This window comes from Adiantum capillus-veneris, chromosome 11 (genome assembly GCF_014529385.1).
Source record: "Adiantum capillus-veneris isolate H3 chromosome 11, ASM1452938v2, whole genome shotgun sequence".
Lineage (NCBI taxonomy): Eukaryota > Viridiplantae > Streptophyta > Polypodiopsida > Polypodiales > Pteridaceae > Adiantum > Adiantum capillus-veneris.
In genome coordinates, this window is record NC_140941.1 from 79,858,972 (window position 1) to 79,931,060 (window position 72,089).

General features: G+C 41.1%; 1 protein-coding gene across 1 annotated transcript; it reads left to right on the forward strand.

Moving 5' to 3' along the window:
- Positions 1-11,028: 11,028 nt before the first annotated feature.
- Positions 11,029-20,600, forward strand: LOC147447524 (uncharacterized). The gene is made up of 4 exons (XM_086523630.1): positions 11,029-11,221; positions 11,372-11,592; positions 19,599-20,072; positions 20,352-20,600. The coding sequence occupies exons 1-4, from the start codon at positions 11,029-11,031 to the stop codon at positions 20,598-20,600; spliced, it is 1,137 nt and encodes a 378-aa protein (XP_086379756.1).
- The last annotated feature ends 51,489 nt before the right edge of the window (positions 20,601-72,089 follow it).

Here is a 72,089-nt window from a genome sequence, read left to right on the forward strand (position 1 = left end):
ATGCGGGGGGCCTTACCTGCGGGTTTGAAGATACTAGCCAAAGGTACTGGTCTTGATAGATGCTCGCAATGTAGAACGCCTAACGAGGGCCTCCCGCACTCGTTGAAGGAGTGTCCGATGATAATTGGCATGGTAGGAAATGTTTGCAAGTGGGTTCAAAAGACCTAGAAGATAGGATTCTTATGGCAGACCAAGAACTGTCAAGTATTCAAGAACGCCCTAGAAACAACCAGGTTCACACAGATTTTACAAGAAAGGAGGGAAGAGTTTGTCCCCATGGGAAAACAAATGAACTTTGATGAGTGGAATAGGGAGATTGATGCAACAATGTGTGGATAGTTATTAGGGTCCTTGCTCAAGAAGAGGTCCTTCTCAAAGTGTTGCGGGGTGGCTCCCTTGTCAGCCGATGTATTTGTGGGTGTTGGGAGATGTCATGGCTTGGCTCGAGCATGATTATAATTTTTTGGTTAAACTAATATAATATACTCATCGTTGTGAGTTTTACAAAAAAAGAAAAAAGGAGATAGAAACAAAATTTTGAGGTTATGTTCATTGTGTAGTTAAGAAATGATATGATTAATTTTTGCACAATCTCCAGAGCCTTCTTGATTACCTCGGAGATCAAAGTGAAATATTAAGAGCACAAGGCTGATATCTCTCTCAGAAAACAACTCGTTCGACGCATCCTTATAATGAGGGAGATTATATCAAAAGGGAAGATTTTTTGACACCCGAGGCCCTGCTCAGGAGAGACATCACTAACAAGAAAAGGTTCCAGTGGGTCTTAGATGAGGTACAGAGCAAGATGAAAAGGTGGGAGTATGTGTTTCTTTCATTCCCAAGTAGAGTTAGAGTAATTAATTTGCTTTATGCTCTCATACATTGCCTTTATTGGTCCACTTCTCAAGATAACCAAATTCAACTAGAAAGATTCGTGAAACTAGTGAAAAGATTCTTGTGGAAAATAGCACCAAAGACTTGATGCCCTCGGAGTGGAACAAATTGGAGTCTATTGCTAGGCCAATAGATCAAGGTGGAATTGGAATCACATTGGGATACTCAATCCTACTATTCATGTAGAGGCCCAATGTGCCAAATTTGTGGTTTTGATAGTCAAGCAAGAACAAGCATGTGCAGTATGGGCAAAGGCTATGATTGACAAGGCAACGATTTTTTCTGAAGGTGGCCAGGTGCAAGACAAATTGCTAGCCCCTCGATGGGCATGCCTGAGATTGGGTGGCACAACGTGTAAGCTAGTATGTATTTGTACCAAAGCAACAAAAACAGTAGAGTGGGGAGAAATGACAAGGTACTTTCAAAACTCCATTACACATTGGTCCCCTAACCTTTGTAAAGTAGGAAACAAACTTTTGAGCCCATTATGGAGAGAAATTTCTAGAAAGGTTAATAACAAAGGCCTTCAACACCTGGCCTAGTTCAGGGACAACAACAATAAGAGATAAAAGAATGCAAAACAACTGGCTACCCAAGTTTACCTCAATTACCTCAATGGCATTGAAAGGCTTCTTATTAGTAGAGTTTTTGAGAGGTTGGAAAAATGTTTGATGCCAATATGTGAGTCTGATTTAGATTGAAAATCTTGGAGATGGCCCAAGAGCAATCACTTATGCAAAACACAAACTAAGAGTAAATACTATACTCTAATGCTCATGACGGATTGGTTCTCCCCCAAAAACAAGCTATGGGACATACAATGGTGGGTTTGAGATGGGTGGCAGTTGTGCTAATAACATTTGGAAACCTCAGTGGCCGATGGCAATGAAGATCTTTGTGTGGAAGGTACTTTGAGGATCTTTACCAACAAGGGAAAAGATTCTTACTAGAGGTGTTGGCTTAGATAGATGTCCCAGATCCAAAATGTCAAGTGAGGATCTCTCTCACCTATTCACGGAATGTCCTACAATTAGCAGCTTGGCATGCAAGATATGTAAATGGGTTCAAAGGAACTAGAAAACAGGGTTTTACAAGAATGATCTATTCTCAGGAGGGAGGCTGATGGAAAGCTAGGCTTTACTTGTGTCTACACATATTGTTAGATTCTGTTACTTTTAGCAAGTCTAGAAGACTAGGAAACGTAAGGACCTGTCCCTAGCCAACTTCTTGAAGATTATCCAAGAAAGCAGGAAAACGATTATGGGCATTGGGAAAAGAAAGAACAAGGATAAGTGGAATCGTGTAATTATTGTCTTCATGATTTCTAATGATGTATGAAGGAATATAGGTTATGGCTTGCCTTTGTCAGGCGCTCTGTAGTTTCATGATATATCAAACGATTTCTCAAGGCTCGACATGAGCTTGAGTTAACGATGTAAATTATATAATGATTTTAATATATTTACTCACAATTATGAGTTTGGAAAAAAATATGATATGAAGAATATATGCATACCAATGTAAGAAGTAGGTGACAAGGAGGATGCAATCATTGTGGTTGCCGACCCACTTATTGTAGAAAAGCAAGAGGAAAAGAGCAATGTCTGTGATTCCTTACATGAGGCTTTGTCAGTTAGTGAAACCCTAGAGCTTGTTGATAGAGGTTATGATCCTCTCAGACAAAGATTAACCTCCTTAGCCACCTAGTGAGTGTCTTTGGATTGCCTAGAAACACTAGTTTATCCAAAAAGAAGAAGAAAACAAAAAAGTAAGCGTCCATGTTTGTTTTGTCAATATGGCATGAGGTTATAATTTAATTTTTCTTTTCCACTTTTATTGTATATTATTAATACTGTCATATAACATGAGGATTGCCAAAATAAAAAAAATCAATGATATGAAGAAAATTGAGGATTTTCTTAAATGTCAAAATAAATCTTATACAATTGCCACTCAACATCAAATGTACCTACTCCATCTACTTCTAGCTTTTCTCCCTCTAGTTGTGCCTTAATAACCTCTGTGATCCACGGGATCATAGAGAAGACCCATGCCAACACCTCATGAGTCTCTTTCGAAACTTCAAAAGCTCCTAACCACCATATTTCTTTTTTTGATTGTACACTAAATGATGGTTTCTGAGAATGATCACCGATAGCATCGACTTTTGCAAAAAACATTGCCTCATTCATGAGAATCATGAAAAGTTTCAAGTTTAAAATTTCAACAAAATTGTTTCTCAAGAATTTAATAAAAAGCCTATAGTTTCTCATTAAAAGAAATATTTATCATATTAATGAGTATGTTCTAATAGGTAATAACATTTGAAAAAGATAAAAATTATCCTTAAAGCGTAGTTTTCATGTCTATCATAAATATAAGTAAAACAATTGTAATTTTCAAAATGCACATTAGGAGGTAATTTATGGTCATATTAAAGAATCAATGTGGTTTTAGTACAAAGCCATGATTTAAAGTGATTGTATAAGTTAAAACCAATCAAATGCATGTTCGTTAGGATTTAATCTTCCACAAATCCTATCAATTGAGGTGTATTTTGAAATTTTGTGAGACAAAATTTATCAAAAAATTAAGTTGTGATTAATAAAGCATGTAATGCTCTAATGGGGCTGTTCTTGAGGAATTTGCTATGATTTATTGATACTGACAAAAAGTTACAAAGTTATGCTCATTTTAATAGCTAATGTCTCTCGTGTAAAATATGAGAATTCTCAATGTGCTAGCTTTGTAATGTAGCAAAATATTGTACTTATACTTTTCACAAACATCAATAAGTGTCATCTTAAGTATTGCTTGCATAGCATATAACATATCTATATCGCATGTTGCAACTCAAAATAATAAAAACAAAGTTTATATTTCAAGCACATGCATGAAAGTTGTGTATTAAATGCATGAAAGTTGTTATTAAACACATGCAACTTTACCCAATTAAATACAACCTCAAAGTCATTTTCTATTAGATAAAACTTATAAAAATATGAAGAAATTGTATAAATAATGAGTCTTCTATTTTTGACCTCTAAAGACCTTAGCACCCATACGGTTAAGGTCATCTAATTTTAATTGCTTGACATGTGTCCTTAGAAGGGACTTAAAAGTTTTGAAGAGAAAGCTTTTTTTTTTTAATGTTATTTCTAAAAGCTTCATTCAGTTCTTTGACACATTGAAAAAAAGCTTTAGAAAACAAAGAATATGATATGAAGTATTGACTCAATGAACTTTTTTTACATATTTTAATTTACAAAGAGTCATTCCATTTAAAATTTTTATAAGTATTCATTTCATCAAACTGTTTTATTGTTTCTTTTATTTATAAAATCTATTCTTTTTTATGGCATTAAAATATTTTTTAGTTTTAGTTTGCCAACATCTCTCCACTTTATTGTTTTTTTGTCTTTTTTAAATTCTATGTTGTTTTAAAATGCTAATGTGAAGTGTGCACATTTCTTATAGTTCATGTGTAATATATAATTGATTATGTATGTATAATTGCTATATATATTACAACAAAACAAAATGCTAAAATTTTATTTATTTTAATTTTATTTTATTTTAAAATGTTAATGTGTAGTGTGCACTTTTCATCAATTAGTTCAAGTGAAGCCCTTTGTAATATAAAATGAATATATTATAAAACAACAAAAATGTCATATGGTTGTGGGCACTCATTTAGATTCACTCTCCTTAACTTTCATCCCCACTTAACTTAGAAGTTAGAGGCCTTAGTGTCTCCTCACCTTGATTTTTTAAACACTTCATTATTTTTTCTAAGCATAGCCGATGTAAGTATGGTCTCTGGGTGACGTCATGGCTTAACAAAAGCATGACAAAACCTTGTAATTTTTTGGGTTGTTCAATATAATTCACTCACAATTGTGAGTTTTGCTTTTAAAAAAAAAAAAAGGATACTACTCTTCAAAGCTTCGCCTACAATTTTATAAAGCACTCTTTATGGGTTCCTTTCTTTATCATGATATGTTCAACAGTGTAAGGAGACAATTTATACAAACACTAAAAGTAGTTTACAAAAGGCCCTCAAAATTATTTTGGAATTAAAAAAAAAAAGAAATTCATGATATTTTATTCAACCCGTAAAAAAATAACACTTAACTATTCTATTTTGGTAGAAAACAAGTGTTAATGAAATGGACCCATATGAGGCTCTTAAACGAAAGGACTATTTTACAAACTAAAATATCAAGGAGAATTTCAATCATTCAATACTTCACATGCACTCTCTATCAACTTGCTTCTTCACTAAGGATTGATTTAGGAAGTTAAAAACTAAAAAAAAAATCCTAAGTAGTAGGTGCATATGACCTCATCCACATGTCATCTATTTTGACTCAATTGGACCCGATCATGATCAAGCTTGGGAAAATAACTTGTCCAACAAAGTCAACATAACTGAAAAATCTAGTGATGAAGACAATGGAGGAGTGTGCTACACAGATTCGGAGACACTAAAATTATCCTACACCCTAGTTAATTACAAGTGTCTAGTGGAGGAATTTTTTCTCTACACCCTTGTTGTCTGCCACTCTCAAGGGGAGTGGTTTTTGGCCTACACTCTACTATAACCACTCCCTAGGGGCAACACTCTTTTGTACACCTAACTAGATGGGTGACTTAGACTTTGCTAGAAGGTCTCTTTGAAATTTGATGTGCTTAGACACAAAAAGGGGAGGATTTTTTCGTTTTGTGCCTAAGCCCACACCATGGGGGATCTCCCCTTACTTCCCTTTGTCTAGATTCAATGTATCTGCCCACTATACTTGTCTACCACTTTCAGTTCATGGAGAAGCATGAATGACCAAGAAGAGATCTGGGCTGATTTTGATGCCCTCCATCATCTATGATCTCATATGAAGCTATAGCACGTGCATTCAAGAGGTATTTTTAAAACCCCTCTACAAGCTCTAAGAGAGTTACACTCTTGTACATGTTATTTTGGAACTCTTTGGTTCACCTTTCAGAAATACCTATAGCATGTGCGTTCAAGAGGTATTTTTAAAACCCCTCTACACACACACACACTTCATCATGAACTAAAAGACCCCTCTTCCTTCATAAACATGTAGATTCTTCAACTTTCCATTTTTAAACCCCTCTTGTACATGTTATTTTGTAACTCTTTGGTATATAAAAAACCCCTCCGGGTAAACTCACGTGCTACACTTACATATTTTGAGGTGGACCCCCATGGGCCCTCCAGAAGCCTATATATTGGCTCACTATGTACTTGTACTTTAGTTCAATAATCAATCCAATTCATGCTCATTTTCATTATGCACTAAGTCTCCTAGTTGTGTTTAGCTTGGCTACACTTGATGCTCTCCATATCATCATGAATGCAAGCCTAATCTATCCTCCTTAAACTATGCACTTAATGATGATTGGGACATATGTCCAAGAAAGGAATGGAAACTCTTTCTCATTTGGGTTATTTGCCTGCTTTATCTTCCTTTTCATTTCTATGAAAACTACTAGTATGGGAAGCAAACATGTGCTTCTTTTGTTTCATTTGAGAGAGAGACACACACACACACACACACACACACACACACACACACACACACACACACACATCTTAGAGCTTGTAGTACATAGTGATGTATGCAGCTCCATGTCGGTGCAGTCTCTTTGTGGTGCATCATATTTTGTGACATTCATCAAACAACACACACAATTTGGGATATGCAGTAAAGTTGAAGGTTCTCTTGATTTAAGAGATTCTTTTTGAGTGTTGAAACTTAGTATGGTAAGAAGATGAAGGCATTACGTTCAGAAAATGGTGGAGAATACATCTCCAAAGAGTTTTGTGCATGAAGTGGAATTAGGTGTGAGTTCACTGCTCCTTATATCCCACCTCAAAATGGTGTTGCTAAGAGAATGAATAGGACAATTCAAGAGTGAACCGTGTCTATGATATCACAAGAATATTTAATACAAGGTTTTGGGGAAAAAGTACTTTATACTAGTTTATTTGTTCAATAGATCACCACATGCATCATTGCAGTTTTGTGTGCCTCAGGAGTTATAGTAAGGAAATAAGTTGTCGTATAACAAACTAAGGGCATTTAGCTATGAAGCTTATGCACATGTATCTAAGGAGCTTAGTGCTAAGCTAGATCCAATATATTAGAAATTCATCTCTATTGGCCATTATGGGTTGTGGCCATGGATTGGATGGCTATTGTTCGGATCTAAAGGGTCAATCAATTATCCCTAGTAGTGATGGTGTCTTCAATGAGACTAAGATGCATAGATAGCCAGTAAAAGAGGTTGAATTGTGGAAGGTCACATTCTCTGTTGTATTGCCTCCTGTGCAGACAACTCAAAAGCATGTTTTTTTGTAGGTAAATTCTCTAGACGACAAAGCTACTAGAAGATCTCAGAGAGCCTCAAATCCCCTAGCCTGGTTTGTTCCTAGCATGGATTTTTTATTGCTGACAAATAGTGGTGAGTGTTACCATATACATGTGTTAGTGATGTGTGTGAACACACTAGGATCGCGGGGGCATTTTTTCCCTCTTTAGGAGTTTTTTCCCCCCGTGCATTGTATATATATGCCCATCACTCTAGGGCTATCCATCTTTCCATTGCACACTAAGTAACACACTCTCTATTGTGTGCCTTGAGCTTCCTTCGTCTTCTCCAAGCTGTGTGAGTTTCTCTGCAACCCTAATTCCAACAATTGGTATCAGAGCAGGTTACGTCCTCTCGGGCTTAGTCACCAGCTGCTCCAACACACACCTGCTCACTTTCTCTGATTTCAGTGAGCTTTGGCAAGCGTTCGTAGGTTGACAAATATTTTGGGAGAGCTTGTAGAGGCTGGTCTGCTCAGAATTTTGATTTGGGCCCATTTTGGCCTCTGTTTCCACTACAGGCAGTACTGCACCGGCTATTTTGTCATTTTGTGCAGAATTTCTGTTAGTGCCGTTTTTTGCATAACAGGTGCCTTATAGTTCTACGGTTTGTGCTATATAGCACAGGTTGTTCCCACTCCGTTTCTCCTATTTTTGGGCAGTTTTCACATCAGGTGCAACATTTACCATGGGTGACAACAACAACACAAATGTGTTCAAGATGTTTGGTGCCGAGGAAAGGTTGGATGGGGACAACTACCCTATGTGGGCTTATATGATGCAACATGTTCTTGTGTCAAAGGGTGTCTCGAACATTGTGCAGGGCATTGATGTACGTCCTAGTTCTGAGGATGTAGGCGATGTGGAGGATGTTGCAGGTCTTGCTGCAAGGATTGTAGCTGTTAGAGTTGTTTTGCCTACGGCAGAACAAGCTCGTTGGGATGTTAAGGATGCGTAGACTCATGCATTGATTGCGTTGTCTGTGAAGCGCACCATTTTTCCTCACATCCTTTCAGCAAAATCTGCAAACCATGCTTGCGATATTCTAGCAGGTCTTTATGCAAGCTGTAATGAGGCTAAAATTGCTTTGCTGCGTTGTCGTACAGCTCCGCTCCCATGCTAATAAATATTCCAAGAAGATGCAAATCAAGCTTATTGAAAGCCTACTTGATTAAGTGAACAGTGATCAGGGCTTGATAACAAGCCAAGCTTAATGATTATTGTATACCATATGTGTCTTAAAAGGGTCAACAGATGCCTCAATGATGCCAAAAATGATTATGCTTGAAGTAACCACACAAGGAAGATTATGATCTAGAACTGCAGTGCTTGAAGTGCTCTACCGGCCTGTCTTTATGGCTCGTCGATTGCAGCTACGGTGAAGAAGTTATGGCAGTTTAAAGTTTAAATCGATTGCAGATCAGTACCAGATTGGGCAACTGTAGCTGAGGTGATAGAAATGAAATGAATGTACGGGCCTGAAGTGCTCACTTTCTGGAGCGCCTCGGTCTTTTCAGATCAGTGATCGGAGACCCGGTCACCAAGATATTGGCCGATAAAGATTCACCGGGGGACGGTTCCGTACCACTCCGGTCCGCTCGGTCAATGAGCTGCAGCCACGGTTTTGGGATGCAAAAGAGTAACTGCTCAAGGAGAATTTGACCAAAATGTTATCTCTTGCAGTGCATTGCTAAGCAGGGTATACTGCCACCAGCGTCACTACGAAAATATACATGTACGCCAAGCTTGGTGTTCTCATAAAGTATGAAAATTGCATGAAGAGCTTCATGTTCGTAATGTGACCTCTCGGAATGCATTGACTCCGGGTAAGGCAGTGCCAAAATGTATGCTAAATGTGGTACCCTTAAGAATGAAGGGTCAAAGCCCATGACCCTAAATAAAAAGGCCGCCCACTTAAGGTATGTCCGCCCATTGGGCAAAATACACTAGGGCTTTTGAGTATGAAGCCAAAAGAAAACTGCATGGCGAGTAAGGGCTGGCAGCGAGCATAAGATGAAGGAGGAGAAGAAGCGCTCATGGCGGCCAGGGAAAAACTCCGACGAGTGCGCCACTGAAGCGAAAATCGCTTAGCATCTCCTTGCGCAGAGATTCGGCACTGATGTCGGCAAATTTTGCGCTGCTCCGGAATCTGACCTGCCACGTCATGGAGCCGGTTCATGCCACGTCAGTGACGCCGGCGCTACTCAGGAGAGTTATTAAAAATATGGGTTTTTTTAGGGCATAAGCGAGGAGAAGATAAGGGAGGTTCGAGGAGTTGCAAGGAGAGTTAACAAGGAAACAAGGCGAGGAGGTCGAGCCAATCTCTCTCTCTCGATCTCCAACCGACACAAGGGGAGCAAGAAACGAAGCTCTCCTCTCTTTCGCTCTTGAGCAAGCAAATCTCTCTCTTCTCTCTCGTGTTGAAGAGAAGCATAGCAAGCTTCCTCTCTCTCTCTCTCTCTCGACCCTTGAGAATCTTGAGAGAGATGAAGCAAAAGGAGGACCAAGGCAAGGAGGTGAATGAAGCAAGAGAGGGGAAGGCGCTCGACCTAAAGGGGGGCATGCCATCCCTCTCGTTCTCTCTCTTGTATTGAAGGGAGAAGAAAATCTTGGCGAGGACCGAAGCAAGGCTCAAAGAAAGACTCGAAGGATCCGTGCTAGAGCGATAAGTCAAGTCAAAAAGGGAAGAAACACGTGAAGGCGGAGGGAGCTCAGGAGGAGCTTAACGAAGGAGAAGAAGAGGAGGCAAAGGTCTTCCTCTCGAGATTAACGAAGGAGAAGAAGAGGAGGAAAAGCTCTTCCTCTCAAGCTTGAAAGAAGCAAGGGCCGAAGCCGAAGCAAGCGACTTCGGGAGATAGCAAGCAAAAAACAAGGGGAACCAAGGCGAGGAGGTGAGGGTAAGCAAGAAGGCGAGCTCTCTCTCTTTCTCGATCTCCAATCAAAGCAAGGAGTTCTCTTTATCTCTCGAGCTTGGCTACCAAAGCAAGGAACAAAGGCTAAAGATACCTCTCTCTCTCTCTCATGCTCGGCAAGATAAAGGATCTCTCTCTTGGCGAAGGGAATTGTAGGTAACAAGCTTGAAGAAGGTGAAGCCTAAGGAAGTCAAAGCTTCTTTCTCTCTCCCTCTTGAGCTTGAACAAGAAGTAAACAAGGGGAGTGGAAGCAAAGCAAACGGAAGGAAAGGAGGAGGAATCAAGGTCGAAGCTTGAGCAAGCAAGAGCAAGAGGGGATTCCAAGCGAGGCTAAAGCAAGCCAAAGCAAGAGAGGAGAGGCATGCACTTAGGTAATAACTGAAGTTTGATGATCGAGGCAGTGAATAAAATTAAAGCTTATAGAATCCAACGGAACTTGAAGCAGATAAAGCAGTAAAAGATAATTTCCATCACCGTCATCAGCTAGAAATTGAATTAGCATTTTGTTAAGTCCGGTGTCGTTAACGGCCTAGTTAATCCTATAAATGGGAGCGTAAACTCATAGTTATCAGATGATCCGAGTGATGGTGCTGCTAACAGCCCGCCTTGGCTAAGAATTAAGTTGTTCTCAAAGCCTTAATCAATTAATCGATGATTGCGATGATTGGCAGAGATGTCATTGTCTCTTGTTCTCTCTCTTTCACACCTCCCACAGCCAGAGGCCCGGTGCGTGCCCGGCTCACGTAGCGAACACATATCCCCCGACATCTTTGGTGAACCCGACGCAAAACAAGCCAGGGTGGGAGATGTAGATGGAGATTCCAGCGGAGATGAAGAAATTATTTGAAGAATTTATCACACATGTTTCTAATGGCAAATCAGGAGTTCGAGATTTTTCCAAGATGATGCAAGTGATTCAAGGATCATTGCATGAAGTAGAAGCCGTTAAGAAAAAGAAGGAGATAGAAGAAGCTTTAAATGCAGCATTGGATGCAGTATGCGATGAAAGACAAATGTTTGATGGTGAGTATGATCCAAAAGGCTAACTAGAGTGTTACGATTAAGAAATGAAGCATGAAAGAGTGCCAGAAGTTCAGATGATTACAGAGTTTGAACAGCTTGTGTGTGACAATATTAAGTAGCAAGTTCAAGTTATTGCAAGAACATATGCAGATAATTGGGATGCTTTTGCAGAAGCAATTTTAGAGGGGATCTCAGTGAATAAAGACTTGGAGCTTCAAAAAATTGAAAGCAGACAAGATGAGGAGCCATTTTTCTTAATGCAAAAAGCATATCATACAGGTGATCAATATTCTATCCGAGATAAGTTAGAATCTGTTATTGATGCATGTCTTCTGGAAGACGAGACATTATTGCATGAAGATGATGATTTCATACACTACAAGAGGCTATTCATATTAGCGACGCTCACACAGCGACGCTCAAAAAAAAAAAAATCCCGGCGTCGCTATGAGAGTCGCAAATTTACAAGTAACTTTGTGACGCTCATAGCGACGCCGGATGGGCTAAAAAAAATAACAGAGAGCGCCCAAAAACTCAGATCTCAGATCTGAGTTTTTCGGCGCCCTCAAGCAAGGAACAGGTAACGCTCTCCCTCTCTCTCTCTCTCTCTCTCTCTCTTTCTTCTCCACACATACACACACACACACACACACACACGAGGAGAGGAAGGAGAGCTAGGTATGCTCCTTCCCTCTCCTCACTCTCATGTTCCCTTCCCCTCTTTCTCTCTCCCTCTCTCTCTCTCTCTCTCACACACACACACACACACACACACATAGTGTTTTTGAGAGAGAGAGAGAGAGAGAGAGAGAGAGAGAGAGAGAGAGAGAGAGAGAGAGAGAGAGAGAGAGAGAAAGAGAAAGAGTACAAACATAAACAAAAACGCACATACATAAACAAAGAATGCACACACACATTGAGAGAGGAAAAGAGAGAGAGAGCATGCATAAACAAAAAACGCACACATTGAGAGAGGAAAAGAGAGAGAGAACATGCATAAACAAAAAACGCACACATTGAGAGAGGAAAAGAGAGAGAAAACATGCATAAACAAAAAAACGCACACACATTGAGAGAGAAACTAATTTAACGTCGTAGGAAACTAATTAAAATTAAAAGACCTAAAGATCTAGCCGACGAGGAGTTGAACTCAAGACCTATTATTCAAGAGGCAAATGGCATAACCAATCTATCATATTTGGCATGGGTGATAGAAAGGTTATACCATTTATCTCTTTTTATTGGCACACACATCCACACGCACGCACACACACAAGAAGAAGAGAGTTATAACGTCGTAGGAAACTGTCCTAAAAGACGTTAAAGATTAGGTTAGATGTAGACTTACGTTAAATTAGATTTAGGTTTATTTAAGTTAAATTAGATTAGATTTAGGTTTATTTTTAGTTAGATTTACGTTTATTTACGCTAGATTTAGATTTACGTTATATTAGATTAGATTTAGGTCTCCATAGACTACGATGCCTGCATGAAGCGGGTGAAGAAAGCCCTCAATGGAATATAGGGTATTGCTGCCTTCACTCATGGTGGGCTCCGTCGATCGAAAAGTACTGGTGAAATGTCTTCAGAAGATAGGGAAGAAGGTGGATCTTCAGGGCGGCAAGAGTCAATACATCCCCGACAATGACCATCTAGACAACCTCTAGTCATTCAACAGCAACTTCAAAGTTAGTAACAAGAGCAAGAACGGTCCAAAGGGCCAATTGCTGTCGTCAGATGTGGATGGAGATGAGGCAGCGTCACCGCAGAAAGTTAACTCTCACATCTTTAGTGATGAGAATGCCAACTCTTGCCGAGTTATGTGAAAAATTATGTGTTAAATCAGTTTTAAGATTCTTATAATCCCTGTTAGTTTAGTTCTTTGTTTTTAATATAACATAATTTACGTTAGATTTAGATTTATGTTATATTAGATTAGACTTAGGTTTATTTAGGTTTACCCACACACACACACACACAAGAAGAAGAGAGTTTTAACGTCGTAGCAAACTATCCCAAAAGACGTTAAAGATTAGATTAGATGTAGACTTACGTTAAATTAGATTTAGGTTTATTTTTAGTTAGATTTACGTTTATTTAGATTTACGCTTATTTACGTTAGATCGAGTCCACGCAAGAATTACTTACGGTTTAGGGTTTAGAGTTAGACGAACAGTGAAAAGATGTTAAGATGCTGTGAAGTGCTACAGCTAGAGAAGAGGCAAAGGGGTTTTGTCCACTGCATGCAGTATCATGTAGACGTGGGTCTGTAGATTTCTTGTACCCACAAATATAGGTATTGACCAATAAAGACGAGATTATAACCCGGTGGTTCTGATCTCCGTGCACCTCTAGACCGAGGTGTGCGGGGATTGGACATGACTAGAGAATGTGAGGTAAAGAGAGAGAGAGAGAGAGAGAGAGAGAGAGAGAGAGAGAGAGAGAGAGAGAGAGAGAGAGAGAGAGAGAGAGAGAGAGAGAGATAAGACGAAGAATGCCAATAAAATATTAAATTTGTTGTCCAGGTTATAAGTGTTTTATCCTCATTATGAGTAGTGACGAGGATGTGGGACCGTCCAACCGAAACACCTATCTCTCAACGAGGGTCTTATGTCCTTGTAATCAATGCAAGCATGCTGTGCGACGGACAAGACGTGTTTCTTTGCAGCACGTTCGCGAATTTGGTGAGTTCGATCCATCTATTATAGATCGAGTTGTTGCCAATTATAACTCGTCGGACTCTAACGCTGGCCAACAAGCAGCAATCTTGCAACCCAATAGACGTGTTCGCAGGCGCTTTGGTCAAGCAGCATATGTGAGGCCACAAGATGTAGCCTCTGACAGCTCGGGGGATGATCATGCAGAGCACATTCCCAACGAGGCAATGTTTGAGCCCGAGATTGATGAAATGATCGAGACGATCATGGATTCAGAAAGGCTTATCTATGATGATATGAAAAGTGAAGCCGATACGCCATTGTATAATGGAGCACGTATGTCTAGATTGAAAGCACTCCTGGTTCTTCTCAACATGCAGGCAAAGTTTGGATGGAGTGACACTAGCGTCACAGCGCTTTTCAGGTGATCTATTACAATTAGTTTACTTTAATAAAACTCTAAATGTATAATGATCTGATAGATTTTTACACGACTGTATCATATTTTTATGTTGTGTAGATTGCTGAAAGAGCACATACTACCAGCTGACAATGTGATGCCAGATTCTCGAGATGAAGCAAGAAAGATTTTGCGAAACTTGGGGATGGATTACAATTCTATCCACGCTTGTCCTAATGACTGCATTCTTTTCAGAGGGGAATACATAGACATGGAGAAGTGTCCGAAATGTGATTCCGAAAAATATCGAGTAGATCTCCACGGGACAAAAATTCCACAAAAGGTTTTGGGACATTTTCCTCTGCTTCCTCGCATCAAGCATTTCTTCGAATGTAAGTCCATGGCCGCCCTAGCATCATGGCATGAGGAGAATAAATCTTTGGATGGTATGCTACGAATTCCTGCAGATTGCGCAGCCTGGAAACATATAGATGGAACATGGTCGGATTTTGCCAGGGAAGCTCGAAATTTGCGCTTAGGCCTGGCTATGGATGGCGTAAATCCATTTGGTCAAAGATCAACATCTTACAGTGTATGGCCCGTTGTCATCGTCAACTACAACATTCCCCCGTGGTTGACTACGAAGAAGGGGCACCTATGGCTAAGGTTGATTGTGCCAGGGCGATATAAAGTGGGGAATATGGATGTGTATCTTCGTCCACTATTGAAAGAGCTACAACAATTGTGGATTGGCATAGAGGTGGTGGATATGAGCCGAAACACAGGACGACGGAATGCTTTGATCAGAGGCATTCTAATGTGGACCATGCATGACTATCCCAGGCTAACAGAATGCTCAGGTGATCTATTGACACTCCTCACTCAGACACTGTAAATCTTGTTTTTTCCCATAGTTGATCTATTATCATGTGTATACATGCAGGGCTTCAAACAAGCGGATACAGAGCATGTGTCACATGTGGACCTAGACTGAATGCACGTAGGGCACCCTCACTGAAGAAGCAAATCTACGAAGGTCATCAAGCGTATCTTCCAGAGAATCATGTGTTACGCGACGGCTTTTGGGAAGAGAGCCACCAAGGATGTCTGCACAAGCATGGTTAGAGCAGAAGGAGATGTGCGATGACGGATTGCCTCCAGGGATGAAGAGACTATCTCTATGGTACGAGTTACCATACTGGCCCCGACTCATGATCAATCACTTGCTCGATCCAATGCACATATTCAAGAATGTGAGTAATCTACTATGGGACCATCTGACCGGCAAGAAAGATACTTTGGGAGCCAGAGTTGACCTTAGAAATGTGGATCGTATGGAGCAATATTGGCCGCAAACAGCATTTGATGGATCGATAAAACTCCCTAAAGCACCATGGATTTTCACAGGAGCCCAAGAACGCAAAGTAAAAGAGACCATTCGATCTTTGCAGACCCCCACTGGCATAATGAACTCACTCCGAACGTGTTTTACTAAAGAAGGAAAGCTTACCCGTTTGAAGTCACACGATTGGCATAAAATGTGTCAGGTACGTTCATAGTGGACTTTAATATCATTGCATAAAATGTGGACTTTAATATCATTGCTGCACATAATTTACAGTTTATTTTACCGGTTGCCATTGAGGGATGTTTGTCTCTTGACATCCGTAACACAATCTACAAACTTGCAAAGTTGGTGCAATGGATCTCACAAAAGGAGATCAACGTAGACTCCATACCATTCGCCAAACTAAATGCTGCGGAGCTTGTGTGCATGTTTGAGAAACATTTTCCTACTACCATGCTAACCATTCAGATGCATCTTCTTGTTCACATAGTTGATGAGGTGGAAATAGCTGGCACAGTTCATTCCAGATAGATGTTCTTTTTCTTAGAACGTTTCATGAAAACGCTTAAGGGATATGTGCGTCAAAAGGCACGTCCGGAGGGTAGCATGGCAGAAGGTTGGTTGGTATCAGAGTCCCTAGTGTACATTGGAGAGTGGTTAGACGGATTTGATAAAGCCCATAGATGATGAGCGTATATCTGGGATTGTCATGTGCAATCTCGGTGTTGAGAAGAAGATGACGGAAGATCTAGAGGCTAAAATCAACCGATTTTGCATGCTTCACTATCCGACGGGTCTGGAGAGCCTACCAACATTCATGAGCTTAAGATGGTTGCACAACCAGTTGAAAAGCGCACAACAATGCGGTGACGAAGTGACTGAGGAAGAGTGGGAGTACTCTCGGGGTTGCGCGACCAAGGTAAGTTTGCAATGTACGACTAGCTAGTGACTTTATTTCTAAACGTTTGAACGGCCACTCATAATCTTTGTTCGTTGTAGTATAAGTCATACACAATAGCATGGTGTAAAGGTCAACATTTTAGGGTGGAACGGATCGACAAAAAGCGTTTTACTCAAGATTGTGGAATCATGGCAAAATTTGAACAATCTAGTCGACGACGTTCCTCTGATGCGGATCCTGTGGTGACGGAACTCACTTACTTCGGCACGCTACAAGAGATTTTGAGGATCGATTATAGAGGATTTTTTGTCGACTTGTTCGACGTGCAATGGTTCAAGATAATCATGGAGGGTCGCAACGCTACTGTGCGTAGAGGAGAGTCTGGTTTTCTTGAGGTGGATTCTACTAAGAAATGGACTGACCTAAGAGACACTTTCGTACTACCCGAGCATTGTGAACAAGTAAGTATGTAAATAGTTAACATCCCCCTTTTACAAGTTATGTGCTTGAAAGCTCTCATGTAAGTTATGTGGCTCTGGCAGGTAATATTTCATCCTACAAAGTCTACATCAAACTGGTGGTACGTCATAGAGGTAGCCCCTCGTAGTGCAAGGACGTATGAAGGCTACCATGTGCCAATCACAACGGCATCAATGGAGGAGATCAGAGAAGATGCTCAATCAGAAGCCACTGCGGTGGTGCCAGACGAGCATCATGATGCTACTACTCTATATGGGGTGCATGTAGAGGAGCTACAAAATGAAATAGAGGATATGTGTTTAAACGGAGAGCTCTATGTAGATATAGGAGGTTATGCTGAGTTATGCGAGGATGAGAGAGAGATCTCTTAAAGCCACAAATATTGTATTTGAACAATTTTGCTCCGTGTTGTAAAAGCTCTGGCTCTCTAAGTACCTTCCATGGTGTATAACGCTCTTTTCTACTCGCGCTCACATCTTTTGATTGAAAATTCTGAGTTTTCGACTTGCCTCTTCTATCACTCAATTCATTGCGTCATTGTATTTATATGCGTCATTACGTCATTGTATTTAATGGTCTTTGCGTCATTGTCTACTCTATTCATTCAATATTAAGTTTAAATATTCGTGTGTTTAATGCAGGTATGGATGATGAGGAGTTTCTTTCTTCTTTGTCACCGCAGCAGAGACAGTGGTACGTGGAGTGTCATCGCTCTGGCGCATCATCGCGCGTTCCTACTCCATCCGCATCTCCCTCTCTTTCCGAGCATTCGGTGCGCTCCGAAGCTTCGGTGTCGATGAGACGATCTTCACACTCGTCTAGACACCGGCGCTCTAGTGGTGGCGATGGCGGTTGTTGTGGGGATTCCTCCGCCGATGCCTCCACACCGCCTCGTGTTCGACGAGGTTCTTTACCCTCCCCTTCTTTGGCCGCCCCCACACTAGCCACAACATCGCTATCTATGCCAGGTTTTGCGTGGCTGACTGTTCCTAGCAGCTACACACCTCTACCTACTCCGCCAGGAGCCACCCCACTCGACACTCCTCGCTGCGGGCCCCAGACGCCGGTGGACACACCTGACGTCCGTACCCCCATCGACACGCTGCTAGAGACCCTTGCCGGGACACCCAGGTTCACGCGTCACCGGCCAGAGGGCTTGCGTTACTCCGTCGACTTCAGCGGCGGCATCATCATGGATGATGACGGCAAGAAGGTGATCTCGCGCATGCGTGGTCTTTGCTCTCAGCTGTTTAAACACTACATACTAAACAAATGGAGTGAAGTACCAAGTGATTTAAAAGACAGAGTCATCAGCATACTTCATGATGAGTTTCCCGTTCCAACACGGGATCAGCACTTCAATGAAGACCTGATGAAGATTCGAATGCGCGAATACTGCAAACACAAGCGTTCCGAAGTGCAAAAAGCAATCAAGCATGGGTGGAATAGGCCAAGTGGCTGGCCAAAGAAGATTGGAAGAATGCGAAGAAAGCAGCGCGCGAGAATCCCAACAAGTGGAAGCAACAAAAGGATGCAGCCAGAGCGCGAGTAGAGGCAGGGAGCTCGCACCACTTGGGGAGCGGTGGATGGGCATCATTTGAGGCCGATTTTGTAAGTGTTTTCGCATTGCTCTTTATGTTCGATAGTTTAGGGTTTATGAGTTTTTTAATTCTAACATAATGAAATCTTTGTATGTTTTGACAGTGGTCAATGACAGGACGTGATCCCACACCGTACGAGCGCGAGTACGCAGGCAGGAAGGGCTTAAATGCCCTGATGGACATTCTCAGTTCTCGCGGCGGCATGGTTAGTATTAGGGTTTACTCTTTTCTATTTTTTGTATTGTTTTATAAATGTCGTTATATGTTTATACTTACTGAAAGCTGTCTTATTGTCTTTTTTTGCAGAATCCGACAGATACGCCACTTGGACGCGATGAGACGTCTGACTAGACGACGTCGGTTTAGTCGTAGCTAGATAGCATTAGTTTAGGGTTTCTCATAGCTTATGTATCATTAGATAGATTTTATACGTCTTTTTGAACCATGTATATTATTACATTTGTCACCGCAGTTCATTTTGCCAATCAATTCTTTATGCCTATGATGTTGTACAATTGTCATTATTACATTTTCCAATCAATTCATTTTGCCTATGATGTGTACAATTGTCAATTTTACGCTTGTCAATTTTGCAAACAATGCATCTTGTGGGTGACTATTTTGGGTCTATTATCTACCCTTGCACTTTTTTTAAAAAGTGAATCAAGTACACTATGGTTGATGGGTGGCAGGGCATTCAATGCCCTGTCACCAAAAAAAATTTCTCTCGGGCGTCGCTATAACCGTCGTTATTTATGGCTCTGGAGCGTCGCTATAAGCGTCGCTATAGACTTCTGTGTAAACGTTGCTATAACCATCGCTATGAGCGTCGCTATGAGCGCCTCTATATAGTGACGCTTATAGCGACGCCTATAGCATCGCATATAGCGACGCTCTCGTAGCGACGCTATTAGCGACGTCGGGGGTTATAAAAACCCAGTGTATTTCCGTCGCTAACAGCGTCACAAGAGCACACAACCTCTTGTAGTGATAGTAGATACTGTTTATGCTCGATTGGGATTGTCTTCTTTATTCCAAAGCAGATATGACTCTATGGATGCTAAGCATGTAGTCATATCCTCTCAAAGTGACATAAATGAGGAAGCAGGTTTCTCAGAGCCAGTATATGGTTTGCATACAAGCATCGTTGCTAGCAGTGATCAAGAAACATGTTTCTCAGAGTCAATATGTGATGTGGATGTCCATTTGGAGTGCTGTTTGGGTGTAGAACATGAAGAGAATGCTTATGCAGCATTACATGCAAAAGCAATTGCTGTGGATGATGCTATACAAGAGGGTTTTATGTCTATGGCTACATTTCAGGACATTGGTGATGATGTAGATGTATTTGATGCTCAACCATATGTATTTGATGTGAACCAAGACAAAGATTATGATTATGGAGATGCATATTCAGAGGGGGTGATGGATGATGATCAGTCTATGACTGCTACAGGTTACAGGGTTTTCTATGACGATGCTATGGAAAAAGAAATCGATGCTATCTTTGTAATGCATGCTGAGACTTGTGCTATCGAAGTGGAAAGATATTTGAATGGGAGTGTGAAGCTGCCAGAACAAGTTGTGCCTATGTATGAAACAAGCGATGAGGTTTCCTGTGATAATACTCACAAACTAGGTGGTTCCTCCAAGGAGGAACCACCTAGCAGATCCATAAGCTCCATATCTTCCTCCAAGGAGGAACCACCTAGCAGATCCATAAGCTCCATATCTTCCTCCAAGGAGGAAGATATGGAGCTTATGGATCTGCTTGATGATGCACTAGAGGAATTTCAAGTTCCTTGTGACAAGAGTAGTGAAGAACATCCTACAACATATGATGAAGAGCTTATGATGCTTTTGGATGAGGCTCTAGAAGAGTTTGTGCCTAATACAGAATCCATCCATGCAGCATTTGTGTTATCAAATGAAGTGATGGCATTCAATGACTCACAAATGCAGATTTATATTTTGGGAAACCATAGTGATTGAATTCATTCTTCCTCTGGGTTCTGCTATGATGGGAATTTGGGACTTTCTGTTGCTATGCTACGAGAAAGTTTGTGGAGATGCAATATACTTGAAATATGATCATCCACTACCTTATGACCCAGGAGGTTATCATGCTAGATATGATTGCTGTCAGTTACTTTATATGCCATATGATCCAGGCGGTTTGTATGAGGATTTGTGGGCTAATTTATGCTTATGCTCTAATAATTGGAAATTCTTGTATTTTCCCTATGATCCTAGAGGATGGTGAAATTTTTTTAAAGGAATGCTCACAATGGGACGAATGATTGAGTTCTCGTTTGATCCCAGGGGCTACTAAAGTGCCAGTTTTGCTGATTCAAAGAGTACCACTTATCTGTTGTAGCAGCTTGCATGGTACAAGATTTTGTTTTCTAGATCTATGCTAAGTAAGAGTTTTCGGTTATGCAGTCAATAAGATTACATGGCTGGCTTCTAGTTGACTTCTTTGGACAGTTGATGAAGTATCTTCACATCTTTTGAGTTGGTTCTGCTTAACAGAACTTGAAGTAAAGGACTTGACGGCCATTCCGTGTGCAGACAGAGTAAGACATACTTGAGCTTGACAAGGTTCCGTAAAGAGAGCTTAATGGTCAAGCCATGTGCATAAGTAGCTGGAACACTTGAGTATGGCGGGGTTCACTAAACAAGTTATCCATGATTGAATGCTTTGAAGATACGACAGATGAGGTTCAGAGATTTTTGATGGCAGCTACCTAATGCTTAAGCTAGAACATTGATGATAGGGTATAAGCCTTATTTTGTTTTTCATATGTTTACTAGTTACTTGAGTCTGATGATGGCAAAGAGGTTAAGGTACCTATAGCAGATGCAGATTGAAGTTCTGTTGGCACAGACCAAAGGCTGTGCAGGTTCAGAGGGGGTGGATGTCGTGCAGCTCCTCTCCCATGCTAAAAAATATGCCAAGAAGATGCAGATCAAGCTTATTGAAATCCTACTTGACTAAGTGAACAGTGATCAGGGCTTGATAACAGGGCAAGCTTAATGATTAATGTATGCCAGATGCGGCTTAAAAGGGCCAACAGATTTCTCAATGATGCCAAAAATGATTATGCTTGAAGTAAGCACAGAAGGAAGATTATGATCTAGAACTGCAGTGCTTGAAGTGCTCTACCGGCCTGTCTTTATGGCTCGTCGATTGGAGCTACGGTGAAGAAGTTATGGCAGTTTAAAGTTTAAGTCGATTGCAGATCCGTACCAGAATGGGCAACTGTAGCTGAGGTGACAGAAAAGAAATGAATGCACGGACCTGAAGTGCTCACTTTCTGGAGTGCCTCGGTCTTTTCAGATCAGTGATCGGAGTCCCGGTCGCCAAGATATTGGCCGATAAAGATTCACCAGGGGCCGGTTCCGTACCACTCCGGTCCGCTCGGTCAATGAGCTGCAGCCACGCTTTGGGGATGCAAAAGAGTAAGTGCTCAAGGAGAATATGACCAAAATGTTATCTCTTGCAGTGCATTGCTAAGCAGGGTATATTGCCACCAACATCACTATGACAGCTTATATGTATGCCAAGCTTGGTGTTCTCATAAAGTATGAAAATTGCATGAGCTTCATGTTCGGAATGTGACCTCTCGGAATGCATTGACTGTAGGTAAGGTAGTGCCAAAATGTATGCCAAATGTGGTACCGTTAAGAATGAAGGGTCAAAGCCCATGACCCTAAATAAAAAGGCCGCCCACTTAAGGTATGGCCGCCCATTGGGCAAAATACACTAGGGCTTTTTGAGTATGAAGCCAAAAGAAAAATGCATGGCGAGTAAGGGTTGGCAGCGAGGAGAAGACGAAGAAGGAGAAGAAGCGCTGATGGCAGCCAGGAAAAACTCTGACGAGTGTGCCACTAAAGCGAAAATCGCTAAGCATCTCCTTGTGCAGAGATTCGGCACTGATGTTGGAAAATTTTGCGCTGCTCCGGAATCCGACCGGCCACGTCATGGAGCCGATTCATGCCACGTCAGTGACACCGGCACTACTCAGGAGAGTTATTAAAAATATGGGTTTTTTTAGGGCATAAGCGAGGAGAAGATAAGGGAGGTTCGAGGAGTTGCAAGGAGGGTTAACAAGGAAACAAGGCGAGGAGGTCGAGCCAATCTCTCTCTCTCTCTCGATCTACCACCGACACAAGGGGAGCAAGAAACGAAGCTCTCCTCTCTTTCGCTCTTGAGCAAGCAAAGCTCTCTCTTCTCTCTCATGTTGAAGAGAAGCATAGCAAGCTTCCTCTCTCTCTCTCTCGGCCCTTGAGAAGCTTGAGGGAGATGAAGCAAAAGGAGGACCAAGGCAAGGAGGTGAACGAAGCAAGAGAGGGGAAGGCTCTCGACCTCAAGGGGGGCTTGCCATCCCTCTCATTCTCTCTCTCGTATTGAAGGGCGAATAAAAGCTTAGCGATGACCGAAGCAAGGCTCAAAGAAAGACTCGAAGGGTCCGTGCTAGAGCGACAAGGCAAGATAAAAAGGGCATAAATACGTGAAGGTGGAGGGAGCTCAGGAGGAGCTTAACGAAGGAGAAGAAGAGGAGGCAAAGCTCTTCCTCTCGAGATTAACGAAGGAGAAGAAGAGGAGGCAAAGCTCTTCCTCTCAAGATTGAACGAAGCAAGGGCCTAAGCCGAAGCAAGCGACTTCGGGAGATAGCAAGCAAAAGACGAGGGGAGCCAATGCGAGGAGGTGAGTTAAGCAAGAAGGCGAGCTCTTTCTCTCTCTCGATCTCCAATCAAAGCAAGGAGTTCTCTTTCTCTCTCGACCTTGGCTACCAAAGCAAGGAACGAAGGCTAAAGATACCTCTCTCTCGCTCTCATGCTCGGCAAGATAAAGGATCTCGCTCTTGGCGAAGGGAATTGTAGGTAACAAGCTTGAAGAAGGTGAAGCCTAAGGAAGTCAAAGATTCTTTCTCTCTCCCTCTTGAGCTTGAACAAGAAGTAAACAAGGGGAGTGGAAGCAAAGCAAACGGAAGGAAAGGAGGAGGAATCAAGGTCGAAGCTTGAGCAAGCAAGAGCAAGAGGGGATTCCATGCGAGGCTAGAGCAAGCCAAAGCAAGAGAGGAGAAGGCATGCACTTAGGTAATAACTGAAGTTTGATGATCGAGGAAGTGAATTGAATTCAAGCCTGTAGAATCCAACGGAACTTGAAGAAAATAAAGCAGTAAAAGAAAATTTCCATCACCGTCATCAGGCTAGAAATTGAATTAGCATTTTGTTAAGTCCGGTGTCGTTAATGGACCGGTTAATCCTGTGAATGGGAGCGTAAACTCCTAGTTATCAGATGATCTGAGTGACGGTGCTACTAACAGCCCGCCTTGGCTAAGAATTAAGTTGTACTCAAAGCTTTAATCAATTAATCAATGATTGCGGTGATTGGCAGAGATGTCATTGTCTCTTGTTCTCTCTCTTTCACACCTCCCACAGCTAGAGGCCCGATGCCTGCCCGGCTCACGTAGCGAACACATATCCCCCGACAGCGTAAAGAGCTGGAGTCGAAGATTATGCATGAGGAAGATGATATGGACACTTTCCTTGCTAGTGTCAAGGATATCAATGAGCAACTTATTTCTGCAGGTGAAGTCATTTCAGACAGTTCCCTTTTGCAGACTGTTCTTGATGCCTTACTAGATTCTTACCAGACTTTTGCTAGTACTTGGAGACCTATGACCCAAGGAAATCCAGAATTTGTCAAGTTTGATGCATTATGCACATTGCTGTTGTAAGAGTCACTTTCTAGAAAAAATAAGACTAGGCAGCGTGCAGTTGAACATGCTTTTATTGCTTCTCAAAGAAAGGGTGGTAACAACAATGCAGCCACTTCATTAAGGTTCTGTTGCGAGTGGAAAAATTTTTGTTCCTAATGCTTCTGCTGGCAGCACTTCATCTGGCAATTCTAGTGATAAGGGCAAAAAGAAGATACGTTATTATTGTAAAGCTAATGATACTTTGATCAAGTCGTGTCCTAAGCTGAAGGCCAAAGGGGTTAAGAAGAAAGAGGGTGGTTCCACTACAAATGCAAGTTCAACTACAAATGCAGCCATTGTTGAGTCTTCTGTGAAAGGAGACTATGACGCTGATGTTGGTGTAGAATGGACTTTTAGCGCAAAGTGCACTTACAATCCTGTTGTCCATGATGCATGATTGTCAATTGCTACAGATTCACATGTGTGGTATTTTGACAGTGATGCTACAAAGCACATTACCTCACATCGTGAATTGTTTACCTCTCTCGAGTCTGTCCCTCATGGGAATTCTGTCACTTGTGCCAATAATGCGTCTTATCCGGTTCAGGGAGTTGGAAAGATTGTGCTCACTGCTGCTAATGGTACGTCCTTCACACTTGTTGATGCACTTTATGTACCTGGGATCAAGAAGAATATCTTGTTTGTGTCCGCACTTGCTAGACTTGGACTTGTAGTCAAATTTGTGGATGACAGATGTACAGTTTATGATCTCAGTTTTGGTGATGAAATTGTTGCATCTGGGATTTTGTGCCGTGGGATGTATAAGCTCACTTTGTATGACAAGTGTGGATAAAATTTTGCAAATGCTGTTGCAGATTCAAGGGCTATTTTAGATGCAAAACTTTGGCATGCAGTTTTGGTCATCTGAATTTTGCCAGTTTGCTGCGTTTGCAGAAATCTGATATGGTTGCTTCTTTGCCACCTCATGAAGCACTTGTCAAACATGTTTGTGGAGGTTGTATTTTGGGTAAGATGCAGTGTTCTAAGTTTCCAAAGGATGGTTCAGTTCGGGCCACATGCAGGTTGCAGCTGATGCATAGTGTTGTTTGTAGGCCCATGCAAACTCCGTCCTTGGGAAACTACCTGTACTTCGTGACTTTCATTGATGATTACTCCAGGCATGCATGGGTATTTCCGCTTAAAGCAAAGTCCGAAGTTTTTATGTGCTGCAAACAATTTCTAGCTATGGCTGAAAATGTCTCGAAATGTACTATGGGCACCCTCCATTCCGATTGAGGGGGGGAGTATATGTCTCATGAATTTAATGCATTTCTGGCTAGTCGTGGGATAAAACACCAATGTACAGTGCCTTATACACCTCAGCAAAATGGTGTTGCTGAAAGGAAAAACAGGTCACTGACGGAAATGGCATGATGTATGGTCAAAAGTCAAGCTTTGCCGCATTCTTTTTGGCTTGAGGCCATCATGTGTGCCACTTATGTACTTAACAGGTGTCCTACGAAATCTTTGTAGTCTATTACTCCATATGAAGCATGGCATGATAGAAAGCCTTCTATTGAGAAAATGCGTGTTTTTGGCTGTTTGGCATATGCTTTGGTGCCACAAGTGTAGCGCAGAAAATTGGATGATAAGGCTGTCAAATGTATTTTTGTTGGTTATAGTGCTGAAAGCAAAGGTTACAGGTTGTATCATCCACAAACAAAACGTATTCTGCTTTCTCAGGATGTAGTATTTGTGGAAGATTATGTTTAGCCCTTGCTGTCATGTACTAGAGAGAGTAATGTAAGCTCATAGGACATTTATGACACTTTGTTGCCTCTTTTCAGTGGGGTGGAAATACGAATGTAAGTTCCAATGAGGCAAATGTACAGCCTATGGGGATTTCTGAAAATGTTTTAGATCAGCCTATTACTGATGTAGATGTACATGATGTACTTGATGAGGAAAGGGCTGAAAATGAGCAGTCTAGAGGTATGCCAAAATGGCTGCATGGTGCACACTTTGAGTGACATTAAATTGTATGCACCTTTGTCTAGTCGTACTCATTCAGGCTCTCGCCATGCATCTTATGCATCAGATTGTTATGCTTTGGCTATGTCTAGCTTACATGATGTTGAGGAGCCTCTGTCTTTTGATGAAGCACAGAATTCAGAAAATTGGATGGCTACCATGCAATCAGAATATGATGCACTTATAGAAAATGACACATGGACTTTATGTGATTTGCCTCCTGGCAAAATGGCCATTGGTACGAAGTGGGTTTACAAATTGAAATGCAAGCTGGATGGTGAGATCGATTGCCATAAGGCTCGACTTCTTGCAAAAGGTTATGCACAACAAAAAGACATAGATTATGAAGAGAATTTTGCTCCCACTTGTCGTATGACTACTGTATGTTTTCTATGTGCATTGGCAGCTTATTTTGGTTGGGATGTACATCAATCAGAAATTGTTACTGCTTTCTTGAATGGTGACATATTTGAGGAAGTTTATGTAACGCAGCCTCGCGGTTTTGTGAGATGTAACAAGAGGACAAAGTGTGTAGATGTAAGAAGTCTTTGTATGGGTTGAAGCAATCTCCTCGTGCTTGGTATGAGAAAGCTGAGACTCATTTGGTTAAACGAGGCTTTCGTAACAGTCCAACAGAAAGCACATTGTATGTAAAGCGTGAGGATGATGTATTTCTCATTGTAGTTCTTTATGTCGATGATTTGCTGATCACTGGACCACTGAGAGACATATTGCTAAATTTAAGGCTGATTTGAATACTACTTTCAAGATGAAAGATTTGGGACTGTTGCATCATTACTTGGGTATATAGTTTAAGCAGTGTGATGGTGGTATTGCCTTGTGTCAGAAAAGTTACATAGAGACATTGCTATGTAAGTTTGGATTTGAGGATTGCAAACCTATTGCCACTCCCATGGAAACAAGTTTGAAGTTGAGTCTACATGATGCTGGCGATCCTGCTGATGTCACTCTTTACCAAACTGTTGTTGGCTGCCTCATTTATGTATGCAACACGAGGCCAGATATTCAGTTTGCAATATCACAGGTCAGCAGATTTATGCATAGCCCAGGGTCTAAGCATTGGCAGGCTGCAAGAGGATTTTTTGCTACCTTAGTGGCACTTTATATCTTGGCTTGTTTTATCCCAAGGGGGGATCATTGTCGCCAGACTTACATGCTTTTTCGGACTCAGATTGGGCTGGTTGTTTTGACACGCGAGTGTCCACAAGTGGTTTTTGGTTCATGCTTGGCAGTTCATGTATATCATGGTTGCGCAAGAAGCAACCTATTGTGGCCACTTAGAGTTGTGAGGCTAAGTACAGGGCAGTCTTCACAGCTACGGTTGAGTGTGTATGGCTCAGATGCCTTATGGATGATTTGGGTGTTGGACAGGACACTGCCAACACTATCTACACTAACAGTCAGAGCGCATTGGCAGTTGCGAGGAACCCAGTTTTTCATGCTCGCACAAAGCACATTGAGGTGCATTACCACTATGTCAGGGAGAGGCTCTAAGCAGGAGAGATCAGCTTGGATTATGTGCCAACACAGGACAACCTTGTAGATCTTTTCACAAAGGCATTGTCTCGCAAGAAGCTTGAAGCTTTCCGCAAAGCTTTGGGCTTACTCCCCTTTGTGGACTGATCATGTCCTCAGCGCATGGCACTTCCCTTTACTCATGTGCCAGCTCTCGTTCACCGCATCACTCCAGGGGGGATCTGTTACCATATACATGTGGTAGTGATGTGTGTGAACACACTAGGACCGCCGGGACATTTTTTCCCTCTTTAGGAGGTTTTCCCCCCCGTGCATTGTATATACGCCCATCACTCTAGGGCTATCTATATTTCCATTGCACACTAAGTAACACACTCTCTATTGTGTGCCTTGAGCTTCCTTCGTCTTCTCCAAGCTGTGTGCGTTCTCTGCAACCCTAATTCAAATAGTGAGCCTTATTGTTTAAAAAGAAGCCATGCTAGCCAAGGATAAGACCTAGTGGGAACTCGCAAGATAAAAAGTGAGCTATCTAGCATTAAAAAGAACAAAACTTGGGATTCAAATCCATTGCCAAAAATGAAGAAAGCATTACCTTGTAAAGGGGTCTACAAATGTAAGTTTGCATTCAATGTTGGAAATACAGAGCTCGGTTAGTAGCTACGGGATTCAAGCAAGTGTATGGCATAGATTTTGAGGAAATCTTTTCTCCAGTGGTGGTCAAAATGGTGACACTAAGATTTTTTCTTGGACTAGTTGCTATAGAGGGCCTAGAGATTGTTTAAATGGATGTAATAACACCTTTGTTTCATGGTAATCTCGATCATGAAGGTTTTTTGCAGTAAGACAAGGAACATTTTGTGTGTAGACTAAATAAGAGTCTCTATAGTCTTAAGAAAGCATCCAGGCAGTGGTATCATAAGTTTGATAATTTTATGTGACTCCAAGGATAAAATGCGCAGTACTGAGGATCCATGTATTTATGTGAAAAGAATTGTAGAATGGATAACTTATTGTGCCTGTTATTTATGTGGATGATATGCTCATTGCTGGTCATTCTAAAAAGGCCATTGTTGACCTAAAGTAAAAGGTACATAGTCAGCTTCACATGAAAGATTTGGGTGATGCCAGTCATATTTTGGGTATGTGCATTACCCAAGATTGTAAGAACAAATTGTTATACATATTTCATAAAGAGTCTATGCAAAAAATTCTTGAGTGGTTCAATAAAAGGGGAAGTCATTGAGTACTTCATCGCATGCCTATTTGAAACTGAGAAAAAATGATTGTTTCAAATATATTGAGGAAAAATATGCAATGGCTAAGGTTCCTTATCCTTCAACTTGTGGCACTCTCATGTATGTCATGTTGGTTACAAAACGTGACATTGCATATGCAGTGGGAGTTGTTGGAAAGTGTATGCACAAACTTGGAAAGTGCATGTAAAATCTTGGAAATAAGCTTTGGGATGCTGCCGAATTTATTCTCACATACTTGAGTGGCAGAATAGATAGACAATTATCCTATGGTCATGGTGAGTCATCCATTAGGGGATATCTTGACAATGATTATGCAGGCTATGTTGACAATCATAAAGCAACGATTGGTTGGATCTACATTTTTGTTGGTTTTGTCATTTCTTGGAGATTCGTTCTTCAATACTACATGCCAATTTCCACTACAAAGGTAGATTATGCCGAAGCTAAGTGAAGTATGAAAAGAAGCTATATGGATTACTTGTCTAGTGGGAGATCTTGGACTAGAGCAAAATATGCCAATTCTTAACGATGTGATAGAGACAGTGTTATTGCCTTGGCTAAGAATTATGTGTTTGATGCAAACACAAAACATATTTATGTGAATTATCACTTCAGTCATGATTGTCTGGAAAACAAGAAGCATGACTTGGTGAAAATACATAAGTAGAGAATGTAGCAAATGCACAGGAATGTATTAAACAATCAATGTAAGCACTGTATTTAGTTGGTGGGCATTGGGTGAAGATGTGGTATTCTTCACTAACTATACAGGTTGTATAGTTTCACGGCCTCCCGCATTGGTCATCAAGTGAGAGATGTTGGGTTTCTGACCATGTAGGTTGAGCACCTACCACCCATCACTAGTTTATGTCCTCTGATTGTATAGATATACAATTTTGAGCCACACATACAAACTAATGTGCTATTGTGAAGTAGAGAGTTGTCTCTTTTTCACCATATATGTGTGTTCAATGCTCTCTCTCTCTCTCTCTCTCTCTCTCTCTCTCTCTCTCTCTCTCTCTCTCTCTCTCTCTCTCTCTCTCTCTCTCTCTCTCTCTCTGTGGTATCCGAGTCCCCTCTTCTACTTCCCTTTATTGTCAAAAAAAAAAGAAAGCATTGCCTTGTAAGTGGGTCTACAAATGTATGTTTGTATCCCATGTTAGAAAATACAAAGCTCGGCTAGTAGCTAAGGGATTCAAGCAAGTGTATGACATAGATTTTAAGGAAACCTTTTCTTCAATGGTCAAAATGGTGACACTAAGATTGTTTCTTGGATTAATTGCTATAGAAGATGTGAAGCTAGTTCAAATGGATGTAATAACAACTTTCTTACATGGTGATCTCATTGAGAAGATTTATATCCATTAACTTGAAGGGTTTGTGCAGAAAAAAACATAATATTTGGTGTGCAGACGAAAGAAGAGTTTTTATGGTTTAAAGAAATCATTCAAGTAGTGGTATCATAAGTTTGATACTTTTATGTGACTCCAAGGATTTATGCACAGTACTGAGGATCCATCTCTTTATGTGAAAATACCGCGGAGTGAAAAAATTATTGTGCTTATTGTCTAGGTGGATGACATACTCATTGCTGGTCATTTTAAAAAGGACATTGCTAACCTAAAGTAGAAGCTACATAGTCACCTTCACATGAAAAATTTGGGTGATGCTAGTCATATTTTGGGTATGCGCATTACTCCAAATCATAAGAAAAATATTTTTATACATCTCATAAAGAGTATGTGCAGAAAGTGCTTGAGCATTTCAATATACAGAAGGGGAAGTCATTGAGTAATTCATTGTTTGCCTATTTGAAACTCAGCAGAAATGATTGTTCCAAATCTATTGTGGAAAAATTTGTAATGGCTAAGGTTCCTTATTCTTTAGCTTTTTGCATTCTCATGTATATCATGGTATCTATAAGACTTGACATTGCATATGTACTGGGAGTTGTCAACATGTATATGTACAATCTTGGAAAGAAGCATTGGGATGATGCCAAATCTATTCTCAGTATAACTTGAGTGGCACATCAAATAGACAACTATGCTATGGTCATGGTGAGTTATCCATCAGGTGATATGTTGGTAGTGATAATGTGAGCTATGTGACAATCATAAATCAATGATTGGTTGGATCTACACTTTGTTGGTTCTGTCATTTCTTGGAGATTCATTCTTCAAGACTATACGTAAATTTCCACTACAGAGGAAGTATGAAAATAAGTTATACGGATTACTCGTCTAGTGGGAGATGTTGGACTAGAGCAAAACAAACCAATTCTTCATGAAGTGCTATTGCCTTGGCTAAGAATATGGTGTTTGATGCAAGCTCAAAAACATATGTTTTGCATTATCACTTCAATTGTGATTGCCTTGCAAACAAGAAACTTGATGAGATCTTGTATTGGTGAAGATACATAAATTAGAGGATGTACTAGCAAATGCACTCAATAAGAATCTCTTCGACAATCAATGTTAGCACTTTTGTCAGTTGGGTGTAGATGTGTTATTGTTCACAAACTATACAAGTTGTATAGTTTTACGGCTTCCCACATTGGTCATTAAGTGAGAGAATGTTGGGTTGCTGACCATGTAGGTCAGGTGCCTATCGCCCATCACTAATTTATTTCCTCTAACCTTTGATTGTATAGATATACAAATGTGAGCCACACACACAAACTAATCTACTATTCTGTGATATTGTGAAGAAGGGGGGTGGCTCTCCATCATCATATAGGTGTGTTAGACTCTCTCTCTCTCTCTCTCTCTCTCTCTCTCTCTCTCTCTCTCTCTCTCTCTCTCTCTCTCTCTCTCTAGCCTTGTAACTCCGCTCTTTTGCTTCCCTTCATTTAGGAGGGAAAATGTTTTTGAACAAAATTTTATGGTTACCAAGTAGCACCCTAGAAGATAGACTATTCCAATTAATTAGTATCTTTTCTTATGATACTATTTCTTCTCGAAATCTATCTTCTATTTAATATCCTATGTGGACTATTGTCAAAATCTAATGATTTCTGTAAGGCAACTACACTACGAATTAGATTATGATCTTCACAAATAAAGCACTTTAATTTATTAACATGAAACACTAGATGAACTCAACACTATCGAGGTAAAGTAGATTTTATGAGGAACTTGGAGAAATACCTTGACTCATTTTTTCGACTCATTTTTCAAAGACACTAATTGAGTGTTTCTAATTAGCATAGGATTTCTATATCAACAACTTGTTGAATTATTTTCTGAAAAAAGTTAGCATATCTTTTGACACACATGGGATAATTACTTTAGAGCTAATATAACGGTCTCATACTATAATTCAGTTCAAATGGTGTAACTCCTATAGCTTGATGTGGATAGTTGTTATATGAAACTTCAATTGATGGAAGATAGGGATTCCAAACAGTTTGCCTATTAAAAACATAGGCTCAAATCATGCTTTAAAAATTTTGTGGATCCTTCTTTTTTCACATTATTTCCTCTTGGTGAAATGCACTATGAAAATTAAAACTAGCAATTAACTTGGTACACACTTGGCACAAAACAAAACGCATAAAATTTTGATCTTTGTCACTATGGATTGGGATAGCGCATGTAGTCCCAAAATGTTATGCATGCAAAGATGCCACCTATGGAGCTTCCAAAGTCTTGTTTGTATGAATGAAATGGGCCATCTTTCTCAATTAATCAACTATTACCAAGATCACATCCGTTTCTCTCTAAGTTCTTGGTATTCTCATAATATAATCCATGGATATACTTTGGAAATTCCATTTTTGAATTTTTAAGGATATAAAAACCAATCACCTTAACACTTTTTTCTTTATTAACTTGTCACTTGAAACATTCTCAAACATACTTGTGGACGTCTTAGTTGGAATTAAGCCATCATAATATTCTCTTATAACTATAACATTATATTTATGCCAAGAGGTTTGGACAAGGACTATCATGGTAGTCATGCAATAAATTTTCTCTCAATTCCCATTCACAAAGAATAATAAATATTCACTTTTGTATAATTAATCCATTTTCTAGTTGGAGTAGGTCTACTTGTTGACAAGTCAAACAAGTCTGCACTAGTAAGACCAACAAACTTGGGATCAATCATGGACCTTATTGATTGAAAATAACAATTCATGAGCATAACATAATCTAGGCTTGTCACAAACCTCTCAAGGGGCCTAAAAATCCCCATTTACCTTCTCAGTGCTGCAGGGTAGTTGTGAACATTAGATGTCTAGACAAGGCACATTGGCCCTTCAATCCCAATAGACACTTCTCATTAGTTCTCACAGATAGGCACTAGACTATTGGAGTGATTGAAGTATTTGGCTAGGATGGGCATCCATAGAGATATCCACAAATCAAAATTAAAACCTTATTATATTTCTCACAAAGCACAATTGGATAAAACTACCCGGGCTTAATAAGAACTATGGCTTGTAATGATGAACATAGGTGATTAGATTATAGGTAAACTAGTTATTATTCAACCTACATGAACTTAGGATTTTAATCTTTTAAGAAGCCCTAGTATAAACAGTCACTTATACCTCATTTTTAAAGATCGTTATCTAAGGTGAGAAATGTGCTATAAGAGAGAGATACTATCATTAATACAGATTCAGATTTCTCATGTCCATTTTTTTTGGATTGCTTGTTGGTGCTACATAGCGGTAATGCTATTAGAGGTTTGATTAAGAATCAAGGCTGTCCATCAGTGTGTAGAGGCATGGATGGTTTCCACCTTGCAAGAATGTTGTGAAGAAATATCAATATTTGAATGTATTTTGGGCTTTTGGTTATCTTATGGTTTATTTTGGGATTGTATTATGTCATCAAAGTTTTTGGAATGTATGCTAGATGTGGATTTTGGGGCCATTAAGTGTATTTTCTGGTACCTTTGAGCTAGGACGCTTAAGAGTTGCTAAAGTACAAATTTATGAGTTAAACATATAGTGCTCAAAGTGCTTTCCAAGATTGTCTTTATTACTCGTTGATTGGAGTCTAGACGGGAAATGCTATGAGCACTTTAAGGTTTTCAAGGATCATGTCTACATTTTTGGGATTGGCTTTGGGATGCATGCTAGGTGGTTGGATATATCTCTTTAGGACTTTGATTGATAGCCTCTATTATGAGATATAAGATGTGCCTAATGGCACTAAGATTGGATATCATTTGTCTAAGTTAGGACTTCACGAAGGATTTGATTGAATGTGCTATGAACGAAAGCATAAAGGATCCTGCAAGATACCAAAAATAAATGACTACAAGCAGTAAATTGGTAGACTTACATACTTGGACAATACATCGACGTGAAGAGCGAGGAGAGTTGAAGCACACAAGCACTGGGTGCAATCTCCCCCATGCAAGAGAATTTTCCTCTTGTATATATTTATTTCTAGATTTCTTGAATGCTAAAAATGGGTATAGAGACTGCCTGACCGGACATAATAATGTTCATAGCTCATAAAGAGCACTTGAATAATAATTTGTACATAAAACAGAATATCCTTTTGCATAGTCCATTAAGTGCTAATACTTTTTCCACCTATCACAACTCTAATAGGAAGATAATTATCAATTTCCATTACATACCTCTCCACTAGAAAGAAAATTTCCTTACTTGCAAACTTACTTGTAAATCATACTTGTCAAAAGAAATGGTTAATATTATGTGTCAAAAATATCATGTATTAAAAGAAAACTTCATAACTCAAACAATTTTCTTATACGTTGTGAGCGGGATGAAAACACACACAGTGCCTCTATAACGACTCGACACACACTCTTGGGAAGATACACACACACACACACACACACACACACACACACACACACACACACACTATGGGGAACCACTCGGCTTAGACAACACACCTAGCCGAGACAGGGAACACACCCCTGGAGTGAGAGGAGAGAGACTATCCACTTGCCCACTCCACACAGATACACACACACAAACACACCCAAAAAACTCAGCTCAAAAGAGGAGAATTTCTGATGTTTAGATACAATTGAGCTTGGGCCAACACCAATGGGGCAAATAGCTCACACAATATGGGTAAAATAAGCCAGATACAATCACAAACTAGAGCAGAAACTTCGCTCATAGGAGAAACTTACACAGAAAAACAGCAGGAAAAGAGTGAGTAATTTGGCAAAATGGACAGTGCCATCGCGTCCGGAACGGCCCAAAACCCCAGTCTACAATGTCAAAGTGCTCAAATCCGACCTCGGATGAGCAGTTTACGGCCAAAACAGCCTCCAAAAACCCCAAAAACACACCTGCGGCTGTTCCTCCTCTCTTCTCCACGTTTTTTCTGGTCTTATCTCTGTTTTTTCAGTTCCCACACCTAGATTTATTAGTTGGGCACCCTTGGCCTTTTAGATGACCTCAAACGGACCCCGAACAGGTCAAAAACTGACCTCGCATTGCATAGTTGTCACCTTTTTGCATCATCCGCACACCTGGCACTCATTTCTTTTCAATGATGCGTCTCGCAACCACGTGAAGTGGCCCCAAAAAGTGGTCCTAATGATGACCTTTCTGCATAACTCTCACAAGAAAACACCACTTTGTGTCCGTATTCATCCACGTGCAAATATTGACCCCGTTCGGCCTCCTGACGCCACTCGATGCCATCTGACGCACCTGCTTACCTCATGTCGTCGGCCCGCGGATAGCTTCCTCAAGAAGTTTTACGTGCTACCAAATCCTCCTTATTGTAGAAAAAACACAGTGGTACTGGTAATAGTGAAAATCGATGCACTATGTACACCCTGTCCTACCTGTACACATGTGGGCCCCACGTAACCACCTGGCTCTGAAAAATGGGCAATTCTTTATATGATGCACCATGCATGTATATGTACATATGCGCAATACCTTGCTCCAAAAAACTCCTGACATAATTTGCCCATCCCCTAGCCTGCTAGATCATTCATGATCAGCAGCAGCAAAGAGCGATATGAGACTCGCCGCATCACAGGTCTCCTCATCCTTCACCAACATTGCTTGCTCCACAGACAGTTCATCTTGCTCCACCATCATCAATCTAGCATGATACAATTTAAGACGCAATCCATTTACCCTTGACTTAGGTAGAACACCATCTAGGTTAGCCAGTTGATATGTGCCATTTGGAAAACACTCCACTACCTTGAAAGGGCCTTCCCACTTAATTTGAAACTTCTTTTGGAAGGTGTTGTCCAGCTTACTGTTGTAGCGCAAAACCAAGTCATGCTTCTTGATACCCTTACTTTTGACCTTTTCATTTATCTTTGCTAAAGCCCTATGTTGCATCTGCCCATAATGTTCCAATGCACTCATCCTATCCAACTGAACCTCTTGTAGCTGTAAGAGCCTCTCTTCGAATGCATCACTAGGCGGCCCAAGCAACTTCTCTAACATCTTGACCGCAGGAAACTCTACTTCCACAGGCAATAGTGCTTCTTTTCCATACACGAAATGAAATGGAGTAAACCTTGTACCTGTCTTCACCGAAGTACGGTAAGCCCATAATGCACTAGGCAATTCCAAACCCCAATTCTTTCCTTGGTGCTCTGTCACTTTCGAAAGAATCTGTACCAACTCACCATTGAATATTTCATTTAAGCCATTACACTGTGGGTAATAAGGAGTGGTATGCTGGTGCCTAATCTTCATCTTTGCACATAAAAAATCTAGCAGTTTAGCTCTAAAGCCAGGCCCCTTATCTAAAAGTAGCTCTAGTGGCACCCCAAACTTGCAACATATTTCATCATACACAAAGTTTGCCACATCCTTTACAGTGATCTGTTTTACTGCTATAGCCTTTGCCCATCTAGAAAGATAGTCCACTGCCGTCAAAATATAGCTTTTGCCCCTGCTTGTGATAGGTAACGGACCTATTGCATCAATCCCCCACTTTTCAAACACATCAAACGCCATAATGGTTTTTCGTAGCTCTGGCTTCAACACACTCTTCCCAAATGCTTGACACCTATTACAAGACCTACACCAATGGTGTACATCCTTGTGCAAACTAGGCCATACATACCCCTCTTGCAAGATCTTAGGCAAGGTGATCTTTAGAGAAAACTGCCTGCCACATGCACCTTCATGATTCTATTCCAACACTCTATAAAGCTCCTCCAGCCAAGGTACACGTCTCAACACGAGATCGGTCCCTTTCATGTATAAGACATCACCAATCAATTTGTACCTATATGCTCTACGCACAAAGCCATACTTCTTAGACTTCTGAATCTCCTTTGGAATGATTCCTGTTAGAAAAAACTCCTCTTCTTGATCCAAACTTTCTCAGCCATGATAAAGAGGTAAAGTGGTCCTCAACACAAATAGCTCCCCAATCATGCCTTGAGCTGCTTCATGTGCCTCTCCATTTAGAGCACGTTCAATGTGTCTGATGATCCATGCTTCGAACTTTTTTAACAGGCCTTTAATTCTGAAGCACATTTCCTTCAATGAGGTGTTCTTGCTCTTCCACACACCCATCACTTGCTTCACCACTAACAAGGCATCACCTTTTATGCTCAACCTTCGAACCCCATGCTTCAAACAAATGTGTAATCCGGCTTCCAGAGTAGCATATTCAGCCTCATTGTTACTATGAGCATCCAATTTGAACCCTCTCTTGCATACTGCTTCCCCTCTAGATCATAAAGTGCTATACCCCTTGAAGCTGCATCATGGATCTTTCTGTATGAACCATCAAAGAACAACACATGTGCATTGCTGATCTGTGGCACTTCTTCAACTACCTTTCTCACCACCTCTTCCTTAACAATAAGGGGATTCTCCTTGTAGGTCAACAAATCAGCTAGGGTAGCCCTTGTACTATCTTCCACTAGAAAAGAGAACTCAAACTCTTGCAGCTCAATTACCCATTTCTTCACCACATTTGACATGTTAGTACCATTAATTAACTATGGCAAAAAGGCATAAATCGTCAAGAAAGCAAAAGGCCGTGGTAGCAAGTAATGACAAAATCGTCGACAAGCAAATATTACACTGGCCATCACTAGCTCTACTTCTGAGAACTTTCTCTCCGCTACCAACTTCACTCGGCTTGCACAATACACTGGCCTCATATAACGGCTGCCCTTCCCCTTTTGCAATAGCATGGCTCCAATGGCATCATCCCCTACTGAGGGATTTACATAAAAAACTTTCTCCCAATCAGGAGCCTGCATGGCTGACAAACCCCCTAACAGCTCTTTCACCTCTTGAAACACTTCTTCACACTTGTCATCCCATTGCAATGGATCATGCTTTGCCACTTGTTGTAATGGATAAAGAATCTGAGAAGACAATGGAATAATCCTTGCCATGAAATTCACTTTGTGTATAAAGGTTGCCAATTGCTTCGTACTCGTAGGTGATGGAAGAAGAATAATAGACTTAACCTTGTCTGGATCAGCCTCAATGCCATTTTCTGACACCATGTGGCACAATAACTTCACCCTTGGCTGTGCTAGATGACATTTCTTTGGATTTAGTTGTCCTCCACATTCATCATATCGAGGCAATAACATCTGCAGCTTCTCATGGTGTTCAGCCCTACTGCTATAAACACAGAAGTCTTCCATAAAAGCTTTAACACAACTACTAATGAATGGTTCCAACACCCAATTTTCTCTCTCTTGATAGAAGGAAGGTCCATTTGACAACCCAAATGGCAATACTGTGTAGCAATAGCAGCCCCATGGCGTAATAAAAGTTGTCTTTGTGTGGTCTTTAAGAGCAATCTTCAATTGAAAATAGCCTGAAAAACCATCACACACACTGTACCTCTCATAACCTGCCAATGAATCCAAGATCTGATGAATGAATGGAAGAGGATATGGGTTCTTCTTAGTGGCTGTGTTTAAGGGTTTAAAATCTACACAAATTCTCCACTTCCCATCCTTCTTTGGACTGACTACAATTGGACTCACCCATTCTGTGGTCTCCGCAGGGACTATGAACCCTGCCTTCAATAACTTGTCCACCTCTTCTCGCAAGGCTTCCATTTGCTCTTGACCCATCCTTCTTAGCCTTTGCCGCACTAGCTTAGCACCTTCTTTTAGCTCTATATGCATATCTTCCCCCTTGAACCCTCTGATCTCTTCATATGAAGTAATGAACAAATCAGGAAAACTAGCCAGCATGTGCAAATATATATCCTTCTCCATAGTTGAGAGGTCTCCACTAATCATTTGTGTCATCAATTCTTGCTTCTTTGACAACTCAATCTTGGTTTGCATCAGCCCTTCAATCACTTCATAAGGCCCTTCACTTTCATCTTCAACCTCATTCTCAAATGCAACTAAACCAAACTCCTGGATTTCTTTGTCCATCAAAAGAAATGCAACATCAGCATCCTCATCACTGCTGGTAGTGCTATCACTGTCCTCATCTGTCACCGTGGAAGAGTCTTCATCACTAGACTCATCCTCATCTTCATAAAGCTCCTCTAATCGTTTCCTTTTGTGCATATTATAAAGCTTCTTGGTACCTGTCTTTCCATAGAGGCTAATCGTACCATGTCGCCAATCTTGAACAGCTCCCACTGCACGTAACCATGGTCTGCCCAGTATAATAGGATATGCTCCCAACCCTGCTGGCATCACATGAAAATCAACCACTGCCTTTGCATCATATGCATCCACTTCTAAGCTCTTTACAACACCCAAGCATTTTACTTTTTGATGGTTTGCCAATCTGATCCGAAACCCTGACACCCCAGCCACTGTGAGACCCATCTTCTCAATGCATGAGTGTGTTATGACGCATATTTGGGCTCCGCCATCCACATAACCTTGTCCCAAATTTTTCCTTTTATGCCACACATCTACTATTGGACAAATGTCTGGTAGCTCATCCATTGTCAACACCTTTACTGAACCTCTCTCTGGCTCTTTCTCCATTGGGTTAACCATCCTCTTCCACTGTCGCTTTAGCTTAGGCACCATCTCTATAAGCTGCCCAAAAGTAACATATGCCTTCCTGCCCGTCAGATCCTCCTTCAAGTCATAGCTTAGTTGCCCATCCCCTAGTGGAAAATCTGAATCATGAAACTTTCGACGAGCTCTCCTTTTCCTCTTGGCCTTGACATCCTCGCCTTCATGGCTCTTTCCTTTCTTCTTACTAGGACCTGGGGAACTTCTTCCTTCCTTTTCCTCTGTGGTCCTCTTCCCAATAGGAATCACTAATGTATCCTCTAGCTTTGATGCCTTCTCCAAGGTGACTACACTTAGCACTTTTGTCTTTCCTTTTTCCTCCTGGGTCAGTCCACTGGTTCCTTCGTCTCCCTTAATTTCGATGCCATAATCATTTGACCTAGTTAACACCTGTCTTGGCAATGGATACATGTCTCCCCCCATCCTTGGTGGCTTATCACATTGCGGGCTGATGTGACCCAACTCTCCACAATTGTAACAGGTGGGTGTTTGCCTCCAAAACCTACCATTGCTTTGTCCAACACCATTCCTAGGTCTTTCTTCACTTCCTGGCTGATTTGCATACCTCCCTCGACCTCGATTATTTCCCACTTGACCTAGCATGTTTAGGCTGAGATTCTTCATCAAATCTACCATTTGCCTCATGTCTTGCCTTAGACCATCATCTTGCACTGCTGTAGTGACCACTGCTGGCATAACCTGAGTAGTAACAGGAACCACTGGTTCGTGATGAACCCCTGACATGCGACCTTGTAAAGATTTTATAGGCTGAAATTCAGACCTCATTGGCAAAGACTCCACCCCTAACTGGCTCATTTTCCTCAACTTCCACTCTTTGTTCCTTGCTACCTCTAGTGCATCTTCATATGTCATAGGCTTCTTTAGCTCCACTCTCCAACATATATTCTCCCAAAGACCAGCCAAGAACCTGTCCTTCTTCATCATGTCAGGCGGGGGTACCGGTGGTGCTAAGGCCTTGCACGTTCGCTCCCATGCCAATGAAAACTTACGTATGTACGTATCTACTGGCTCACCTTCCTTCTGCACCAAACCTTATACTTCTTGCCACACTTTTTTAGGATCTTCTATCTTCACAAACTCCACTTCGAATCGATGCCTTAGATTGTCCCAACTCAATCTTATAGGTGGATCCGCTGCACGCAACTCCTCTTCAAATGCCTTGGACCAAACTCGTGCATCACTCTTCAAACAAATTTGGAGAAGGCGTAACATTTGCGTAGGGTCATGAATCTGGTTGCTAATGCAGGCAACCTCCATCTTTTCCAAAAATTCTTCCATATCTTCATCACTTCTTCCATGAAACTCCGGATAAGAGAAAGCCATGGCTACCCAAGTTTCAATGCTTTGAGAACCCCTTTGAACACACGTGTAGGAACCCAAAACTTTTGACTACCCAATCCCTAGAAACTTCAATGGAGCTCAACTTTAGATAAGGACAAACACATGCACATCAAATGAGTTTTCATAGTTGATCATCGGAATTACAACAGGCAAAGGACATTCCAAGATCTCTTGTAATCTTCTTGGCCCAAACATAAAGACTATGCGCTGTTGGAAAAAAATCTTCCTGGACACATGAACATTTATCTGGATTCTTTGAGTTAAATGAAATGGAGTGAATTGAGGGCCATTTTGATCATCCATTAAAGCCAACCATGAAGCTCCCAAGAAGACACACTTGACTTAACCTCTGATTTTGCCAAAATTTCAGCAGCATAACAACATAAATGGCTCAAAAGACCAAAAAACCAGCCATCATAACTTGGAAAAATTTCTACAGAGTTTCCCTAGAAATAGAGCAGTAAGAACCCAAAATATAGACTGTATATGTATGCATAAACTGTCAACAATAGAACCTGAGCATCAAGTAAGACTCACTAGTACATAGCCTATGGCGAGGTCACAAAAAGGGTGCTCCAGCTACCTGTATCACCGAAAGGATCTCTACATTTGAGAATCCCCCAGCTCAATAAAAACCTCACGCTATCGACCCTCACACGAAGGCTAATGCAAAACGCGTATAGTCAAGTCTCAAAAATGACTATCTTCTAGACCAAGTCTCAGAAATGGCTGGGACTGCCAAATACAACTAAGTATGGCTCCACAAATGCGTACAATGGCAGTTTTCACAAGTAACGTACAATACAGCAGACAATGCGCTCAAACAAGTGCCAAGTGATGCATACCCACAACAACTGCAAGTGACATCACTGCTAGTATATCACTGTACTCCAGCTACCTGTACCTGTGTGAATCACCTGTACGTGTACCTGTCCCTGTCTCTGTAACCTGTAACCTGTAATCTGCAACCTGCAACCTGTAATCCCGAAGCTTGAAGCTCGAAGCTCGAAGCTCGAAGAAGAAGGTACTCGAAGAAGATCCTCCGTGGGGGCGCCAAAAGAATGTGAGCAGGATGAAAACACACACAGCACCTCTATAAAGACCCAACACACACTCTTGGGAAGATACACACACACACTATGGGGCACCACTCGGCTTAGACAACAGACCTGGCCGAGACAGGGAACACACCTCTGGAGTGAGAGGAGAGAGACTACCCACTTGCCCACTTCACACAGACACACACACACACACACACCCAAAAAACTCAGCTCAAAAGAGGAGAATTTCTGTTGTTTAGATACAATTGAGCTTGGGAAAACACCAATGGGGCAAATAGCTCACACAATATGGGTAAAATAAGCCAGATACAATCACAAACTAGAGCAGAAACTTCGCTCATAGGAGAAACTTACACAGAAAACCGGTAGGAAAAGAGTGAGGAATTTGGCAAAATGGACAGTGCCATCGCGTCTGGAATGGCCCAAAAACCCAGTCTACAATGTCAAAGTGCTCACATGTGACCTCGGATGAGCAGTTTACAGCAAAAACAGGCTCCAAAAACCCCAAAAACACACCTGCGGCTGTTCCTCCTCTCTTCTTTACGTTTTTTCTGGTCTTCTCTCTGTTTTTTCAGTTCCCACACTTAGATTTATTAGTTGGGCACCCTTGGCCTTTTAGATGACCTCAAACGGACCCCGAACATGCCAAAAACTGACCTCGCAGTGCATACTTGTCACCTTTTTTGCATCATCCGCACACCTGGCACTCATTTCTTTTCAATAATGCGTCTCGCAACCACGTGAAGTGGCCCCAAAAAGTGGTCCTAATGATGACCTTTCTGCATAACTCTCACAAGAAAACACCACTTTGTGTCCGTATTCATCCACGTGCAAATATTGACCCCGTTCGGCCTCCTGACGCCACTCGATGCCATCTGACGCACCTGCTTACCTCATGTCGTCGGCCCGCGGATAGCTTCCTCAAGAAGTTTTACGTGCTACCAACTCCTCCTTATTGTAGAAAAAACACAGTGGTACTGGTAATAGTGAAAATCGATGCACTATGTACACCCTGTCCTACCTGTACACATGTGGGCCCCACGTAACCACCTGGCTCTGAAAAATGGGCAATTCTTCATTTGATGCACCATGCATGTATATGTACATATGCGCAATCCCTTGCTCCAAAAAACTCCTGACAACGTGTTATCATCCACATAATGCATATTCTAGTGTCCCATACCAACGAGAATAAGCACTATATTTCATATCCTGATATATCAAGATATCATTGGTCACACTCATCATTGAACAAATCAATTCTCAAAAATTTGAAGTCCATTTTAATAAACAGTATTGCAACAAAAAATCATGATATACCAAATCCAAATCCAGATCAAAATATAATTTCAAATTCAATTATCTTTCATTTTATACACGGTGAGCAAAATTATACTAAGGACAATGGTGGCCAGTCACTACAACATGATTTTTTGATGGGTGTTGCCGAAATCAATGAATCTACACCAATAAGACGTGATGTCTAAATTGGAAAATATGCACTAATGCTGCCTAAATTTACAGATTTGCATTTAGTTTTGGGCTATCTAAATTGGCAAATTTTCACTTGTGTTGCCTAAGCCAACGAATCTGCACTTAATTGTTTAAACTAGTGAATATGTACTTTGTCATTGTGTTGTGTAAATTGGTAAATTTTCACTCGTTCTACCTAGGTCAGCGGATTTGCACGTATAGATGGTGCTACCTAAATTGGCTAATCTACACTAGGATGAGTATTTACACACTACCTAAATCGGTGAATTTGTGTGCAAGTGACCAATGGACTAGACAAGGCCCTAGAGCTTACCCCCCAAGAGTGGTGTAGTGAGAGAGACGTGTGTTGGGAGCCTATGGATAGTTACATTGATATGCACTTACGACCTTTGCTCCAAATATCACCACATATCGCTTGCTATTGTCATCATCTTGCCAAATTTCCCGTCCAATTCCTATAGGACTAGTATCCACTATCACAATTAAATGTCTTCCACATTCATACTTACTTTCGTGAAATTTTAAGACATAAGAAACAACTTATTTAAATTTCTCATGGCATGTGTATGCATTTCTTCCCATTGGAATGTTCGGTTCTTTCTCAAAAGTCAATACAAAGGTTTTGCCACATGCGCATAATGCGAAATCTAGATAACATAAAACACACATGAACCCAAGAACCTTCAAACCTCAGTCACATTAATACATGTCTCTTTTATTCTTTGAATCACATCATTTTTCTCCAAAGAAGACCTTCTACCATCAATCTTTCCCAGGCAAGACCTTCCCACAATAAGAACTTCATTTACACCAAACCCTAACTTTTTCCTAGACAAGGTAAGGTTCTCTTCTTCCAACCTTGAAAAGATATTCGCACAATCATTGATATGATTTTTCACATACTTGTTGTAACATTTAATGGCCTAATAACTTATGTGTAGCGGAAATTAGCATGAACATAGTGGACATTTCATTAGAATAGATTCCTAATGAGAATTACAAGAGTGCTTGGGTGGAGAGAGCAACAAAAAGCATAACATCTAGTTAGATAGCATCGACAATACTTTCAAAAGAGAGAGAAATTAAGCTATTGACAACAATTGAGGACCGGATTTTCATGGAGCCGGTCCCCCCTCCAAAAGGATTTGTATTATGGTTTCTCCCATCAAGAGAGACATTGTACAATACAATTCTTTGTGTTCCTTCAAGACTAGCCAGTGCAATGAAGATGGAAACTTCATGCACTAAGAAAAACACTTAACAAACACAACTTGAATTATCCCCATTCTCAGACCCAAGACCTCACACACCTTCGAAGTATGAGAGTAGATTGAGAGGAAGGAGTATCTTACGAGAAAGATGTACATCTCCTCACATAATCACTCATATGTAGCATAGCTTAGCTTAGTACTTAGCTTGGTAGAGGAGATGATCATGCATTAAAGCTTGGCTCTTGGTTGGATTTGCATCCACATGCCAAGAGAGTGTTGATGTAGGCTTCTATCTCACAAGCTTGGAGTAGGTGATGAGTTCTCCATTAAAGCTTGGGAAAAGATAGTCTTCTCTTTCTTCACACCTGAGCTTGTGTGAGTGTGTGTGTGATAATGCCTTGAAAAAATCAGCCCCCTCTCTCTCTTGGGCGAGCCCTCTTGCTAATTGCTCTTGCTGAAGCCTCATTGGCCCTCCCCAAGTCAAGCCAATTACAATTAAGCAGCATAAGTGATAGCCTTCTGACATGTGTCCCCCTTTCCCCTTTTGTGAGAGCTTTAGGTAATTAAATAATTAAACTAAACTCTCATTGGACCCCTTTGCCTCCTGGCCAATAGGAATCAGGCAAGCCATGGGGCTCCTGAATGCTCATTGGACCCCTTGAGAGACTGCCCAATAGTCTTCTAGGAGACTTAATTCTCATTGGTTTCTTTTATTAAATGTTTTTAAATAAATTAAACTAGATTTAATCTAGCTTAATTCTCATTGGTCCACTTCAAGGGTCATCCAATAGAAATTGGGCACACCTTGTGGGCATCTGGCCTAGGGAGCTGACATGTGTCCCTCATTCCCTTTGTGTAAAGGGAGCTTGTGTGTGTGTGTGTGGCTTTCTCTCTCATCCCCTACCTTTAGGGCTCGCCCCCTCCCATGTAGGGATGTGCAAAGACTTTTAGGGCACACACAAAGCATCCAATTTTCCCTAGGGTTGACCTTTGGACACAACCTTTGAATTTTGGAACCTTAGCATTTTGGAAGTATTAATGGGCTGAACCTTAGGGTCTTTTTAGCCCATTGTTGCACAGGGCTCTTTTGCAGGTGCCCCCCCCTTTGGATCCCTATTTTTCCTCCTTTGGATCCCTACTGTGGCCGGTCTGCTAGCTTAACCAATATTCTAGCTTTTTCTCCCCTGACCTTCCCCACATTAAATGATCAGTTTAATATGAGAAAATCATTTAGGAGAATTAGATATTGATTATTATGACATTACCTCTCTCTTGAAATCATAGTCGTCCTCGACTATGGTGTAGAGAAGATAAAGCATGTTCATGAGTCCTTTTCTTAGCGAATAGAGGATCCCTATGTTACCCTACGACATCATTCCACAATGGATGACTAGTCCATTTGGTGCTTGAGAGCCTGAGGCTGCCGCAAGAATGTCTGCACATTAGTCCTATCAGTCTTCCATAGTAGAGTGACAAGATCTACTTGGTGTTTGGGAGACGTCGTCTCCGCAAACTTGATCTAAGCATGCATACTACTTCATTTTTGTGCACAAATAAAGAAAAAGAGAGTCTTATAAGACAAAAATTTTGTTCATTTTTAACATTTTGTACATTTGCTTCCTCTTGGGAAGCATTGTAAGCATTGACAAGGTTTAGGTTATCCTTTAATTGTATGCCTTGCATCCATCTAGCATCTTCAAAAGGATAATTCTTAAACTTAATAAGATATCGTCGGATAGTCTTACCGCCTCTTAGTACCTTGTCTTCATGTCGGAGAATGGACTCGGGTTGCAGCACCTCTTCTTGGTCCTCGATCTCCGGTGGGTCTTCAATAGTTGGTTCTTGAGGTGGCTCTCCTTTGTAAGGCTTTAATAGTCTCACATGAAAAGCATTGTGTATGAGCCAATGATTGGGCAACTTGAGTTGATAGGCCATCTCATTGATTGGCCTAAGAATATGAAAGGGACCATAGTACCTTTTTGCTAGTTTAGCATAGTACTTTTGGTGACCCGTAGGATTCTTGCTCGTTGTGTGCCTTAATCAAGCCTTGGGAAACTTTAACAAGACCCAATCGTTTTCTTTAAAGGCTTGGGCTCTTCTCTGCTTGTCAACAGCAGCCTTTTGCCTTTGTTGTGAGATAGAGATAGCATCCTTAATCTTTTGGAAAGATTCTTGTAGGTCTTGGCTATACTCATCTGCAGCGAAGATCTTCCCATGTACCTTAAGTAGCAAGGGACTTTTTGATCTTCCCTCAATTACCTCGAAAGGTGCTTTTCCCGTGGAAGTATGTACAATGTTATTGTAAGCATACTCCACTAAGGGTAAGTACTTCTCCCATTGGGATCTTTGATCTGCTTCCGTTACATAGGCATTTAGTAGATCGAGAATGGTTAGGTTAGCTATTTCACTTTGGACATCAGTTTGTGGATGATAGGCCGAAGAGAAGTTTAGCCTTGTTCCTAAATTCTCAAAGAGACCCTTCCAGAAATTATTGGTCATAGGATCTCTATCCGACACTATGGACATGGGCAAGCCATGGTACTTGAAAATTTGTGAAATAAAGAGGGTTGCCATTTGATGGGCTTTGATAGTCTTTTTGACAGGTATAAAATGAGCTTGTTTACTAAACCTGTCTACTATCGTCCATATTCCTGTATTCCCATGGATAGACTTAGGCAATCCAAAGATAAAATCCATGGATATGCTCTCCCATGGTGAATTAGGGATTGGCAAGGGTTGAAGCAATCCAAGTTGCTTCCCTCTATCAAATTTTGTCTTTTGGCATACCACACATTTGGAAACATACTCTTGTATGTTCACTTTCATGGTAGGCCAATAGAAATATGTTTCAATTCCCTTTAAGGTGGAGCATGAGATTCATACATTACTTTCTCACGTAGTGAGTTAGTAACGCATAGTCTATTGCCATAGAGAAGATAACCATCTTGTAAAGTAAATGGTTCTTCTTTCTTCCCTAATGCAAGGGCTGAAATCACATTTTTAAAATTGGGATCAGTAGCATACTCATCTATCATTGAAGATAGATCATTGTGAGTTGCTATGGAAACCGCATTCACTCTCGGCCGTCTTGAGAGTGCATCAGCTACTTGATTATGCTTGCCAGCAATGTGAGCAATATGAAAATGAAATTGCGAAAGGAAATTTGCCCACCTCATTTGTTTGTCGGAGAGATTGGTTTGCGTCATGAAGTACTTAAGACTTTGATGATCCGTTCGCAGAATGAAAGGAGTCCCCAATAAATAGTGCTTCCATGAGTCTACGGCATGCAGAACTGCAAGGAGTTCCTTTTCGTATATGCCTAGAGATTGCTCAACAGGGTCGAGCCTTCGACTCTCATAGCCTATGGCGTGCCCTTCTTGGAGCAAAACAGCTCCAAGGCAATCACCACAAGCATCGCATTGGACCTCAAATGGTTTTGAGAGATCCAGTAGTGTAAGCACAGGTTGAGAGATAAGCTTTTCGAAAGCATTGTTCTCCTTAGCAGACCATGTATACCTAACGCTTTTCTTTGTTAGGTCATGTAATGGTCCCACAATTTGTGAGAACTTTTCTATGAAGCGTCTATAGTATGCACACATACCTATGAAGCTTCTTAGTTCATGAAGATTCCTTGGTTTAGGCCATCCTTTTATTACCTCTAACTTGGATCGATCCATTTGGATGCCATCTTGAGAGATAATGTGACCTTAATACTGAATCTCTTGCAAGAAAAATTCACTTTTCTTTCGATTAACATAAAGTTTATTCTCTCTTAAAACTTGAAATATTACCTGGAGGTGTTTCTTGTGTTCCTCCAATGAATTAGAGTAGATGATAATATCATCAAATAACACTCCAGTGAAGGTTCGATGAGGCCTGAACAGCTTCTCCATCAAGCGGTTGAATGTGGCTGGTGCATTGGTCAAGCCAAAAGGCATGACACTGTATTCGTAAAGACCAAATGTAGTACGAAATGCGGTCTTTACAATGTCTTGATCAACTTCCTTATTTGATGATAGCCACTTTTTAGGTCAACCCTACTGAAGTAGGTCGATCCTTGTAGCTTATCAAATAGGTCTTCTACCCCTGGAACGGGAAACCTATTCTTGATAGTGATCCTATTTAGTTCTCTATAGTCGACACACATACGATATGTGCCGTCTTTCTTTTGCACTAATAGCACAGGTGAGCAAAATGGAGATGAGCTTGGCCTAACCATACCCTTCTCAACTAACTCATGCACTTGCTGCATAATCTCCTCTTGTTGAGCTTGAGAAACTCTATAAGGAGGTTTATTAGGTGGTGAACTTCTTGGAATAAGTTCAATTGCATGGTCATCATTACCTCGTTTAGGAGGTAGCTCACAAGGGATGTCGTCAATAAAAACATCTTGAAACCCCTTGAGAAAATTGGATAACTCTAATTCCTTTTGGTTGCTTTTATTTTCTTTTGCTAAAGCATTAGGTTCATTTTGAGAGTCTTTAACAAAAATCATGTACACGGAAATAGAGCTCTTTATTGACTTGTTGAAAGCTGGTGTATGTACAATGGGGATGGTGTTACCCATTTCCTTAGCATCTATATACATGTCTTTTTCCCTGAACTTAAAGGAGATTCTCCTTTCAGGAAATTTAACATCGGCAGCCAGGTGGTCAAACCATGGTGCCCCTAGGAATACATCCTCATGCTTGAGAGGAGAGATAAAGAAGTCCTCTTTGTCCACATAGCCTTGGACATGAAGCCTCAATTTCCCGATTAAGGGAGTGACTGAAGCTTCTTGCCCCTTGAAGGAACTGTCTGCGCGTAGGACATCTCCCATCTCATAGGATTGTATTCCTAGCTTGGTGGCCAACTTTATAGATATAAAATTGTGAGTAGAACCAGGGTCAAAGAGAATAAAAGCATCATGTTCTCTTACCTTTCCCCAAGCATTGCATAGAGGATATCCTTTGTGGTGAGTTTGGTGAGTCTCCTCCTCTTGGATTTCAACCAAGGAAGCTCTAGGAGGATCTTGGCGGTTGTTCTTTTGGGGACAAGCGCGGTACGCATGCCCTTGTTCGCCGCACTTGAAACACCGGTTATCCTTACGATAACGCTCAAGCTATTCAGGAGAGAGTTTATTCTTACCTTTGTAAACTCCCTTCTCTTTAGCTTTGTTGGAGTTGCCCTTAGGAGACTTTTGGACATTGTCCTTCCCCTTAGACTCATTGGAACCCTTGTTTTCCAGGGGCTTATTATTTCTTTTTGCCCCCGTTCGAAATAGATTCGAGAGGCGACCATAGTGTGGTGTATTACCGCCGATATGGTACGTGGTCTTTGGGAGTTGACATACTCCGCCATTTCTTCGGTTAAGCCCGCACAAAATTGTTGCTTTTGCTCTCCAAAATCCAACTTTTTGAAGACAGTGGCTTTAAGTTGTAGGTCCCAAAACTTGTCTACATATTTGTGGATAGATTCATTGTGAGAGAGCTTTAAGCTTCGCCATTCGGTGAGTAATTTGTCTTTGGCATCGGTGGCCAAAAACTGTTTCATAATGGAAGCTCTTAAAGATTTCCATGTTCGTGGAGCTTCACCGTTGGCTCGTAGGCTAGACCACCATTGTCTGGCGGACTTTTGAAGGGGCATAGCTGCATGGCATAGCTTAGAGGACTCCGTGAAGCCCTCATCTCCAAACGCCGCATTGAATTGTTGGATAAAGGCCAAGACTTTGTCCGTAGCACCAAAGGTACCATCATAGGTAAGGAAAGAGGTGCTCTTCCCTCCCTCTTTGAATTTCTTCAACTTGGACGACGTCTTCCATGCGGCATAGGATTTCCTATGGCCTCTTCTTTTTGATGTTTCAAAGGTTGCACCATCACTTTCTTCAGAAGGTGAAGAATTTGAAGAAGGTGGAGAAGAGGGTGACCTCTTTCTCGCCTTTTTCTTGTCTTGATCTTTGTCGTCTTCACCATAGCTTTCATAAGAGAAAGAGGATGAAGAAGATGGAGAAGAGGGTGTCCTCTTTCTCGCCTTTTTCTTCTCTTGCTTTTTATCATCCCTCTTTGAATTATGGCGCGTGTAGCCCGCCGTCTTCGTGGAGCCATCTCCGCCGAGGTGGTGGGAGACTCGCTTCTTTCTTGTTCCTTTGGTGGAGGCTCTTGAGTTCTCCTTTGGGAAGGAGATGCATCATCAAGAAGTAAATTCTTGAGCCCTTCATATGGATTCTCTTCTTCTTCCCGAATCGGAGAGAGACCTCTTTTGGTAGTCTCACAAGGAGGCTTCCTAGGTGTTCTCTCGTCATGGTGATGAGCTTGGAGAATCCCGTGAGCACTGAGCTGCCGTTGCACTTCACTTTGGAGAGATGGATTGCTCATGGCTTGTTGAAGCCTAGAAACAAGATAGTTAACAAGCATTGAAGCATCATTAGTAGCTTTCTCATGAGCAAAGTCAAAGTTATCAACATTAATTTCATTCTCTTTACTATTGTCAGCCATTCTAACAACTTTTAGGTGTACTTTGGCACTTCAAGCCCTAGGTTCTACTCCTCTTTACCCCTTTAGAAAAAGCACTCAAGCTACTGTACCCGTGGCTCGAATACCATTAATTGCTAGGAATAGAAGAGAGGGTCTTTCGACACCAAAACAGCACCGGCTCCTGTCAAGCTTCTAATAGCTCCATAGTGGTTAAGCCGTAGGCAAGCCCCGTAGGACTCCACTATTAAGACCATAGCTCTCGACGGTGATGCCCCGTTAACTACACGAAGGTAGGCGCACTGCAAGGCTGAAAAATCCCTATTCTACTTACTCACAGGCAATTAATAATACCAACCATTTGTAGCTAGCTTGAGGACCTCCCTTCTTGAGCAAGAAAAGAGAAACCTTGAGCTCTGATACCAATGTAACATTTAATGGCCTAATAACTTATGTGTAGCGGAAATTAGCATGAACATAGTGGGCATTTCATTAGAATAGATTCTAATGAGAATTACAAGAGTGCTTGGGTGGAGAGAGCAACAAAAAGCATAACATCTAGTTAGACAGCATTGACAATACTTTCAAAAGAGAGAGAAATTAAGCTCTTGACAACAGTTGAGGACCGGATTTTCATGGAGCCGGTCCCCCCTCCAAAAGGCTTTGTATTATGGTTTCTCCCATCAAGAGAGACATTGTACAATACAATTCTTTGTGTTCCTTCAAGACTAGCTAGTGCAATGAAGATGGAAACTTCATGCACTAAGCAAAACACTTAACAAACACAACTTGAATTATCCCTGTTCTCAGACCCAAGACCTCACACACCTTCGAAGATGGTGAGAGCTGGCAGGGTATGAGAGTAGATTGAGAGGAAGAAGGAGTATCTTACAAGAAAGATGTACATCTCCTCACATAATCACTCATATGTAGCATAGCTTAGCTTAGTAATTAGCTTGGTAGAGGAGATGAGCATGCATTGAAGCTTGGCTCTTGGTTGGATTTGCATCCACATGCCAAGAGAGTGTTGATGTAGGCTTCTATCTCACAAGCTTGGAGTAGGTGATGAGTTCTCCATTAAATCTTGGGAAAAGATAGTCTTCTCTTTCTTCACACCTGAGCTTGTGTGAGTGTGTGTGTGATAATGCCTTGCAAAAATCAGCCCCCTCTCTCTCTTGGGCGAGCCCTCTTGCTAATTGCTCTTGTTGAAGCCTCATTGGCCCTCCCCAAGTCAAGCCAATTACAATTAAGCAGCATAAGTGATAGCCTTCTGACATGTGTCCCCCTTTCCCCTTTTGTGAGAGCTTTAGGTAATTCAATAATTAAAGAAAACTCTCATTGGACCCCTTTGCCTCCTGGCCAATAGGAATCAGGCAAGCCATGGGGCTCCTGAATGCTCATTGGACCCCTTAGGAGATTGCCCAATAGTCTTCTAGGAGACTTAATTCTCATTGGTTTCTTTTATTAGATGTTTTTAAATTAATTAAACTAGATTTACTCTAGCTTAATTCTCATTGGTCCACTTCAAGGGTCATCCAATAGAAATTGGGCACACCTTGTGGGCATCTGGCCTAGGGAGCTGACATGTGTCCCTCATTCCCTTTGTGTAAAGGGAGCCTGTGTGTGTGTGTGTGTGTGTGTCTTTCTCTCTCATCCCATACCTTTAGGGCTCGCCCCCTCCCATGTAGGGATGTGCAAAGACTTTTAGGGCACACACAAAGCATCCAATTTTCCCTAGGGTTGACCTTTGGACACAACCTTTGAATTTTGGAAGTCTTAATGGGCTGAACCTTAGGGTCTTTTTAGCCCATTGTTTCACATGGCTCTTTTGCAGATGGCCCCCCCTTCGGATCCCTATTTTCCCTCCTTTGGATCCCTATTGTGGCCGGTCTGCTAGCTTAACCAATAGTCTAGCTTTTTCTCCCCTAGCCGTCCCCACATTAAATGATCTGTTTAATATGAGAAAATCATTTAGGAGAATTAGATATTGATGATTATGACACTTGTGGGCCCCCTTTAGTTCAAAGCCACATCTATATAGCTTACATCACATCCTTTGATTGACACATCATCAAGAAAGGGCATTGTAGTTTGAGGTATGAAGCCATGAAGGATTTTGTTGATACCATTCATCATATGTGAAATTGAATTAGTTGCTCCGTGAGGTAATGTTGTTAGACAAGGGGAACTAGAACCTAGGAGTCCACCACCCAACCACCCACTATATAGCATAGAGCCTAGCCCTTTGCCCTAGTTGGACTCCCTTTCCACACTGCCTAGCCCGGCCCTGCCCTTGTCTAGTCCGGCCTTGCTGGTGTCTTGACATTACTCCCCCCTTAAGAAGAGTTTTTGTCCTCGAAAACAAAAGTGGGGAACTTCTTCTTAGGAACACTAATGTTTTCCCAACTGGCACCTTCCTCCGATCGGTCTGTCCACTTGATTAAGGCTTGTTGACGTACATGATGGCGTGTATGCAACTCATGATAATTGAGAACACATTTAGGTTCATGCGGTAAGGTAGGAGGTTCAATGAAATCTACCAAAATCTATTGGTCAATGACATTGTCGTCCCCATGTAACCACTTACGTAAACGCGGTGAGCGTGATGAAAACACACACAATGCCTCTATAATCACCCGACACACACTCTTGGGATGATACACACACACTACGGGGCACCACTCAGCTTACACAACCCACCTCGCCGAGACAAGGAACACACCGATGGAGTGAGAGGAGAGAGACTACCCATTTGCCCACTCCACACAACGAGACACACACACACACACACACACACCTAAAAAACTCAGCTCAAAAGAGGAGGATTTCTGATGTTTAGATAAAATTGAGCTTGGGCCAATACCAATCGGGAAAATAGCTCACACAATATGGGTAAAATATGCCAGATACAATCACAAATTGGAGCAGAGGCTTCGCTCATAGGAGAAACTTACACAGCAAAAATAGTAGAAAAATAGTGAGAAATTTGGCAAAATGGACAGTGCCATCGCATCCAGAACGGCCCAAAACCCTAGTCTACAATGTCAAAGTGCTCAAATCCGACCTCGAATGAGCAGTTTATGGCTAAAACAGGCTCCAAAAACATCAAAAACTCACTTGCGTATGTTCCTCCTCTTCTCTCCACGTTTTTTTTGGTCTTCTCTCAGGTTTTTCAGTTCCCACCCTTAGCTTTATTACTTGGTCACCCTTGGTCTTTTAGTTGACCTCAAACGGACCCCGAACACGCCAAAAAGTGGCCTCGCAGTGCATAGTTGTCACCCTGCTACATCCATTCGCACACCTTGCCCTCAACTTTTCTCAATAATGCATCCCACAACAAGTGAAGTGGCCCCCAAATATAGTCCTCATGATGAAATTTCTGCATAATCATTACAATAAAACACCCACGTTGTGTCTTTGCTTACCCACGTGCAAGTATTGACCCCATTCAACCTCCTCACGCCACTAGATGCCATCTGACACACCTGCTTACCTCATGTCATGGGCCCACGGATAGCTTCCTCGAGAAGTTTTACATGCTACCAACTCCTCATTATTATAGAAAAATTACAATGGTACTGGTGATAGTGAAAATCCATGCACTATGTACATGCTGTCCTACTTGTACACATGTGGGCCCCACCTAACCGCCTGGCTCTGAAGAATGGGCAATTATTTATTTTATGCACCGTGCATGTGTATATACATATGCCCAATACCTTGCTCCAAAAAACTTCGAACATAGTTTGCCCATCCCCTAGCCCGCTAGATCATTTATGATCAGTAGTAGCAAAAAGAGATACGAGACTCATCGCGTCACAAGTCTTCTCATCCCTCACCAACATTACTTGCTCCACAGAAAACTCATCTTGCTCCACCATCATTAGCCTTGCATGATACAATTTAAGATGCAATCCATTTACCCTTGACTTATGTAGAATCCCATCCAAGTTAGCCAACTGTTATGTACCATTTGAAAAACACTCCACTACCTTGAAAGGGCCTTCCCACTTAACTTGAAACTTCTTTTGGAAGGTGTTGTCCAGCTTACTGTTGTAGCGCAAAACTGTCATGTTTCTTAATACCCTTACTTTTGACCTTTTCATTTATCTTTGCCAAAGCCTTATCCTGCATCTGCCCATAATGTTCCAATGCACTCATCCTATCCAGCTGAACCTCTTGTAACTGTAAGAGCCTCTCTTTGAATTCATCACTAGGTTGCCCAAGAAACTTCTCTAGCATCTTTACTGCAGGCAACTCTACTTCCACAGGAAATAGTGCTTCCTTTCCATATACCAAATGAAATGGAGTAAACCATGTACCTGTCTTCACCGAAGTACGGTAAGCCCATAATGCACTAGGCAATTCCCAATCCCAATTCTTTCCTTGGTGCTCTGTCACTTTTGAAAGAATTTGTACCAACTCACCATTGAATATTTCATTTAAGCCATTACAGTGTGGGTAATAAGGAGTGGTATGATGGTGCCTAATCTTCACCTTCGCGCATAAGAAGTATAGTAGTCTAGCTCTAAATCCTGGCCCCTTATCTGAAAGTAGCTCCAATGGCACCCCAAACTTGCAACATATTTCATCATACACAAATTTTTCCACATCCTTTGAAGTGATTTATTTTACTGCTATAGCCTCTACCCATCTAGAGAGATAGTCCACTGCAGTCAAAATATAGCTTTTGCCCCTGCTTGTGATAGGTAACGGGCCGATTGCATCAATACCCCAATTTTCAAACACATCAAACGTCACAATGGTTTTTCGTAGCTCTGGCTTCAACACTCTCTTCCCAAATGCTTGACACCTATTGCAAGACCTACACCAATGGTGTACATCCTTGTGCAAACTAGGCCATACATACCCCTCTTGCAAGATCTTATGCAAGGTGATCTTTAGAGAAAACTGCCTGCCACATGCACCTTCATGATTCTATTCCAACACTCTATAAAGCTCCTCCAGCCAAGGTACACGTCTCAACACGAGATCAGCCCTTTTCATGTACAAGACATCACCAATCAATTTGTAATTGTATGCTCTACGCACAAAACCATACTTCTTAGACTTTTGAATCTCCTTTGGAATGATTCCTGTTAGCAAAAAATCTTCTTCTTGAGCCGAAATTTCCCGGCATAAAGAGGTAAATTGGTCCTTAACACAAAGATCTCCCCAATCATGCTTTGAGATGCTTCATGTGCCTCTCCATTTAGAGCACGTTCAATGTGTCTGATGCTCCATGCGTCAAACTTTTTTAACAGGCCTTTAATTCTAAAACACAGTTCCTTCAATGAGGTGTTCTTGCTCTTCCACACACCGAGCACTTGCTTCACAACTAGCAAGGCATCACCTTTTATGCTCAACCTTCTAATCCCATGCATCAAACAAATGTGTAATGCATCTTCCAAAGTTGCATATTCAGCTCAGCCTCATTGTTATATGAGCAACCACTTTGAACCCTCTCTTACATACTAACTCCCCCTCTAGATCGTAGAGTGATATACCCCCTGAAGACGCATCATGGCTCTTCCTGTATGAGCCATCAAAGAACAACACATGTGTATTGCTGATCTGTGGCACTTCTTTAACTTCCTTCTCACCACCTCTTCCTTAACAATAAGGAGATTCTCCTTGTAGGTCAACAAATCGGCTAGGGTAGCTCCTGTACTGTCTTCCACTAGAAAAGAGAACTCAAACTCTTGTAGCTCAATTACCCATTTCTTCACCACATTTGACATGATAGTGCCATTAATTAATTGTGACAAAAAGGCATAACTCGTCAAGAAAAAAAGGTCGTGGTAGCAAGTAATGAAGAAATCGTGGATAAAGGTTGCGAATTGCTTTTTATTCATAGGTGATGGAAGAAGAATAATAGACTTAACCTTGTCTGGATCAGCCTCAATGCCTTTTCTGACACTATGTGGCCCAATAACTTCACCCTTGGCTGTGCTAGATGACATTTCTTTGGATTTAGTTGTCCTCCACATTCATCATATCGGTGTTCAACCCTACTGCTGTAGACACAAAAATCGTCCATAAAAGCTTTAACACAAGTACCAATGAATGGTTCCAATACCCAATTCGCTCTCTCTTGATAGAAGGAAGGTCCATTTGTCAACCCAAATGGCAATACCGGGTAGCAATAACAGTCCCATGGCGTAACGAAAGTTTTCTTTGTTCAGTCTTTAAGAGCAATCTTCAATTGAAAATAGCCTGAAAAACCATCACACACACTGTACCTCTCATAACCTGCCACTGAATCCAAGACTTGATCAATGAATGGAAGAGGATATGGGTTCTTCTTAGTGGCTGCGTTTAAGGGTTTAAAATCTACACAAATCCTCCACTTCCCATCCTTCATTGGACTGACTACTACTGGACTCACCCATTTTGTGGTCTCCACTAGGACTATGAACCCTGCCTTCAATAACTTGTCCACCTCTTTCCGCAAAGCTTCCATTTTCTCTTGACCCATCCTTCTTAGCCTTTGCCACACTGGCTTAGCACCTTCTTTCAGCTCTATATGCATCTCTTCTCCTTTGAACCCTCTAATCTCTTCATATTAAGTAATGAAAAAATCAAGAAAACTAGCCAGCATGTGCAAATATATCTCCTTCTCCATAGCTGAGAGGCCTCCACTGATCATTTGTGTCATCAATTCCTGCTTCTTTGACAATTCAACCTTGTTTTGCATCAGCCCTTCAATCACTTCATAAGGCCCTTCACTTTCATCTTCAACCTCATTTGCAAATGCGACTAAACCAGACTCATGGGTTTCTTTGTCCAGATCAAAAGAAATGCAACATCAACATCCTCATCATTGCTCGTAGTAGTTTCACTGTCCTCATCAGTCTCACTGTGGAATAGTCTTCATCACTAGACTCATCCCCATCTTCATAAAGCTCTTCCAATACTTTCCTTGTGTCCATATTATATAGCTTCTTGGCATCTGTCTTTCCATAGAGGCTAATTGTACCACGTCTCCAATCTTGAATAGCTCCCACTACACGTAACCATGGTTTGCCCAGTATAATAGGATATGCTCTCAACCCCGCTGGCATCGCATGAAAATCAACCACCGCCTTTGCATCATACGCCTCCACCTCTAAGCTCTTTACAACACCTTAACATAATTTTTGATGGCTTGCCAATCTAATCCGGAAGCCTGACACCCTAGTCACTCTAAGACCCATCTTCTAAACGCATGAGTGTGTTATGACACATATTTGGGCTCCGCCATCAACATAACCTTGTCCTATATTTTTTCTTTTGTGACACACATATACTATTGGGCCATTGTCTGGTATATCATTCATTGCCAACACCTTTACTGAACCTCTCTCTGGCTCTTTCTCCATTGGGTTAAGCATCCTCTTCCACTGTCGCTTTAGCTTAGGTACCATCTCTATAAGCTGCTCAAAAGTAACATCTGCTTTCTTGCTTGTCAGATCCTCCTTCAAGTCATAGCTTAATTGCCCATCCCCTAGTGGAAAATCTGAAACATGAAACTTGCGACGAGCCCTCTTTTTTCTCTTGGCCTTGACATCCTCGCCTTCATGGCTCTTTCCTATCTTCTTACTAGGACTTGGGGCATTTCTTCCTTCCTTGTCCTCTGTGTTCCTCTTCCCAATAGGCATCACTATGTATCCTCTAGCTTTGATGCCTTCTCCAAGGTAACCACACTTATCACTTTTGTCTTTCCCTTTTCCTCTTGGGTTAATCCATTGGTTCCTTCTTCTCCCTTAACTTCAATGCCATAATCATTTGACCTAGTTAGCACGTCCCTTGTCAATGGATACATGTCTCCCCCATCCTTGATGGCTTATCACATTGTGGGCTAATGTGGCCCAACTCTTCACAATTATAACACGTGGGCGTCTGCCTCCAGAATCTACCATTGCTTTGTCCAACACCATTCTTGGGCCTTTCTTCACCTCCTGGCTGATTTACAAACCTCCCTCGACCTTGATTATTTCCCACATTACCTAGCAGGTTGAGGCTGAGATTCCTTCATTAAATCTACTACTTGACTCATGTCTTGCCTTAGCCCATCATCTTGCACTACTGTAGTGACCACTGCTGACATAACTTGAGGAGTAACAAATACCACTGGTTCATGATGAACCCCTAGCATGAGACCTTGCGGAGAATCCATAGGCTGAAATTGAGACCTCCTGGGCAAAGACTCTACTCCTAGCTGACTCATTCTTCTCAGCTTCCACTCCTTGTTCCTTGCCACCTCCAATGCATCTTCATATGTTGTAGGCTTCTTTATCTCCACTCTCCAATGTATATTCTCCCAAAGACCAGCCAAGAATCTCTCCTTCTTCATCATGTCAGGTGGGGATACTTGTGGTGCTAAGGCCTTGCACATCTGCTCCCATGCCAATGAAAACTTACGTATGTACGCATCTACTGGCTCACCTTATTTTTGCACCAAACCTTGTACTTCTTGCCACACTTTGTCAGGATCTTCTGTCTTCACAAACTCCACTTCCAATCCATGCCTAGATTATCCCAACTTAATCTTACAGGTGGATCAGCCACACGCAACTCCTCTTCAAATGCTTTGGACCAAACTCGTGCATCACTCTTCAAACAAATCTGGAGAAGACGTAACATTTGCGCCGGGTCATGAATCTGGTTGCTAATGCAGGCAACCTGCATCTTTTCCAAAAAGTCTTCCACAACTTCATCGCTTCTTTCATGAAATTCCGGATAAGAGAAAGCCATGGCTACCCAAGTTACGATGCTTTGAGAACCCCTTCGAACACACGTGCAAGAACCCAAAACTTTTGACTGACTTGATCCCTAGAAACTTCAATGAAGCTTGTCTTTAGATAAGGACAAACACATGCATATCAAATGAGTTTTCATAGTTAATCATCGAAATTACAACAGGCAAAGGGAATTCCAGTATCTCTCTTAATCTTCTTGGCTCGAACATAAAGACTATGCGCTGCTGGAAAAAAATCTTCCTGGACACATGAACATTTATCTGGATTCTTTGTGTTAAAAGGAGTGAAGTGAGGTCCATTTCGATCATCCATTAAAGCCAACCATGTAAGTCCCAAGAAGGCACACCTGACTTATCCTCTGATTTTGCCAGAATTTCAGCAGCATAACAACATAAATGGCTCAAAAGACCAAAAAATTAGCCATCACAATTTTGAAAATTTTTGGCAAAGTTTCCCAAAAGTAGAGCACTAAGAACCCAAAATATAGACTGTATATGTATGCATAACCTGCTAACAATAGAACCCGAGCATCAAGTAGGAATCACTAGTACATAGCCTATGGTGAGGTCATGAAATGGGTGCTCCAGCCACCTGTATCACCGAAAGGATGTCACATTTGAGAATCCCCCAGCTCAATAAAACCTCACGCTATCGACCCTCTCATGAAAGCTTATGAAAATCTCGCATAGTCAAGTCTTAGAAATGACTATCTTCCAGACCAAGTCTCAGAAATAGCTGAGACTGCCAAATAAAACCAAGTATGGCTCCACAAAGGCGTACAATGGAAGTTTCCACAAGTGTTAGCAGCGGCTAACACAGGCTACACCATTTATGCACCAAGTTGTGGATGTGCCATAGTGCACAGTATTTACTTTTCATTGTATAGGGCTTCGGCTCATTTAGGAGTTCCAAAGTTGTATGAGTTTAGGCTAGAGAGCTCACTTTATCCCATAGTTGAAGGGTTTGAGGCCCAAAACTATAAAAGAGCCCTATGCTTAATGAGAGGTCATTCTTAAGTGGTCCTTTTGAGAACTCTCTCCCTAGAGGAGGTCTTGATGGCCTAGCCTTTGAGCTTAATGCCCATGCTTAGAAGGCTAGTGCTAATCACATGTAATTAGTGTAATTCTCTCTTAATTAATCTAGTATTCATTATGTTATCAATCATGTTTATCTACTTTCCTTCATTGTTTTGAAGTGTTGATCTTCTCTAATCTAACTCTTACTTATGCTAACCTCCTCCGATTAGTGGAGTTCTTATCTAACTCTCTCGATTAAGCGGAGTGGGTGTACTCGTGATTGAGGGATTAGAGTTGTCCTCTAATGGTGTGCTTGTGTGTGTGTAGGTTTAAGAAGCCTTGAGCTTAATTTGATTATGTGTGACTTGATTTGGACACCATGATGGGCATGGTTGGGGTGGCCGACTTGAATGCGATCTTGTGTGCTTAATCGTCAATGCATGAATTAGAGTTGTGCTTGAGAGATTACAAGATTAGTGTGTTTCACTTCCTTGCTTGATTTGTGTAGATGATTGATTGAAATTGATGCTTGATGTGCGATTAGCATTAGTTGATTTGGGATGATTTCTATTTGCATTGGAGGATGCACGCTCTTGAATCCTCTCAATCTTTGCATCCGATGACACTCTCGCACATTCTTTGTGTGATGCCTCCAAGCCCTAGCCGGGTCATGCTCTCTCTCTCCGGATTGATAGATTTGTGGGAGATTGCCTATGCTATGGCGAGCCTCCAACATTGGCGCCGTTGCCGGGGATGGGTTGCCTACGCTAGTGGAGTTGAGGTTGCAAAAGATAAGAGTAATTTGATTACCGATTTCTTGTAATTAAGTAGGATTTGATTTGTGTGTAGTGTAATTAGGTTTAATTGGATGTGTATAGAGTCATTTCACCCCAAAAAGCCCTAAGTTCTCTTTTGATTTTGCTAATTTTTCACTAACCTTCACTAATTTTTCATCCCATTCATGCTAATTTCGTGCTAATTGTACTAATTCCATGCTAATTTTATACTAATTGTGCTAACCTAACCACTAATTTTGATTTGGAATGTATGCTAAATCCCCTTAAGCGAGGATGATCATCACTCTTGATTTCTCTAATCGATGCCTAATCATGTGATTGAGTGTTGATTTTGGTCAATTTTTTGATCAATTTTGGACCGAATCGGAGTTGCACACATGTGTGTGCATGATGGAATCGTCGCGTGGAGCAAGGATTAGCTTGTATACAATCAATTGTAAGTGGATTGACCTACTCCGTTTAATTTTTGATTGATTAAGTTGATCCCATTGAGTTGCTAAATCATTGCTAAAATTATGTGTGTGTGCCTAATTGATGGAATTTATGCCTAATTTGATGAAATTGGAATGAAATTGGATGCCTAGATGCTTGAGGAATGGTAGTTTTGCATAAATTGTGTGTGCAAATCACTAAATTGATGCGTATGTGAGGCTATTCCGGTCATGGAGTAGGCCTAATTGCCAAAATTTGGGCAAGATTTGAATGTGTGTGCCCATTTTAAATAACTTTGATGAGAAGATTTATGGTCAAATTGAACACCTAAATGCTTGTAGATTGATGATTTTGCAAGAAATGTGTGTGCAAGCATTAGGAATTGGCCTAATTTTGTTGCTAATTGAGCAAAAATTGGATTTGTGCACCTAATTTTTGTGTGTGTGCAATGCTAAATTGAGTTAAAATTGGATTAATTTTTGATTAAAATTGAGTTAATTTAGCATGTATATACTCATGTATGTGTGATCAAGTGTGCAATTGATGAAATGCAATGAGTGTTCAATGAAATTTTTGCACAAATCGATGGCCTAAATTTAGGTGTGTGTGCCTAATTAATGGCCAATTATGCCTAAAATGGGGATGAATAATTGGTAGCAAGTACCAATTATGATGATTATTAGACCTAAAGATTGGTGTGTACATAATTGATCAATTTGGGATTTTGATGTGAATGACTCAATTTGTGCGTAATTGGGGATGATTGAGGTACAATGCCATTACCACATATGCTAAATTGATTAGATATGGTGTACTTGTAGTTTTCGACAATCACGTATGAATGACGAAGATAAATCGGGTTGAGCGATTAAGGCTATTGGATATGAGCAATTAAAATTGCAATGATTAAAAACCGGCTTAAATTGACCAATGTTTTGTGCCAATTGGATTAAAGTGACCAAGGATAGTGGAAATGAGCAATTTATATTGCATTGATTACGGTCAGTTTTAAAATGGTCAATGAGAGAACAAATGTGATGGTATTGCTTAAGTGTGTGCTCAAATGACTAGCATTTTGCATTGATTTGAACTTGAAACTTGATTATTTGTGTGGACATAAATCCGAATTAGAATCATGTGTCCAAGCAAGCAAGTGAGTGAAGCAAACCAAATGAGAGATTGGGTATCATGTGCATGTTGTTAAATTTGGGAAAATTTTGAGATGTGATCGGAGGAGTGAAAACCAATGAGTAGCGTTAAATGGTAACCTTGCATTTGAACTACATTTCTACTCAAATGTATATATTTTTAATCAAAGTTTTAACCTAGTGTTCATTCTCTCTTTCCGTTGAGTGGCATAAAATGGTAACCATCTTTTTGCAACATTTTTCAGCCTACTCAACGTCCTCTTCCTCATATGTGTATATATTTTTCTACGCTATTAAGTTCTCTAGAGTAAATTCCCCCTCTTCGTTTAACCTTTGTGGCGACACATACATTATACTCTTCCCAAAAATGTCACCTTAGTCATATATTTACCACCCTTTTCTTTTTTTCTTTGTAAATAGAATAAGCATACAATAACCAACTATATACCCCCAAACTTTCTTACCTCTTGTGAATTAGTAGTAGAAAAATAATATATCCATCTTCCACCCCATATAGATACATTCCCATGGAAATCAACTCTCCACTTGTCTTTACCAAAGATTATGGTACCTCTCTACAAGTCTTCTATGCCCTCTACATAGGTGGCCCAATATCTATTAAGAATATACATATAGTTTCTCTCCTTTCAAAAAGACTCCAATTGTATATTCTTTTGACAAGAAAATAATATTGGGCCCTCGTCTATTTGTTTAAGCATCATAGCCTTTTGAAAAAGCATGATTCCCCTTTGATGCATACAAGCAAAGGGCCCATACAAGAAGACTTGGAAGCAAAAGGTTCCCTAGCCTAGTGTGGACCTTCCAAACCGAATTCCTTGGTGCATGAGCGTGAAGAATAGTCCAATTCATATCAAACATGTTGAGAAGGTCAATTTTTCCTTTTGAAGCATGTCATTCCGAGCTACAGGTAAAAAGTTATGGTCAAAATAGTGTAAATCTGTCAGATTCGCAGCAAAAGGAAACTGTAAATCAAGTAAATCAAGAGGGTGAGATCTTATTTTTCCCCTACTCATCTTCTAGAAGAGCAATGAGTGTTCAAGGTCACTTGCATGTGATGGGACCAACCTAAAGATGCTTCTAAATGCCAAGACAGACAAGTTGAGATACCCCGCAGGAGCCACCCGTAGGGCTTCATGGTGGGGCCCACCTACATTATGCACCCCTATGGAGCCTTCACGATATAAAATGATATTTTTGGTGAATAAATAGTCCCTTTTATGTACAATATTCAATGAGTGGTCAAAGGACACTTAATTAGGTCTAATCACTTACTCTAATTAAGTGTAGCATAATCCCACTCCTACACAACTATAAATAGCCCCCCTTGGAGAGACTCAAGGACACACACCTATATTTTCAACTTCATGTTGTTTCTTGATCAATAGTAGAGAAAACCCCAACTCTCCCTCTTTCAAATTCTCCCTCCTAACCCTCCTCTTTGGAGGAAGTGCAACTCTATTCTCCACTCTTTCCATTCTACAATCTCTTACTCTATCAACCCAATAAATCATTTGTAGCACCTCAATAACTTGTAAATACATCATGATCTCTCTCATGGTTATGTTAATGATCATGAAATCATCTTCAAAACCTTCAAGTGTCGCAATTCGTGATGGTTAGCCAGCGTCTGTCCTCCCCTTAAAAGGTGTGCGAGAAATCATGTAAGTGTTCTATTCTCAATTTACCATTGGTTTGTTTCTCCACACTTGTTCAATTGTTCTAAATAAATTTCTCACTCCAACTCTCTTTTGCTTCATTACATATGCATGTGGTTACCTCTCATGGTGATTTTATTTGTGTCACGGCATTGCATAGATGGAGATGAGCTCTCTATGCAAAGTGTGTTAGTTTGATGTAAGTGATTCTCTTGTGTGTTTGAGAGGCAAGTCTTGTGCGCATGATTTTTTTGATGAGTGCTTGAGGGAGGAAGAGTTTGGATGTATTATGGGTATTCTTATGGGGAGAAGGTGAATGCTATTCCACAAATTGCATATTTCATTTTGATGCACGGCATTGGGTTGCATAATCGTTGATGGTGTTCAAGTGTCCAAAGTGTATATAGAGTAAGGGGGTTTTCAAAGTGTGTTGCTTGAGTGGGTGAGTGCAAGTGTTATTTTGATTGGTTTCCTTCTCCACTCCCAAAAGAAGGTGGTGCCCCAAGTAGTGTGCGTACCTCTTTACGAACATTTTGTGAGGGTAGGCCCATTGGTTTGGGTTTAGAGGCCCCATTTCAAAAATCTCGCCCTCATAAAGTGGTGCCCCCACTGAGGAACATATTTCCAAGTTACCTTCAAATTTTTTAGTGATGAACAATGGAGTTCCCATCTATCCATTTCATTTTGCACAACACATTAGAGAAAATGTTCACATAGATAGAAAAGTATTTTTCCAGCAATGCATTGTTTTTATGTTTGGTGCAGAAAGACTTAGAGAAATACAGGCATCACCCAATCCAATTATACTTCCAATCATCAATTATGAAACTTCTTTTGATGTTCACGTTTTCATTTTGTTTTAAAGGCAGGAACAAGGAGTGGTGAAGGGGTGCTCAAGGGCCATATGAAGGAACGAGGTCTTCAAACCAACAACGAGGAGTAGCACATGAATCACGATAAAAACAATGAACCTTTTAGGTCTATTGCTCGGCAATCCATTCATATAATCATTGCAACTAAGTTAATGTTTCAATCTATCATAAGGAGGATATTTGGATCCACTTGCCTCAATGAAATCAATGCTTCAATTAATCCATTTATTCTACCTATGATAAAGTACAAATTAACAATGGATGTGTACATCTTCATTTTAATGTAATCAGATTTATAGTGTCAACAATCTTGTGCAACCCATAAGAGAAAAGTTTCTTTAAAAAAAAAGAAATTTCAAAAAATCTAAACAAAATGACAAGTTCTTTTCCCACGTTCTATGTAAGAAGTGGGAAAGATGCGCAAGAGTTTCTTGACAACTTGGAGATGGCACATCTCATATCCGGGAGAGATGAAGAGGAAGTAAAGCTACGAGCCTTCCCGTTGGTTCTAAAAGAAGAAGCTAAAGCATGGTATGAGACCTTGCAACCCCAAATCAAGTCCAATTGGGAGAGACTGCGAGCAAGCTTCCTCTCCAAGTTCGGGCAAGGTGATACTTCTGAAGGACTATGGAAATGTCTTATTGGACATAAGCAGGTATCACTTGAAGACTATCCATCTTATGAAGCAACCTTTGTCAATCTATGGGGTAGGTGGGAGGCTACATTAGAAAATCATGGTGGTGCACCTAACTTTCTAAAAAAAGAGAGATTCATGGTTGGCTTGTATCCACTTTTAAAGGCTAAAGTAGAGCTAAAATTCCCATCCACCTTCGAAGAAGCAAGTGAGGTAGCCATCATCAAGTTTAGAAAACTACACTTCCAAGCACATAGAGCAAGGGGTTTGAATGAAGTGAGTGAGAGGGAGTCTTCACAAACCATGGAAGCACCAATTAGGGCCCCTCTTCCACAATCTTCACAAATAGGAGATAACTCTCAACAAGAGGTTTTACAAAGGCTAACTCAACAGCTTGAGAACCTCACTCTGAATCTAGTACAGGGCCTACCTCAACAACGACAACCAAGAGAAGGGAATCGCAATCAACGAAGACAATCTCAAGAGTTGCGATGTTGGAATTGCAATGAAATGGGCCATGTCATGTACAATTGTCCACATCCAAGGCGACTTCCGGGAGACATATATCCCCCTAGACCGCCTCCTCTCACTGTGCAGCAAGAACTAGCTCAAGGCCCACAAATCCTTCATCGACCACCACCACCAGCAAATATACCTCCCGTCCCACATGAGGAGGAAGAAAGAGGAGTCAACATCATCAAGCTATAAGAGGTAATAGATGAGCATACTCTAAACTTTGATGTTATGCCAGCAGAAAAACGCACAAGAGCACATGATAAGGATGAAGACATGAGAAGTGAAGGAACAAATTCAGCCAGAAGGGACAAGAAGAAGAAGTCAAAGATGGAAGAAGTTGAAAGTAGCAGGAAGAAAAGATCAAGGCGAAGGGAAATTGGTATCAACGACTTCCCATTGGGAAAGGAGCTAGAGCCCTACAACATCCTGGAGGATTTACAAACCCAAAAGCCAAACATTTCATGGCCTCAACTTCTACACCTATCAGCCAAAGTAAGAAGGCAATGGCCAAAGTTGGTAAGTACAAGAATTCCAAAAAAGAAAGCAAATCTTTCCATTAAGGTTGTGGCCTCAAAGCTACAAAAAGATGTGGAACCCATTGTGGATGCTTACATAAGGGGTAAAAAGGTGTCTAATGTATATGTTGATGGTGGAGCTCAAATGTGTGTGATCACAGAAAAATCAATGAACAGGTTAGGGCTTGAAATTACAAAGTCCTCTAATTGTCAAGCTAGGCTAGCCAACAACTCAAGTGTGAAGTGTTTGGGGATCATTGAAAATGTAAAAGTCTCTGTATGTAACATAGATGCACGAGTGGATATGTATGTCATGCCAGCTAAGGGGGAGGGCTATCCCATTATCCTAGGGAGGCCTTGGATCATTGCTGTGAATGCAGATCAAAAATGGGGAAGTGGTCGTCTGATTCTTAAGAAGGGTCAACCGGTGGTGTATGATTGGCGAGAAGGAAAGCAACTAGATATCAACTATGAAACCACGGCAGATGAAGAGAGAGAGGAGGAGAGTCCTTACTTAAGTGATGAGGAAGCATCAACCAGTGAAGAGGAGTCTTCTTTGGAGGTAATGGGAATTGTATTCAACGCCAACACTCAAGATGTTCCTGTAGAAGGAAAGCCAACAGACAATCACACACGAGGGGATGAAAGATGCCACCACCTTGAAGAAGGATTTGAGAAGATGCTTGCAAAAGATCTTACTTGTGAGGAGAAGAGGTCCTACATCAATATGTTAAGGAGGTATCCCAATTTTTTTATCACTGACTACTCCCAAATAAGAGGTGTAGATGTAATAGAGCATCGAATTGAATTGAAACCAGGGACCAAACCCGTGGCTCAAAAGTTAAGGCGACTAGGATCTGTGCAACAAAAGGCTCTCCTACAAGAAGTGAATCGACTCTTGAAGGCTGGCTTCATCTATCTAGTAAGTGGAGGGTCTGCGTGGATTACAAACCCCTCAATGCTGTGACAAAGAGGGACCACTTCCCTCTCCCTTTCCAAGATGAAATTTTGAATGAAGTAGCAGGTCACAAATACTACACTGTGTGTGATGGGTATTCAGGATATTTTCAAATTAGAATAGCAGAAGAGGACCAACCAAAAACCACCTTCATCACACCTTGAGGATGTTTTGCATTCAGAGTAATGCCTTTTGGGCTCACCAATGCTCCTAGCACCTTCATGAGATTCACAATATTTGTATTTCAGCCATTCTTTGGAAAATCTATAAGAGTCTTTATGGATGATTTTTGTATTTATAGTTGTAGATCACTTCATTGCCAAAAGGTTGAAGAGGGGCTTAAGAGGCTCCATCAATTTGGGGGAAAACTCAACCCAAAAAAGTGTCATATCGGTGAATCTTATGTGGTTTTGCTAGGCCATGTGGTTTCTTCACAAGGAATTCAAGTGGATCCCTCTAAAGTAGAGCCCCTTTTGTCATTATCTCCACCAACAACAACTAAGGAGCTAATGACCTTCAACCACAAAGTGAGGTACATGTCTCGCTTCATCCATCTCCTAGCAGAAGCCATCGCCCCTTTGCATAGGTTGGCAAGCCAATCTACATTTGAATGGGGGAGGGAACATAAAAAATGTTTTGAGAAAGGTAAGGGCATTCTTAACTCTCTCCCAATCCTAATGCCACCAGATCCAAAGGAGACCTACTATGTCACTCCAAGTGTAGGTTTCGAAGCAATTGGTGTTGTTTTGATGCAAAAAGATCCTAAAAAATCATACATGAGGTCGATCTATTTTGCAAGCAAGGTGATGACTCCGGCCGAGAAGGGATACACTGAAATGGAGATAGTGGTCTTTGCAATCTTGTTTGCGGTAAGGAAGTTTCGATCGTATCTTCTCCCTGTGCCATTTGTTTTTCTCACCTTAGAGAACAATCTACCATATGTAGTACAACACATGAGCCTCTCATCTAGAATAGCAAAGTGGGTGCTTGAACTCCAAGAATTTGAATACACAGTCCTTGTAGAAGATAGCACAAGAGCAGGACTTGCAGACATTCTCACCTACAAAGTGAGAGAAAGGGAAGGATCATGACTACAAAGAGAGGAAGGCTCAAAACAACTCAAAGTAAAGGAGATTGATAATGCCCATACTTTATGCTTTGATGAAGCTTATCAACGCCAACAAGACAAAGCAGCAGGGGGAATCATCATTTTGAACCCACAAAAGGAGGTAATGGTTAGAAAAGGCATCACTCTACCCAGTGTTCACTCTAACAATGAGGTTGAGTATGTTGCTCTAACCCTTGGGTTAGAAGAATGCAAAGAATTAGGCATACAAAGACTTATTATAAAAGGTGATTCTTTGCTAGTGGTCAGGCAAATCCAAGGGACTTGGAGGTGCAAGAATCGTACATTGTTTGAGTGGCTTAGTAGTGTAAGGGCTTTGATGAAGGGTTTTAAAGCAACACAGGTACAACACATTGTGAGAACTCATAACAAGGAAGCAGACTTACTCGCAAATGAAAAGCTTCAAATGGCGGTAGGAGGTGTGAAACTATATGAACCCAAATATCAAGGTCAAGAGGAGCTAAAAGACATTATCTTCTTTCTACAAGCAGGTGAGTGTCCCAAACACATAGACAAGGTGCAAAGACATAGACTAGTTAAGAAGGCCACACCTTACCAGTTGATCGGGGATGATTTATATCACAAAGGCAAAGATTTGGTCTTGAGGAGAGTACTAGGTGTGCAAGAGATAGAGAAAATTCTTCTTTCATGTCATGATGATGTATGTGGTGGTCACTTTTCTCAAGATATTACAAGTAGGAATATTTTACAAGCAGGTTTTATTTGGTCGAGCTTACATCGTGATGTCCAATATTGGTGTAAGGCATGTGAGCCATGCCAAATTGCTGGGGATAGACGACTAACATATGAGCCTCGAGTCCCAATAATATCTTATGGCCCTTTTGAAAAGTGGGGTGTGGATGCAATAGGTCCCCTACCTCGTACTTCTACAGGGAAGGTTTTCATCATCATGGGTGTTGACTACATGACACCATGGGCGGAAGCAACAAGCACAACCCGAATCACAGCTGAAGAGGTATCAAAGTTTATTTTTGATCATATTTGTAGTAGGTTTAGAACACCCCTAGAAATCTTATCAGATCGACGCCCGGGTTTTAGGGCTGACCTTCTGAATGATCTCTTGAGGAGGTTAAAAGTGAAACACCTGCATTCCACACCCTACTATCCTCAATGCAATGGATTGGTGGAAAAAGTGAATGGAATGATATGTAAGATCATTTCTAAGCAGGTTGTGGACCGGCCTAATGATTGGGATCGCCATTTGACGGCTGCTCTTTGGGCGTATAGGACATCTTTCAAGGTATCTACCCAATTCACCCCTTTTCATCTAGTTTATGGACAGGAGGCACTTCTCCCCATTGAGGTAGAGCTCTCAAGCATGCGCGTTCTTGCAAGAGTGGCAAAAAAACCAAAAGAGGTTCTACATGAAAGGATCTTAGATCTCCAACGACTTGAGCTAGATAGAGAAGAGTCCATTGATCACTACATCACCAAAGCGACAAGCCAAAGGGATAAAATCAACAAGAAGCTCAAGGGGAAAGGATTGAAGGAAGGCATATTGGTTCTTCGCTATGATAACCGACTTGATACTCGACTTGAAAAAAAGTTTTTGCAAAGATGGGAGGGACCTTTCATGATAAAAACAAAGTTTGGGAATGGTAGTTACAGATTAGCAGATTTATCAGGAAAACTCCACAAGACCAGAGTCAATGGATGGAGATTAAAGCCCTACTTTAATCGTATCAATCCGTTGATAGGCAGTCATCTACCTACATCGTCTAAGCTCCAAATTGACATGGCTCCCTTCGGCTTGGCAAATGCTCCACCTATTTTTAAAGCTTTGATGTGCAAAGAAGAACCAGCCTTGGAATCTGAACATACCCAAGGCAACCCTCCCATCTCCGATTTATGGGATTGAGGTAATGAAAAGCAAGTCTAATGGAGTAAAAGAGTGCATGACACTCCTCCTATTGAAAAAAAAAAAAGTGGAAAAGAAAAAATGACAAAAAAAGAGAAAAAAGAAAAAGAAAAAGAAGCAACACCGTCCTCCTAAAGATATGAATATCT

Coding starts and splice junctions, on each gene's coding strand:
- LOC147447524 (XM_086523630.1), top strand. CDS start 11,029: ATGAAGAAATTATTTGAAGAATTTATCACACATGTTTCTAATGGCAAA. Junction 11,222..11,371: donor TGAAAGACAAATGTTTGATG/GTGAGTATGATC, acceptor GAACATATGCAG/ATAATTGGGATGCTTTTGCA. Junction 11,593..19,598: donor TGCATGAAGATGATGATTTC/ATACACTACAAG, acceptor CCTCTTGTAGTG/ATAGTAGATACTGTTTATGC.